The sequence below is a fragment of the Phodopus roborovskii genome, unplaced genomic scaffold (assembly GCF_943737965.1).
Source record: "Phodopus roborovskii unplaced genomic scaffold, PHOROB, whole genome shotgun sequence".
Lineage (NCBI taxonomy): Eukaryota > Metazoa > Chordata > Mammalia > Rodentia > Cricetidae > Phodopus > Phodopus roborovskii.
Window position 1 is genome coordinate 23881 of NW_026127064.1, and position 72089 is coordinate 95969.

Sequence of the window (72089 nt, forward strand, 5' to 3'; positions counted from 1 at the left end):
TGTCTGTTGCCATGCACAAAAAACAAACCCAAATGGGTCATAGACCTCAACATCAATCCAGCCACATTGAACCTCTTAGAAGAGAAAGTAGGAGGAACCCTTGAACAAATTGGTATAGGAAACTGCTTCCTAAACATAAGTCCAGGGGCACAGGCACTGTTTCTTCTATTCTTGCACCATTATTCAAGGGACACTGAACACCTGCTTTGTGCTTCATATTAATGGCTTTCCTCCAACCTCAAAAAATTCATCATCTAGTGACTATAATACATCATATCTTATATTTCCCAAAGAATTCTCAGCTGTGTGACATTTTCAGGAATGTCTTCACAGAGAAGGGAAAATCAATGGACAGATGTGGGCCTCAGGCCTTCCAGATAAACAACACGTTTTATAACTAAGCTTGTCACATAAGGGAAAAAAATCAGATGATGTAGTACATGAGAAAGGACTGTTCTGGTTGATTTTAAATGTCAAATTGATATAAGTGAGGGTTGCCCGGGACAAACCTTTCACTGAAGGAATGTCAACATTTGGTTGGCCAGTGGGCATGACTATTGGGAATTCTTAATTAACCCAGGGCAGTCCCTGGTCATGGGGACCAGTACTGTATAGATTGGGGAGATCAAATTGAGATAGCCAACAAACAAGGATTTGTTAATTCTTTCTTTGCCTTTAACTATGAATGAGTTTTTGTCTTGATTTCCACAAAATGATGGACTCTAACAAGGTATCATAAATCCAATAAGCCCTTTCTTCTCCTGTGTTGCTTTTTGTCACAACAACAAATGAGAAATTGGGACATGGATTATGGGAAGGGAATCAAGAACAGGAGGTATAGAGAAGTCATCTCCATAAGGGTATTAGGTAAAAACATGACACAAGCTAAAGTCATCTGAGAGGTGGGAGCCTCCATTAAGAAAATGCCTCCATAAGACCAGGCTATAGGCAGGCTTGAGGGATATTTTCTGAATTAGTGACTGATGTGAGAGTACCCAGCCCTGGGCTGGTGGTTCTGGGTTCTATAAGAAAGAAGGATGAGCAAATCATGAGGAACAAGTCAGTAAGTGTCACCTCCCATGGCTTCTGCATCAGCTCCTGCACCCATGTTCCTGACCTGTTTGAATTCCTATCCTGGCCTCCTTCTTCAATGAACAGCAATGATGAAGTACAAGCCAAATAAACCTTTTCCTCTCTAACTTGCTTTTTTTGTCATAGTGTTTCATAGCAGCAATACAAGCCTTAACTAAGACACTGTAAAAATGAAAAGTGTGTCCTAGAGGCAGTGGGGGAACATGGGCACTATTCTGATTAACCTGTAGAATGGTAAGACCATATATTCATTTTTGAGTGCACATGCTCATGCTGTGTTTGGGAGATGGTCGTAGAAGTAGTGTTTCGGGGCTGGATGCAGACATGCAGCACACAATTTGCTGAAGGGGACACCCAATCCTTGATTACTACCCTCAGCTAGGAGGCTCAAAGGTAGGTGCTTGTGTATAGGAGATTTCACCATTGTATTCTTTTTAGTATCATGCCCTGCTCATCACTGCTATTTGAGAAAAGAATTGGCTCCTTTACTCTTAGAAGACAGAGAGTATATTCAGAGCCATGCAATACAGTGGAGCTGGCTGAAACAAGCCATTATCAAATTTACTTTCTCCATCACCTCAGAAGGCCATTTGCACTGGTCTGCTCCCTTCTCACTACTCTGTCTCCCAGTATGCTAAAATCCTGGGCCTGTGACTCCTAAACCTTCCCATCTCCCTTTTCTCTTCATCATATCTCTGCCACAGCTTTGCCATTCCATTTTTGCTTGGCCACTCCATATTTCTGCCAGGCCTCCTGTTGACTGTGCCACTTAGGCTCCAATGAGAACAGACTTCTCTGTCCCTGCCAGAGGCCCCAGTCAAGTGTGCTTACACACTGGATTTGAACCTTTGTACTCTAATAGGAACCCCACGGGTTATTAATTAAACCAGGGTGGAACCCATCATGGAACTCAGTTGGTAAAATATATGCTGGGAAAACAGGAGGACCAGAGTTTTATCTCCAGTGCCTACACATAAAGACCGGCATTAATGTGGTATATGCTTGTTATCTCTGAGCTCGGGAGGCAGAGACAAGAGGATCCTGGAGCTAACTAGCCAGGCAGCCTAGAATAATATGCATTGTCCAGATCACTGAGAGACCACATCTCACAAGAGAAGATGAATGGGTCCTGAGGAAGTCACCTAAAGTTGATCTTTGACCTCTAAACACATTGTCCAACTATCCACATGCAGCACTAACACTTACACACACACACACACACACACACACACACTCACACACACACACACACACACTCACTGTTTAAGCTATGAAGGTAAGGTGCCTGTAGTGATGGCAATTTACAATGGGGTTCCTGGAAGTGAGCATTTATGCAGTTAATATCAGGTATACAGTCTGTGTTCAGAAACCTCATGTAGAGTAAAAGAAAAATAAAAGAAGCTACAGAGTTCAGACCAAAACTGAGAGGCCCCAAATCACCTTTTGCCTGGTAATGAATGCATATAAAACACTCAATAAGAGTGACACAGAAAAAGCTGTAATATCTTGATGGAGAATGTTTGACAGGCCACCATCCAAGCAAGTGATCTGCACAAAATTAATTGTATTCACCCCAGTCCCCAAACTTAGAATGGAGAGAACTTAGAATAACTGAGAGTAATAGAGCTTCCCAAGGTCACACAGCCTGTGGAAGGCTGACCTGAAATGTGGCGACCACTGAATCTTTGGAACTGGGTCTCCTTGAGGGGCAGCCCCTTACCCAAGTCATGCCATTGGATAGAGCCATCTAACTTTCCTCTCCTGCCAAGTCTGGCTTTGGGAGCTCTAAAAGGAAAGAACTTAGCACTGATACAAAGCAGCAGCACAAACAGAGCAGCAGCCCAGCATGGGGCACCCAGGAATGAATTTGGGGGAATTCTAAGTGTACCCTGAGGGCAAGAAAGACAATCAGCCACAGCAGGGCATTCCTGTGCTCTTCAAAGTGCTTGCTTGTCCCAGCCTTTCATCTGTCAGCAGCTCCCAACACTCTTTTGTTCTCAGATACACAACTGAGGCTCCCAGAGTGGAACAAGTCAGGTCCTAGTTGCTGAGTGAAACAAGTCAAGTCCTAGTTGCTGAACTGTGATGTTTTCTTAGCTTTTAGCCTGTCCACTTAAGTCACCTGTTGTCTCATCTTTCCAGAGAAATGGACTTTTCAGTGCAGTTTTCTCAGGGCCACAGACTATTTCTGGTTTTATATCCTATGCCCACATTAATACAATCTCTCTTTCCTCCCTGAGCTATACTCTGATTCCTCTCATGAGCTTATGAGTGGGTTGTCAGTATGTTTGGGATGGAACTGGACCAATGGACAGCATCTCCCCACAAAATCCAGACAAGAAGGAAACAGTGGCCTAACCCCAATGTGGCTGGCAGGAAAAAATAGTATTTCAGGATTTACACCTCCTCATTGTGGGTCAGCTAATTGCCAGGAGTCCAAGAGTTGGTTTTTGTCTTTCCACAAGATACATATAACCTTGTTTGGGTAACTGAGCATCTTATTCACCATATGAGGAGGAACCATTATTGCAGCAGCCAACAAGATTTTCCAATGGGCATTCATCAAGAATTTATCAATTATGTGCCTGCGTGTTGGGAGCCAGCCTTGAATAACATCCTATTGCAGAATTACTTATACTTTAAAACTCTAATTGAGCCTTATCTTGGTAAAATGGAAAACTGCTAAAAAAAAAAAGCAGTCTGTTCCATTCAAGCCAGGAACTGAGATGAACCAAGCACCAGAAACTGAGATAAGCAGACATTTATGGCCTGGGACAATACCAGAGCCCCAGAGTCAGCACAGCTACCCCTCCCCATTTCCTCCCAGCTTTGCTTTAAAAACCCCTCTTTGTGCCTAATAAACGGAGACCTTGACTAAGATTACTTGGTCTCATTCCTTCTTTCTCTCCCATTATTTTCAGGTTCTAGCCCAACTGGACCCACGAATAACTAGGCCCCACTGGTTGGGCAGGTGGCGCCCAACGTGGGGCTTGAGGGAGGGTTTTTACTGAAAGGAGTCCCCTTACCCTGAAGAAAGTCGGTAGCATGCACAGAGAAGAGTGCTGGACCTGCAGACCTGAGAGCTGCATCAAGGCCAAGAGGAGAAATTGGAATCAGTCCTCACTGCTAATGATTATGCCGAATTCCTTGTGAGTCCGCCCACCCCCCGCATTCCATTCCATAATAATGGGTTAATCCTTGTCCAAGGAAGTTAAGTTCATTAGTATCTTCAAGTCTCCTTTCCAGAAAGAAGGAATTAGAGCTTCATATAAAGACTTATACTTTTCTTTTCTCTCCTTTCTAAAAATTGTCCTACAGTTATTCAACCCTGACATGGGAAAAGGTGGCTGATGATCTTAATAGACCACATAAAGAACAGGACCTAGAGGTCCTAAGCCTTAGGAACTCCTGCTGTGGCTAACTCCCAGCCAAGTGTACAGAAAAATTAATGCAGCCTGTCAGAAACAGGTGAATTTTTTGAAAATTTTTCAGATTTTGGATGCTCATAATTTAAGGGTTGTGTATAACAGCTCCATTACAAGAAATTTCAATTAAGGATGTTTTATTTCAACATACTAATCTTGGTCTAAAGAAAAAGAGATCTAAAATATGTATGTAGGCTCTGTATGTATGGTGTGGCCACACATGTGAGTGTCTGAGTGTCCAAGGTGTGATTGTGAATGTGTACATGTGTGAATCCCAACAATAGGGACTACTTAAATTGTTTGGGATATAAAAAAAATCAAAACAAGACATAATACAGAGAGAGAGACATCACGTCATGTCTTAAGTGAAAGGATTGGAGATCTGCATCTCCCATTATTGTCTTGCAGAGTGAAACAATAGGAAATGGTCAGAGCCAGAGAAATCTGTATGGATGTCTCAAAAGAGTTTAGCAGAGGAGAGAATACAAAAATCTTCCTAAATTTTGATGGTTAAAGAAGAAATTGAAAGAATGGAGATTAATGTAAGATTTGAGAAAAGCTATTGAAAGGAGGTCTGGGGAAACTGAATTGCCTGTTAGCTACACCTAAAGAGGTGTCAGTGAAAATGCATATGAGACCAGGTCAGGTAATGAAAGCTTTACAGGTCAAAGTAGAAAGTTTAAAAGTATTTGGGATTTATGTTACATCCTAAAGAAATTAGGCCTCAAAGATTAAAAATTAGAAAAGAAAGCTTATGATCATTGAATGATTTTCAGAAGTTATTATGAAATATTCCAATGGTTATATCCTTTTTTAAAAGTCACCTACTGGTGATTTAAAACCTTTAAGTATTCTGAAAGGAGACAGTAATCCCAATTCACCTAGACAGCTCACTGAAGAGAATAGACAAGTTCTCTTCACAATCGGAGACTACAATACAGCATGCGCAGATATGCTATATTGAGTATACAAAACCATGCAAGGCTTATGAACTTCCAACACAGCATAGTCCAAATTATTTCTGTTTTATAGCAAAGGGGACCATTATAATGGTTGCATTTACCTGTTTCCCCAGCTTAAGTGTTAAATCCTTATTTTAAAGCAGTAGCTTGTATGTTACAACATACTGTCCAAGAGATATTTTGCCAGTGAACCAAGCATAATACATGTTCCCTATACCAAATAGTACGTTAATGGTTATTTCTAAATCTTTACTACCAGCAATTAACAGGCAAAGGAATGTTTACTTAAATGGTAAGAGGTTACCTCCCCTTTTCTGAGAGTGAGTTCAGGCACCAGCCCTGGCATTCCTGATTTAAGGAGTTAATTTTCTTTTATTATTATAAGTTTCCTTCCTCTGTATAGATTTAAGGCCTAAGTTTTCAAGCTTTAATTAATTATAATTTTTGGCCCATCAACTTTTGCTCAGTTTTTGGGAAAAATTGATAATCAGTTTATAGACATTATAATTTGTACTAATACATCCTTTTGTATTCACTAAAATTGTAAAGAGTAATCCTGTTAAAAAATGCTATGTTAGTTTATACTGATTGTTCTTATGATGGAAAACAAGTTTATGTTATTGATGGAAAAGTATATGTAGTACAGACAGATCCAGCTTCAGCTCAGATAGTTGAGTTACAAGCTGGTGCAATAATTTTTCAGCATCTAATGAATGATTCAATTAACTCATATACTGATATTCATTATGTTTTCAGAGCTCTTCAAGTTTTAGTGGTAGTTCCATACATTGAAACTAGTAATGATCAGGTTAAATTACTGTTTGAGCAAATTCAAAATGCCATTCATCAAGGAAAGGCACCTTGCCTTGTGGGTCATATAAGAGATCATTCAAACTTCCCGATCCACTAGCTAAAGGTGTTGGGTCAGCTGATAGTCACTATCTCAGGTAGAATTAGCTCAGCAGTCACACAGCTTTCATCATGGAAATAGTAGTAGTTTATGAAAATAGTTTGGTTTAATTAGAGAGATGCAGAATGACATTCAGGTTACTTCTAGTCTTATATCCTGGCTAGCCTATCCACTAATTTGTGGGGAAGAGATCTCTTAGAAGAGATGGGAGTTGTCCTTACTACCCAAACCCTTGCCCAAGGCACTCTGCCAAGAGACAAACTCTCCAGATCATGTGTAAAATGGGCTGGAACAAAAGACAAGGGCTATGTAAGATGGATCAAGGAGTAGTTCACTCTGTGGCCACTCTCCCATTAGACACTTAAGGTGATAGAAAAGAATTTAGCCATTTTTAAAGAGGAATGCTGTTGCACGGCCAGCCCCCATTCCCATTACACAGATGTGTGACATCCAATGTGGATAGAACAATGACTAAATGCAGAAAATCTTCTAGTGACTTCCCAACTAGTTCAAGAACAATTGGAGGCAGGACATGTAATCCCCTCCACCTCTCCCTGAAATTACCCTATATTTGCGATTTAAAAGGCTTCAGGAAAAGGAAGATTGCTCCAGGATTTGAGAGCCATTAATTTAACAATGCAGCCTATGGGAACTCTTTAACCTGGCTTACCCTCACCTATGGTTATTACTAAAGATTGACATCTAATTGTTATTAATTTAAAGGATTGTTTCTTTTCCATTCTGCTGCACTCCCAAGTTAGCCCCAGGTTTGCATTTAGTCTTACTTCAATTAAATTTCTAATCAGGAACATGCCCTTCACTTTCAATGGGTGGTGCTCTCCCAAGGAATGGCTAAAGTCCTACAATATGCCAGGCTTATGTGGCTGTCTGCCTGGATCCTATCAAGTGCAAGTTTTCTGATCTTTACATTATACATTATATGGATGATATTCTGCTGGCAGCACCTGCTGAGGAGAGATGTCTTAAAGTGTTTGCTAAATTACAGGAGCTACTGGAGGCTCGTGGATTTATTTTGGCCACAGAGAATATTCAAAAGAAACCTCCTTACACCTATCTAGGCCATCATATCCAACAGACTGCTCTCCAGCTTCGAAGACTCTAAACTGATTGTCCAAATTTAAAATATCTTCACAACTGGCAAAAGATTTTGGGAGATGTTCAATGGATCCACATCTCTCTACATTAAAACAGGGGAGCGTAGACCAATCAATATATGATATTCTTCCAGGGGATCCAGCTCTGACCTCTCACAGACAAATTACACCAAGGCCGAAGCGGCCATCCAGTTCTATTAAAAATCATAGAAAAAGCCCATCTTTGCCACCTAGATTATGAAGAGCCTATTGTTGTAATTGTACTTTCCTCCAGTTTTTCACCCACCGTTAGTTTTTGGAAAAATGGCCTTATATATTGGATTCATTTGCCAGACTCCCATAAGAAGGAGGCATCATTATCAAAAAAGAAATAGTCTGAAAAAAGATTTTGGTTTAACTACAGAGACTGATGAACAAATTGTCAAGCAATGTGATATGTACACACAATATTTACGAGTAACTGATATAGGAGTAAATCCTCAGGCCTGCTTCCTAATCATTTATGGCCAATGGATGTTACTCACATTACAAAATTTGGCAGATTAAAGTATTCACTTGACAGTCGCTATGTATTCAGGCTTCTTAATGGCCATTACACAAACTGGAGAAGCCACTAAACATGTGATAATTCACTGTTTGAAATATTTTGTTTACATGGGATTTCCAAAAAATTATAAAGACAGACGACAGATCTGGATATACTAGTAAAGCATTTCAATATTTTGGGCCCATTAAAAAAAAATTAAACATTTTACTGGCATTCCTTTTAATCCTCAAGGTCAAGGAGTTGTCGAAAGAGCACACAAGACACTTACAAATATGCTTTATAAACTGTATTCTGGGGGAGAAAAATTGAATCCCGATAAAAATAATCCTAAAAATCTTCTAAACCATGTCTTGTTTGTGCATAATTTCCTTACCTATGGTAAATATGAAGAGTTAGCTGCTGATTGCCTTTGGCATCTGACCACAGCACATGATCATACCCAGGCATTATGGAAAGATCCACTTACCAACCAATGGCATGGACCAGATCCAGTGCTTATTTGGGGAAAAGGAAATATCTGCATATTTGATAATCAGGCCAATAATGCCAGATAGCTGCCTGAGCGCCTGTTAAAATTATATAACAAACCTAGGGGAAACCCTGAGAAAAATTCCAAATGTGTTTAAATTCTAGATACAAGATGCTGTTTCTCTGGACCGCCTGCAGCCTGCTATCTTTGGGAGTTCCTGCCATCTCTAACCAGTATTGAATCTACAATGATAAATGGATCATATTCAATGAAGCAGGAAATGTAGCCAATACCTCCTCACATGTTGGGCCCCAACCCTCTTTTGATTCCTTAGTTGTTGATCTCTGTGCCCTGGCTATGGGGGCTTATGAAACCAGGTAGGGAATGCCTTGCTATTACTTGCCCCTGTCCAGACCTGTCAATACAAATACTAGATCTACTTCCCTACCAGGATGTTTTAATGGGCAGGCCAGGACTTTTCTTACTATGGCACCTGTATATATCTGCCCTGGATCCCATTGAGACCGATCTATAGAGGTCAAATGTGGCTTTGAACAAGATTACTTTTGTGCTGCCTGGGGATGTGAGACCACTGGGGACACTTATTTGAAACCCTCTTCTAGTTGGGAATCTTATAACGGTTAAGCACCAAAATTCCCCTTCTTATGAGTTAAATTCAGGACCTGTTCCCTACAATCGACAATGCTACAATCACTAGTGTAATCATTTGTTGATCTCTTTCACCTGTGGGGGAAATCAATTACAAAATTAGCCAACTTGAGGGGGTTAATGGGGTCTTTGCCTGTACATTTCAGGAGTAATATAGGCCATACCTTTAAAATACAGCCACAAAAATCTCTTCCCTCAAGCCCTAAACAGCTATTGGCCCCAATCCTGAATTACACCAGAAGGGAAATGTCCCTATTAGGCCTCCTGTTAGACCCTCTGCCAAACCTTCCCCTTCCCCTATGAAGGTCACAGGAACTTTTCAACCCACCTTACCTCCTCCTCTGCAGAAATGATTCTTTCATTAGCCAATTCAACTATTCATACCCTCCATCTGACCAATAATACAGATCTACAAGAATGCTGGATTTGCTTTTCTCCAGGTCCCCCTTTTTACGAAGGGATTGCTGTTTTTGATAATGTTATCTTTACTAATGATACTAGCCAGTTAAGATGGAGCCCTACTTCCCCCACAGAACAAGGCCTAACCGTTGGCCAACTCTCAGGACTGGATCTTTGTCTTCTTGTCCCTCACATGATTCCTCCCTCCTCATTAATTCCAATATGTAACCAAACAGTCGTAATTTCCTCACAATACATTTATGTTACAGCACCAGAAGGAACCTATCTTGTCTGCTCATCTGGATTGACTACTTATGTGGTAGTCTCAGTTTTTCTAAAGAAACGAGAATATTGTACCTTGGTCCAGTTGGTACCTCGACTTAATATACATGATCCAGAAACCTTCCTTAACTTCTGGGGTCGAGATACTTTCAGCCATGTAAAAAGAAAACAGGTAACTGCCATTACCTTGGCTGTTATTCTAGATCTAAGAGCTGCTGGGGCAGGGACAGGATAGCCTCTCTGGTATAGACTAACTCCCATTTCAATCCACTCACAGGGGCAGTAGACAAAGATATTACAGAATTACAATACGGACAAAAATCTAAAGGATTCACACACTTCTTTAATAGAAGTTGTGTTACAGAATAGAAGAGGGCTCGATCTATTATTATTGCAACAGGGTGGCCTCTGTACAGCCTTAAAAGAGGAATATTGCGTTTATGCTGATAAGACTGGCTTAGTGGAAGACAGCTTAGATAGAGTACAAAAAATCTCGAGGAACATAAACGATAGCAGGAACAGGCAGAGTCCTGGTATAAAAATTGGTTTTCCAACTCCCCTTGGCTTTCTACCCTGCTTCTTTCTTTCCTGGGACCATTGGTGGGATTACTGGTACTACTGACTTTTGGCCTTGGACATTCCAGAGACTAACTCAATTGATCAAAACTCAAATTGATTCCATACTCAAAAATCCTGTATCTGTATACTACCATCAGCTTTTGGAAAAGGAACAGGACTCCTCTGAGGAACCTGTTGACCTGTTGAGCACAGTGACAATACCAATTCTGATCCTCCTAGACAAGGACTTGATTTCACAGGACTTGAAAAACAGAGGACCTGGTTCTCTCAAATATAGTGATGTCAATGATGGGAATATGGCGGTGCCACAATGCGGATGCAGACCCTCCTCTTTGGCTGTAGGTCCCTCAACGACAGGAGTAGCATAGGGCTGTCTCTCAGGAGCCCACTCATCTTGTATGAGTTTCTTGCCTGATTTGTGACTATGTCCTTGAGTGCTGAGGGCAGATGCACCCAATGTAGCCTAAGACAGTGGTCCTACCCATTTATCACATAGTGACAAGCCCATCCCCGGGGTCCCGATTATGGGAGTCCAATGTGTAGCCTACGACAGACCCTCCATAAAAAACAATAAAATAGGGGGATATGTTGGGAGCCGGCCTTGAGTCACATCCTCTTGCAGAATTACTTATACATTCAAACTCTAATTGAGCCTTATCTTGGTAAAACAGAAAACTGCTAAAAAAAAAAAAAACCAGTCTGTTCCATTCAAGTCAGGAAATGAGATGAACCAAGACACCAGAAACTGAGAGAAGCAGACATTTATGGCCTGGGACAATACCAGAGCCCCAGAGTCAGCACACCTACCCTTCCCAATTTCCTCCCTGCTTTGCTTTAAAAACCCACTCTTTGTGCCTAATAAACGGAGACCTTGACTAAGATTGCTTGGTCTCATTCCTTCTTTCTCTCCCATTATTTTCAGGTTCTGGCACAACTCGACCCAGGAATAACTATGCCCCGCTGGTCGGGGCACCTGTATATTTTAGGTATACATGTTATAAATTTGCACTTTGATCCAAAGAATAAAAATTTCACCCTCATTACAAGCACTTGTGTTCTAGTTCCCTTCTTTTTGTTGTAACAAATGCTACTAATATTGCATGAAGTTTTAATTGTTGCCAGCACGTCTGCTGACTAGTTAGCTGCTAAACATATTTAGTAAGAGCTATAATGGGCCACTTATCCCAGGTAGTACCTATGGAGAAACTTCTACAGATGACCAATTTGTGCAGCAGAGAGAAACGAAGATTTGAGAATAAAGGCTGCCAGTGCCACCTCCACCATTGAAGCAACAGTTTCTAGTACAGCTCACTGAAAGTGAAATACTTATCCTTTGGACCAAAGTGTAAATAAATTTTTAGCTGATGTACCCAAACTATAATTAGTGGTCAGGAAAAAGGACCACACAGGACTAACAAGACCTCTCAATAACTTACAGACTCTTCATCTCCGATTTGAATGCTGCTTCCTCCAGAAAGCCCCTCCCACACCCATGTCTATTGTAGATGCTGCTAGTGTCTTTGCCTCACTGGGCAGGTAAACTATAATTGTATCTTTATAATGAGATTTAAAGGATGAGATTTTTGTATTTCTACCTAATCATTTCATTAGATGATGCAAGGTTTTTCATTCTCTCCATAAAACACTGGGAGGATCCTGGAGAACACTATAGAATAGCAGTTCTCAACATGATTGTCTGGACCCCATGGGGTGGTCATACAACCCTCTCATTGGGGTTGCCTAGGACCATCAGAAACCACAGATATTTGCATAAGGTTCATTACTGGAAAAATTACTGTTGTAAAGTAGCAGGAAATAATGTTATGGTTGGGGGTCATCAGCCAACAAGGAACAGTGTTTAAAAGACTGAAGCATCAGGAGCCTTGAGATTCTCTGCTGTATAATTACCTTGGAAGAGCCTCAAGAAGGGCTTATCTAGATGTACTCTGCCTCTGTAGATAAGAGTTTGCCTGGGTTACTTTAGGTGGGAAGAAGAAACCTCAAGGCATTGGGTGGGAGTTTTGTCCTGGGTTTGAGTGAGCATACAGGCATTTACACTTTCCAATTTTTAAAAACATTATTTGTTTTATTTTATATGCATTGTTGTTTTGCCTGTATGCCTGTGTGAGGGTGTCATATTTTAAGAGTTATTGACATTTCTGAACTGCCATGTGGGTGGTGGGAACTGAACCTTGAACTTCTGGGAGAGCAGGCAGTGCTCTTATCCACTAAGCAATCTCCCAGGCTTTCTGTGCTTTTCTTTTGTTTGATGGTTTGTTTGTTTTCTTTCGTTTTGTTTTTTGTTTTTTGATGTTGTGGTTTGTTTGTTTGTTTGTCTTGTATTTTTCTTTATACTGGATCTCACTGTGGGATCTTAGCTCCCCTGGAACTGGATATAGTCCAGTTTGGCCTCTGCTGGAAATAAAGGTGTGTCACCAAACCTACGCAACCCCATCTTTCTCTGCTTTTCAATGTGGATGCTGTTATCAACTCCCCAGAATGATATGCTATCTTGTTTGAAAGTTGGCCTGTGCCTGTCTAATGCTGTGGCGAAGTAGCACTAAGTGCAAAGTCTATGAATGCCAGTGACAGAATGTTTGCCCATTCTCTAAATAATATGCCCACAAGTTGAAGTCCTTGTAAAAGGTCTTCTGCACTGGCACAACATTAGGATCTGTGTGATGTTTTTGGTTTTCCTTTGTTTGATTGGTGGTAACCCTGGTCTACAGAGCTAGTTTCACAAATGCCAGGATGCACAAATAGACCAAGTCTTGAAGAAAAAACATTAAAGAAGTAATCATAAACACAAATACCATCCATTTCAAAACTTTCAATGGACACCAGTGCTCGGGATCTTGTTTATGAGGGAATGTGTAAGCCCTGGGCTCCAGCAGCTCCATGCCATTCAGGTTTCTTTTATATTTTATTTTATTTTTATTTGAAAATGTGATTTTTGTTGTGTAGAACTTACTGTGTTGAAATTTTATCTGTGTGTCAAACCAAATGTGAACTCAAAAATCCAGCTGCCTGTTTCGCCAGTGCTGGGAGGAAAGTTGTGATGTACTCTACTAGGCTTCCTTTTACTTCTTTAATCCAAGGAATATTTAAAATAAAAATAATTGAGGCACTGGGCAATAAACACACATACACACAGAGAGGGGGCACACTGATAAGAAAGAAGAAAAAGAGAAATTTATGTGATTACAGTTAATTTTGCTTAATTCCAGAGCTATGAAGAGAGAGACCAAGTCTACATTATATGAGAGAAGGAAGTTTCAGGAATTAGTATTTAAGCCTTTTTTGGGGATTCTGATAGGACAGTCCCTCAGTTTCAGCCCTAAGAGCATCTCTTCCTCTCTCTCTCTCTCTCTCTCTCTCTCTCTCTCTCTCTCATTTTTCCAAACAAAATTTCACTGTAACTTTGGAGACTGTCCTGGATCTTGGAATTCACACTTTAGACCCAGTTGAATTCTTAGCCAATGTCTTTCCAATGTCTTTTTTGTACTCTGTACTTACTGGTCCCTAGATGAAAGGGACCCAAACATAGAGTATCCTTTAATTAAAAAGAATACCACAAATACTTGTTTCAGAATGTAACATTTGGAATAATATATATTCAGTGTGTTTTTTTATAGACAGATAAATATGAGAAAATGGAGAACTTGTGGTAGAGCAACTGATACGCATTTTTATTGTTTATGCTTGGGTGGTCCTTCTTACACACCCACCTGTGCTTCAGCTAGAAATTACTTGAACTTATATCTGGAAGCATCCAATTTTTAGATCCATTCAAGAAAAGGAAAGAAGGAGGGTAGGAAAGAAAGGAAGAAGTGGGGAAGATAGATTCTCAGGTATAATATCATTATGCAATTAGAGCTGCTGTATAAATGAGAAGTAAAAGGGTTGAATTTCCCTATTTTTAATTTTTATCTTACCTAAGGAATTACCCAGATCTTGCTAAAAATACAGGACAGGACCAATGTCTAAGGAAAGAAAACTAACAAAGCAAGACAAACAAACCCACAAAAATCATGCAATCTTATTCCTATACATTGTCCCTTCAAGTTTCCTTATTAAGGAAATTTTACACAGTATCATCTTGAAAGAGGAGCAAGTTGCCACTATCTGTGCAGTCAATTTTATGCCTGCTTTTGACAAATAGACAAACAAACAAACAAACAAACAAATAAATAAATAAATAAATAAATATCTAGGCCATGTACAGATTGAGCCAGTTGAAGTCCCTGTGCTGAGAGGGAAACTGCATAGAAGAATCCAGTTTCTAAACCAGAAGTTACTCCAGTAACAGCACTAATCAGACTTAGTGGATCAGAAAGGGGAGGAGAGGTAAGAGGGGAAGTAAATATAATCAAAATGCACTGTTTACATGTATGAAATTCTAAGAAAATAAGTTTTAATAGTAAGTCTTGTTTTTAGTAACTATTTTTGTTCACTTTTTAAATTATTTTTTACATTTCAATCCCAGTTACCCCTCCTTCCTTTCCTTTCAAACCCTCCACTACCCCTTCTTCCCATCTGCTCCATGGAGAGCAGCCTTCCTCTAAGAATTCTACTAAGTCTGTCACATCATCTTGTTGAGGCAGGACCAAGGCACCTCTCCACCCCCACACCCCTGTGTCTAGGCTGGGCATGGTATCTCTCCATATAGAATGGACTCCACTAAGTTATTTTATGCATTAGTTGTTATATCTTGTACCCACTGTCAGTGGCCTGCCTCTATATTTCCCAGTCACACCATTGTCACCTATATTAAGGGAGTCTAGTTTGGTCTTATGCAGGTTCCCCTTTTGATGGGAGATGTAATTCTGTGTATGTTTCTCCTACTGGTTAATAAATAAAGCACGGTTGGCCAACAGGAAAGGAAGATAGGAGAGACTAGGAGACAAGGAGAAAGAGGAAGTAGTAAGAAGGAGTCAGGATGGAGTGCATGGAGAGAACAGAACCGCCATTCCTCCGCTCTAGGTAAGACCACTTGGAAATACATAGAAATGGGTTAATAATTAAGACAGAGCTAGCCTATAAGAAACAAGTAACCAGGCCAACAGAATTATATCTAATACAGAGTCTCAGTGCATTATTTGGGGTTGGCACGGCGGCGGGACAAGACTAGTCAGCGGGCAGAAAAACCAAACTCCTTACACCCTTTTGTCAGACCTGAATCACTCACTAGCTTGGGATAGCTGATTATATGGCTTTCCCCAGCATGGTCTTGACTCCTTTGTTCATATATTTGTTCCATCCCCACTTTGATTGTACTCCAGGAGATTGGCCCATTGTTTAGTTGTTGATTTCTGCATCTGCTTTCATCTGTTTCTGGAGGAGGGTTCAAGCTTCACTGGAGTTATGGATTATAGGCTGTGTATCTTTTGTTTTATGTATGGTATCCACTTATGAGTGAGTACATGCTATATTAATCTTTCTGGTTTTGGGTTATCTCACTAAGCATGGCTTTTTCTAATTCTGTTCATTTGCCTGCAAATGTAAGGATGTCATTATTTCTTACTCCTGAGTTGTACTCCATTATGTAAATATACCCCATTTTCTTTATCCAATTTTCAGGACATGTAGGCTATTTCCAACATCTGGCTATTACAAATAATGTTTCTGTGAACATAGTTGAGAAAATATCTTTGTGGTATGAATGTGCCTCCTTTGGGTATATGTGCGACAGTGGTTTGAACTCCCATCAGCAACAAAGGACTGTTCCCATTTCTCCTAATCCTCTCCAACATAAGCTGTCATTGGTGTTTTTGATTTTAGCCATTCTAATCAGTGTAAGATGGAATCTCAGAGTGGTTTTGATTTACATTTCCTTCTTTTCCTATCTTACCAACTGACATGCACCTCTCCCACCCTCCCCATCCAACCCACACCATTCCACATATAGGGTGATGACATTCAGGAGGGGTCATCTAAATCTGTGAAGAAATTTGAAGTAGGGAATAGGACTTCTTTCCTGTCTCTAGCTTAAGGGAGCATCCCTTCATGGGGGATGTGCCGCAAGGTCCTTTTGTGCACCAGGAATAAATCCTGTTTCCACTGTCTGAGGTCCCTTAGACTGCTTAGTGTAGGGAGCTGTCCCTGCATTCTCCATTACAAGGTGGCACCTGCATCTGGCTGGCGTTGAGAGTAAACAAGCCCTCCCCTGGCCTCTGCCTCTCCAGTGGCATAATATGGGCCGATGGGCTTCAGCCAATCAGGAGGTGACACGTCCGATTTGAAGGTTGTAAACCTATATAAGGGTTGGCTTTTGGATGTTGGGGGTCTCCGCTCTGTAAGCTTATGCTCTCCCTCTCAAGATGCATTAAAGCTTTACTGCAGAAGGATCCTGAGTGTGCTGCGTCGTTCTTGCTGGCAAGACAGTAGCACAGGACAGCTTAGGACTTCCAGCTGAGAACATGTTCAGGGCAGATGAGTCAGTCCCATGCTTGATTCCCAGCTATCAGTCTGGGGTCTCATTAGCTCCTCCTTGTTCAGGTCATCTATCTCTATGTGTTTCTGCATCATGGTCTTGTCCTCCCTCTCTACATCTGGATTCTAGTTTGGCTCAGTGTTTACTTGTGGGTATTTGCCTCTATTTCCAACTGGTACTAGATGACAGACCCATGATGGTGGATAAGGTAGTCATTGATCTCATTATCATGTAATGGTAGCCTTTCTGCTTTTGCTCAAATTGTTAGTTGGAGTCAGTCTTGTAGGTCTCTGGACATTTCTTTATGTTCAGTTTTTCTCTTCAAACGTACAAAGGCTCCCTCTTTATGTTCTCTCTCTATCTCTCTCTGTTTCTCTCTCTCCCCCTGTCTCTCTCTCTTTTCTCTTCTATTCCTCCCCTGACTCAATCTTCCTAGTGACACATGCTTTCATCTCCCATCTCCTAGTTCTCTCTCCACTCACTGCCCCCCCACTCCCCATGTGCTGTGGAGAACTTGTCTCTTCCCCCTTCTGTGAGGGACCATATATGAATCTCTTAGAATTCACCTTGTATCCTACTTCCTCTGGCGGTGTGAATTGTAGGCTGGTGGTCCTTTGCTCTAGGTCTAAAATCCAAATACGAGTGAGTACATAACATGTTTCTCTTTCTGTGACCAGGTTACCTCATTCAAGATGATTTCTTCAAGTTCCATCCAGTTGCCCGTAAAAATAAAGATTCCATTGTTTTTTCTTCCCCACAGAGTATTATTCCATTTTATAGATGTGACACACCATCTTTATCCATTCTTCAGTTGACGGGCATATAAGTTGCTTCCAGGTTCTTGCTATTACAAATAATGCTGTTATGAAATTAGTTGAGCACATGTCCTTGTTGCAAGGCTGTGGATTATTTGGGTATATGCCTAAAAAGGCAGTTGGCCGGGTCCTGTGATAAACTGATTCCCATTTTACTAAGGAACCACCATACCTATCTCCAAAATGGCTGTACAAATTTGTACTCCCACCAGAAGTGGAGGAGTATTGCCCTTTCTCCATATCCTCTCCAGCATAAGTTGTCACTGGTGTTTCTAATTATAGCCATTCTCGCAGGAGTAAAGCGGTATCTCAAAGTTGTTTCATTTTGTATTTCCCTGACAGCTAAGGATGTTGAACACTTTTTTAAGTATCTTTGAGCCTTTTGAATTCTCAATCTCAGTATCTGTTCTCCTGGAGTTATGCTCAGGAAATCAGCCTTCTATACCAGTTTGTTCAAGGGTACCTCCCACTTTCTCTTCTAAGAGGTTCAGTGTGATTGGATTTAGGTGGAGTTCTTTGATCCATTTGGACTTGGGTTTTGTGTGGTGGTAGACATGAGTCTTTCTGCAGTCTTCTACACATCATCATTCAATTGTGCCAGCACCATTTGTTGAACTTGTTTTCCTCCCCCAATTGTATAATTTTATCTTATTGTCAAAAATTACGTGATCGCAGGTGTGTGGGTTAATACCAGGATTTTCAATTTGATTCCATTGGTCTAACTGTCTATTTTTGTGCTAATACCAGGCTGTTTTCTGGACTATGGCTCTGTAGTAGAGCTTAAAGTCAGGGATGGTGATGTCTCCTGAAGTTCTTTCATTGTACTGGTTTGTTTTGGCTGTCCTGGGTCTTTGTTTTTCCATTTAAAGTTGATTATTAACATTTCTAGGTCAGTGAAGAATTATGCTGGGATATTAATGGGAATTGCATTGAATCTGTAGATTGCTTTTGGCAAGATTGCCATTTTTACTAGGTTTATCTTACCTATCCAACAGCATGGGACTTCTTTCCATTTTCTGGTATCTTAATATCTTTCTTTAAAGGCACATATTTCTTATATATAGGTTTTTCATTTGTTTGGTAAGCGTTAATCCAAGATACTTTATGTTGTTTGTGGCTAATGTAAAGTGTGAGGTTTCTCTGATTTCTGTCTGAGTGCCTTCGTCATCTGAATAAAGTAGTGCTAGTGATTTTTTTGAGTTTATAGTGTATCCTGATAGTTTGCTGAAGGTGTTTATCAGCTGTAGGTTTTTCCTGGTTGAGATTTTTTGGTAGCTTATGTGAACTATCATATCATCTGCAAATAGAGAATGTTTGACTTCTTCCTTTCCAATTTGCATCCAATTGATCTCATTTTGTTGTTTTCTTCCTTAAACTAGAACTTCAAGTAAAATATTGAAGAGATGTGAAGAGAGGGGGCAGCCTTGTCTTTTTCTTAGAAGAATCACTTTAACTTCTTTCCATTCAGATTGATGTTGGCTGTTAGTTTAATGTATATTGCTCTTATTATGTGTAGGTATGTTCCTGTTATCCCTGATCTCTCCAAGATCTTTATCATGAAATGGTGATGAATTTTGCTGAAGGCATTTGAATCATCTAGGGAGATGATCATGTGGTTTTTCTTTTTGAGTTTGTTCATATGGTGGATCAGGTACATACTTCCTGCTTCATGGAAGAGTGTGCCAGACAGTCTGCAGGACACAGAGAAAAATGGACAGGTGGACAGTTTAAAGTTTCCTGCTTAGCTGTGCACTCTGCCAGACACACTATGGCCTATGGGCTGAAGATGGAACATTAGAGAACAACTTTGAGTGACTGACCAGTCGAGTTGTCTCTGTCATTTCTTTCTTTCTTTCTTTCCTTCTTTCTTCCTATCTTTCTTTTTAAGCTTTTAAAAGAAGCCTTTATTTATTTTGGAGTATTTCCATTACAGGAAACAAAACACAAGAAACAGTCTCCCAGTCACAAGCAACTCAACTTGATGTGTCCTTTTGTAGCGCCCACGCTACCATCTCTACCACTAGCCGGGCGAAGGCCTAGAGATTGAAATAAAGACAAGACAGCGGGTCATTCGTTCAATGGCAAAGTTGGAACACCAAATGCCGAATGCCGTTTATTGAAAGGGAAGAACGGGCTTAAATACTGACTTATAGCACAGTGGAAAATTACAGGAATTTTTGGCTTAGCTCCTCCCTGTATTGTCACGAGGTATGCTTGTCACAGGGTGTGTCACGAGGTGTGTTGTCACAAGATGTGTTGTCACAAGATGTGGTATCAAAACGGGAAGAGTACCAACAACAGCCTTGGGGCAAGGAGTTCCCGCCAATAGCTTCAGGCTAGCTCAAGGTGCCTTTGGGGTCCATGCAGGGCCCTACAGGTCCCCCTTTCTTTTAATATAAACTAACACCTGTCTTAGGTGACAGAGGACGTCAGCATAATTCCTTACCCGTCATTGGAGAGGTCACCCAGGCCTGTAACCTTCCTGGCTTAGGTTGGATATTTGCCCCCTCTGCCTTACCCGTCACTGGTGAATAGTTTGTCAGCCACACATGGGCAGAGGCATTTTGTCTTGAGCAAAAGACAGTATCTGTCTTGTTAGAAAGTTGGCCTTGGCCTGTTTAATGCTGTGGCAAAGTAGCACCAAGTGCAAGGGCTACAAACCCCAATGTTCTGCCCACAAGTTGAAGTCCTTGTAAAAGGCCTTCTGCATTGGCAAGTGGCACTCAAGTCTCATAGAAGTTAATGATCTACATGGCTAAAGCATGTGTATAACTTAAAAACTGATCACTCCAGGATTTCTGGAGAAAGCATGATGCATTAACACAGATATGCGTAAAATATAGATAACAAGAAGCCATATGAGCTTCTCAAAAAAATTCAAGTGTTCCTATAGGAGGTTAGTTTGTAAATTTAGTTTAAAAATGCCAATTTGTACTATATAATTAAGTGTGCTTTGGGTAGCTAAGGCTGAAGCCAAATCACCTGCTAGTTGATCCACTGTGCTTGCAGTATTTACAGATTGGGAGACGGCTATGGTAGGAACTCTTGCTTCAGTGGCGAAGGCTGCACTGGCAGCGGTGATCCAGGAATCTCCTTTCCTCGCTGCTGCACACCTGGGGTACATGGCCCACGACAGCTGTTACAGTCAGCAGACCTGTTGAGAACAATTGAAACTTTCTCCAAAATTAGTAGTATTGATTACAACAAAAGAATGGAACCAGAATACAGTGCCTAAGATGAAGGTGAAATTCTTGTCCTTTGGATCAGTGTAAATTTATATAGCCGCTTGATCCAAACTAATTAATGATCAGGAAAAAAGGCCACATATGGCTACTCAGATGCACAGGCATCAGGATGGGTAGATTCTGGAATACCCAACGGACCTTCTTTCTGGCTGTTACAATCACCATCCCTCCGCATATGGTGAATCAGCCGCTCAGGCACCCAAACAGGGTTATCTGCTTCTTGTGGAAAGACACAAACTGACCCTCGGGCCCATACTGGAACTGGGTCAGGGCCGCACCATTTTCCAGTAGTGACATTCTTCCACATAACTGAGCCATAGTCAGATGACCGAGTGCGTCAATGCCTGTCGGCCGCAGATCGAGCAGCACCATCAATAGTTAAAAAATTTAAAATGTATAGGACAAGAGAAAGGTGATTATGAGGAGATCCTGTAAACTCCCCCTTTTTTGTTTTATGAAGATAGGCTTTAATTGTGTGATGTGCACGTTCCACCATGGCCTGACCCTGAGGATTATAAGGGATACCCGTCTTATGTGAGATGAAAAAATTTTTGCAAAAAGAATTAAAACCCTGACTAGTATAAGCAGGGCCATTATCAATTTTTAATTGTCTGGGCATTCCCATGTAAGCAAAGGCTTGTAAACAATGGCTCTTAACATCCTTAAGCCTTTCTCCAGTATGAGCAAAGGCAAATATGAGATGAGAATGGGTATCCACAGATACATGAACAAATTGTAGTCGACCAAAGGAAGGCACATGAGTAACATCCATCTGCCAGATATCATTAGGTGTGACACCACGGGGGTTAATTCCAAGGTGTGGAACAGGTAAGAACTCTGCACATAGGGGACAATTCTTAACTATATCAATAGCTTGGTCTCTAGTAATTTTAAAATGGAATTTGAGTGACCCTGCATTAAGATGGAAGGTTGTATGAGCTTTGCAGGCTGCTTCATACCCAGACTCTCTGATCATCATGATGGCACTATCTGTTTTAGTATTAATATCAGCAATGGCATTTCCTTCACTTAAAGGGCCGGGCAAATCAGAATGTACTCGGAGATGTCCTACAAAAATTGGATGAGAGCGCCTCCATAGTAGGCTTTGTATGGCTAGTAAATGTTCTTGTACACGAGACACTGGAGCTATATAAGCAGCAGTTTCTAAGGGAGCCAATATATGATACACATATTTACTATCCATGTATAAGTTAAATGTCTCATCAGAAAAAAATGTTGAAGGGCTAATTGTACTGCAGCTAGTTCTGCAAATTGTGCAGACTTCACTTTAAATATAGAGCGTTTGATAATGGGAAAAGAAACAACTACTGCACAACCATTTGAAGAGCCATCTGTAAATACATTACGGGCCTCCTTCAGAGGATTTTGGGAAATAACCTTGGGGAAACACACAGGGTGATTTTTAAAAAAATGAGCTAACTTACTGGAAGGAAAATGACTATCAACACGGCAGGGTGTGGAACACAAGAAATGTGCCCACTCCTCATCAAACTGTTGAAGCCACTGTATCTGTTGTTGAGTATAGGGGGTAACAATTAAATCCGGCATCTTGCCAAAAACTTGAATACTCATTTTGTATGCCTTTTGAATAATAGAAAGCATTGCCTGAGGATAAGATCTAACTGTCTTTCTTGGGGATGCATGTTCATGCACCCATAATATAGGACCAGTTTGCCAAAATACCGCAGTAGGGAAATACGCTGAGGCAAAGACTAATAACATCAAGTTCTGAGAATAGTCAATATAATTTAAATGTGCAGATTGGAGACATTTTTGCACAAGCTGTATACATTCTCGCGCATCAGGCGTTAAGGTGCACGGAGAAGTGGGATCAGAATCTCCTTGTAAAATATCAAATAATTGTCTAAGCTGCCCAGTAACCAGTTAGGGCCAAACTAGATCGAACCCAATTTATGTCTCCCAATAATTTTTGAAAATCATTAAGGGTGGTCAGATTATCCAGCCTTAAAGTAATCTTTTGAGGACGGATACCAGAAAATAACAATTGATGACCCAGGTAATGATAGGGAAATTCTTGTTGCACCTTTTCTGGGGCTAATCTTAATCCAGCTAGTTGAAGATTATGTTGCAATTCCCAAAAAGCCTCATTCACTTCCTTAGAATCTGGGCCGGCTAAAAGGATATCATCCATATAATTTATAATATATAGGGATTGAAATTTCTCTCTAACGGGAGCAATGGCCAATGATACATAAATTTGAAAAATAGTGGGACTATGGGCCATTCCTTGAGGCAACACCATCCATTGATATCTCTTATAGGGCTCTTTAAAGTTAACAGAAGGAATGCTAAATGCAAATCGCTCACTATCCTGAGGATGCAAAGGAATGCTAAAAAAGCAATCTTTTAGGTCTATAACTAATAAATGATAGCCTTGAGGAATACCCACAGGGGAAGGCAAGCCAGGTTGTGTTGCTCCCATAATTTGCATAAATCATTAACAGCTCGGAGATCTTGTAGGAGTCTCCATTTTCCAGATTTTTTCTTTATAACAAAGATTGGAGTATTCCATGGGGAAGTGGAAGGAACAATATGTCCTGCCTCTAATTGTTCCTTTACAAGTTGATGTGCAGCCTGTAACTTCTCAATAGATAAGGGCCATTGCTCCACCCATACTGGGTTATCAGTTTTCCAGATAATAGGAATGGGAACAGGCTGCATAGCAATAGCCCCTAGGGAAAATTTCCCAGCCCAGAGCGATCTCCGGCTCTTTTGATAATTAAATTTTTGGATGCAACAGACTGAGGGTCACCTTGTAGGAATTTACCCAGTCCTTTTCCTTGTACATAACCTTGGTCAGCCAGCATATTTTTAACAGGCTCAGTAGTAAGGACTGCTCCCATGGCCTGAAGCACATCTCTCCCCCAAAGATTAACAGGTATATGACTTAACACAAAAGGCTGAAAAATTCCTGTATGTCCTTCATCATCTGACCATTTAAGAAACTGAGTACTAACTACATTCTGGAGCCACAGCAGTTCCTTTTGAAATGTCCTGGCTGTCCGCACCAAAAGCAAGTCTTTGGCCTGGCTCCTCCATTTTTCTCCCCTCTTTTCACAACTGAAGCTATAACCTGGCCCATAAATGTGATGACCATCTATGTCCCGACATATGCGTATATAATCATTAAGACTTTTGGACTTATGGGGATATAAAGCCTCTTTACAATACTTATTTGCATTTTTGAATGCCAATTGTTTAACTTTGGGCATGGCATTTTCAACATCACCAAAAATGTGGCTTGCCAGCTGTAGGAGGCAGTCTGCAAATTCTGAGTAGGGCTCAGACAGTCCCTGCAACACCTTAGATAGTTGATCTCCTGCAGCCTTATTAGGCAAGGCTTCCCAAGCTCTAGTAGCAGCAGCAGTAATTTGTGCATAGATCTCTAGGTAAAAAAGAATTTGAGCTGCAATGGTAGTATATTGACCTCCAATTGTTGCACTCATGAACATATCTAAATTCCTAGCAGGAAATCCGGAAACAGCATTACTTTGCACATTTCCTTGCAAAATTCTTGAAATTCGCCTCTCCAGAGCAAATAGTCACCCCCACTCAGCCCGGCTCTACAGAGCTGCATACAATCACTAGGGGTGCAATTTAACGCTGTGAAAGACTCAAAAATTGAGGAAAAGGAGCATGGGCCCATAAGCAGTGACAGCCTCTTTAAGCTGTTTTATATTCTTAGAATTTAATGGGCTGTGCTCCCTAACCCTGTTATCTGAGGATCCACTGTCTCTATCACTGGAAACACCTGTCTTTCCTTTTCTAAGGCTTCTACCTTGTTCTAAATCTTTTACTTCCTTAAAAGTCCTATTCATCTATGCCATTTCTTTTACTTTATTGCAGTTAATTCTTTAGCTGTCTTGTTTTAATCCTGGTGCCCTGCCTTTTCAATAGGGCCACTAATTGCCCACTGAGCTTTTCCTTACAGTTACTGGCACCCATCCTTCAATACACCCTCATTCACTTACTTTTGCGGGCCGGCCTTCGAGGGCGATCTCTAAGGTGATCCTTTCTTTCCCGATCTCGGCGGGACCTCCACTTGTAGCACCCGTGCTACCATCTCTACCAGGAGTCGGACGAAGGCCTAGAGATTGAGATAAAGACAAGACAGCGGGTCATTCGTTCAATGGCAAAGTTGGAACACCAAATGCCGAATGCTGTTTATTGAAAGGGAAGAATGGGCTTAAATACTGACTTATAGCACAGTGGAAAATTACAGGAATTTTTGGCTTAGCTCCTCCCTGTATTGTCACGAGGTATGCTTGTCACAGGGTGTGTCACGAGGTGTGTTGTCACAAGATGTGTTGTCACAAGCTGTGTTGTCCCAAGATGGGGTATCAAAATGGGAAGAGTACCAACAACAGCCTTGGGGCAAGGAGTTCCCACCAACAGCTTCAGGCTAGCTCAAGGTGCCTTGGGGTTCCATGCAGGGCCCTACATCCTTTTAGATGCTGCACATGTACATACATTCAGCTAATTGAGATTATACAGTATGTACCATGCTTTCCCCCATGTTGTGAATATTCACCAACTAAAAACCCCATGCTACAAGAGTATTTTGATAACCAAGAATGCAACATGCCATCTCAGTCTTTCAGGCAAAACTGTAATCCTGTCTTCCTTGGCAACAAAAATTTCATAGAAGACAAAAATGACAGCAGGCTTCTAGATAGAAGTACTGTCAAAGGTACAATTAAAATACTGCATTCCCTCAATGCTCAGCTTACCAGAAAACACAAAGCAACAGACCAACTAAGTACAGCATTCTTAAGTTTATCATCAGATCTACATATTGAAATACCAAGGTGTTTTCCTGCTCAATTAATGTATTCCTGTGGAGTACTGAATATGCACTTACAGTAGGGATCCTCAGGATGTCAATCTCACAGGGCTGCAGATCTTGCCCTGTGAACCTCTCTGCCCCTCCAGTCAGCCTAGCAACAAGAATTAACTCACTGTCCAGACATGGCTTAACAATTCAATGTTCAAGAGGCACCTATGTCTCTCTCAACCTATGAAGCTATACTTTTAACCATATGTTCTCCTTTAGGACATTCCTGCAGTTCAGATGTTGTGGGATGAATTTTGTGTACAATAAACACAAGTATTTTCCCAATGCACACATGGATCCCTGCATATAGCTCTGTCTTCTGGATGCGGTGGTCATAGCAAAAAGCCCCTCCTTCATCCACCTTCTCTGTACAGGATCATTGTCCTGACAATATTAGAAAAGTCAACCACAGAAGACAGCTCTTCCTTTGGGCACTGGGAGTAACCCTCTAATTGGTAACATTCATCATTAACTGCAATGCACACTGAACAATGACAGACAGTGGAACCAATCCATAGGCACAGTGCCTTGCTCTGCACTATTCTTTCCCCTATCCACCACCTGGTAACAGTATCTGCTCAAAAACAAAGTTTAACAATTCCACCCCCCAACCATTCCTATGAAATAATCCTTAAAAGGTGTTAACCTTCTATTTTTTACCATGTGCATTTTTTACAATAATTGATTAGTACATGTGGGCACATGCATGGCACTGCACCTGTATGAAGGCCATCAGACAATTTGTGAATCAGTTTTCTCCTTTTATGATGTAGACCCTGGAGATAGATTACTCAGGCTACCAGCTGGGTGGCAAGCACCTTTACCTGCTGATCCCTCATCAGTCCATTCTGCATATTTTCTGACTGTTTTGAGACAAAGTATATGTAGTCCTGGCTAGCCTGCAGTATCTCACAAGATCCACCTGCCTCAACCTGGGATTAAAGGTGTGCATTACCACACAAAGTGTATTTTCACTAAAAGTCTAAAGACTAGATGCTTCCAATAACACTTCAGTTTCACCAGGATAAGTACAGCACAGTAGAGTAAATAAACTGCATCTATAAATAGCAATGTTCTGGTCTAGAACCTCTCCCGTCTCTCAACTCAGGGGTCAGCTTTATGTAACTTTTTGTGGGATTATTAATAATTTCACTTCCTAAGTGGTTTTAAGAGTTTTTTCTATGATTTTTAACACAACTTTAAAACATGTCTTTTCACTAATTCTACTTTGTCATACACTGGCAGCCTCTTCAACACCTAGGAAGACTAAGACTTGCCTGACTTCTGCATATACCATACATTGCACAAATAAGATGCACAGATAAATGGGATAATGGCTAATCTTGCATTACCAAAACTGACATTAGTATTAGGCATTCAAATGCTTTCTTTCTTTCTCCCTCCCAAACCAGCACAAGTCTATACTGCTCAGAAGTAGTTTTTAGCATTCCCTTTCCAAAAGAGAACAATTCATCACAAGTTTAAACAGGATAATCTACAACATGTATTATTTACTACATCTACCTTTAACATACTTTGTGTACTTCTAAACACCTAGAAGGGCTAGGTGTTTCAGATGAGGACATAAATGTGCCCCCTATATACAGAATTGTGTTGAAACCACACACACGTAACTATGGTTAGAACTCAAAGTGTCTTCTGCTGAGAGCATTTTGGTCTCCTGCCTCCTTTTGCACCAGCCCTTCTCCTGTGTCACGCTGACACAGGCACCTGCCACTGGGATGATACACATCTCCTTTCAGAGGACAGCCTTGCTATGACTTTTAACAGAGTATACACAATGTTCTAGCTTACTAACTCTTCTTTTGTTATACATCAGCAACCTCTTTAGTGCCTAAAACTAGATATCATAAAATCAGGCCCACTTTGTCCATTATGTACAATATACACAATATAGCAAAGTTAAATGAAATGTATACAACATACAGGGTGATGGGTAAGCTAAAAGGATCTATCTAGCACACAAAGGGAATCATTTTGCACTTTCTTCCTCCCCACCTCCTCAATCCACTGAAAAAGTAAAGCAGGTACTGTTCTCAGAGGTGGGTTAGCAATTCTATTGCTAAACATCATATCTCCATTTTTTTTCAAAACCATTTACACAAAGTTTTTTTTCTACTACTTCTACTTTTAAATGTACCAAACACTTTAAAAATATCTATAAATACTAGGTAATTCATGTAAGAACTTATCTGCTATTCACACTGCACTAGTGAATAAAACTATGTAAAGCAATGGTTATGATCTGAGGCATCTTCTAAATATAACCATCTGGGTTTTTGACCTACTTTCTTTTCTCCCTTCTCTCTGCCCTCAAACCAGTAGACAAATATCGACATGTGTAACGCTTAGAAATTGCTGAACAAATTCATATCCCACAAGTTATTTACAGAGCAATCTTTTAACAGTGTACACAATGTGCTAATTTTACTGTTTTGTCATATGATGGCAACCTCTTTAACATTTAGAGACTAGAAGCTGAAAATTTTAGAAATATTTGTCCACTGTGTGCACTATACACACAGCAAAACAAAATGCAAATATACAGAAAGGGCATCTGAAAAGGTCCCATATAAATACACTAGCACATGACCTCCCTGCCTCCCAGCCCTTCCTCTCTAGAGCACTAAGCAAGTACAGACAGCACTACTCACATAATTCTAGCAGAAAGATATTTACAAAGTGATATTTTACTACGTCTACATTTAACATATGTTGGGAACTTCTAAACATCTAGATAGACCAGATGTTTCAAGTAAGGACTGTTGTCCACTATGTAAACAGCAATCCAGTAAACAGTACACATGTAACAGTAATAATTAAAAGTTCTTAATGCAGAAAGAACAATTTTAACACAAAAGTACAAAATATGTTCTACTACTTCTACTTTGTCATACACTGGCAACCATTTTATCATCTAGAGTGACTAGGTGTTGTGAATAGGACTCCTTTGTCCTTTATATATACTATGTACACAGGAAAGCCAAACTGGATGGGACAGTGGTTTCTTGCCCACACTTGGAGTAGTGACTTAGAGCTCTATGTTTCTATGAGAAGGAAACTTTGGCATAAACACAATTTGGTCAACTCTGGAGGGCTTAACCTATTTCATCCCAAACATTATTTCAAATGAATCTTAACAAAAATGTATTTACATAATGTATTGTCTTACTACTACTACTACTTATAAAATATTTCAGGCACTTTAGAGGATCTAGAAAGATATCACCCCCCCAAAAAAAACTTGGCATTGTCCAAACACACACAGACACACACACACACACACACACACACACAGAGGAAGACACACGGAGGAGGGGGGATTGACATGAATAAAATACACCCATAATACAATAGTTAGAACACACACAAAAAAAAAAGACGTCTTCAATGACCAATCTGGCTCTGGAACTCTTCTTTCTCCTGCTGGGTCCTCTAACATATTGAACAAACAAGGAGTTAAGAGCATTAATGTTGAGGGTGAGTAAAAACCATTGATTGTTAATGCTTGTTTGTTTTAGATTTGTTGTTGGCAGAGATATTGTGAATATATTTGTCCTGCTTTACACTTGGGCTCTGGTGAAGAGGGATTACCTGTTGCCTATGTCTTTGCAAGCATAGTTAACTTCCTTGGGTTGGAGTTTTCCTTCCAGAAATTTCTGTAGGATTGGATTTGTGGATACATACTTTGAAAATCTGGGTTTGTCATTGAATATGTTGTTTTCTATGTCTATAGTGATTGAGAGTTTTGCCTGGTATACTAGCCTAGGCTGGCGTCAGTGGCCTTCCTATTCATGTGGTCTTTGTGTTTTCTACCATGGTGTTCCTCATCAGGGCTGGCAGGTGTAGCCCATCACTGTCATTTTCACACACTTGAAAAAATAGGTCTTGGTTTTGGGTGTGACTGTGTAAGCAGATGAATACTCAAGAGAGGGTTGTACTGTGGGTTTTGGCGAGTACATGCACCTTGTATTAGGTGATGCAAGAGAAATTCATTCTTAAAAAAACGTCAAGAAAATGTCTTAGGAGAATCATGCTAAAAGAAGATAATATTATCTGGTCCAGATCATTTCCAACTATAAATCGTCACAATGAGAGAAGTTGGGGAGTGTAATATTTTTAAACGTGTCTTCTGTTGGGAACGCAGTCTGAAACTTTTATTCCTATTGTTTTGATAGGTGATAGTGAATGCTGTGAGAAATTTTTTGTTTGGAAAAAAGAAAAACTGAAAGGGTACAAATTGGAATCTGAGGAAAAGTCTTCATCAGATTTTGTCCCTAATGATCTTCTTTTCTTCCATGGAATAATCATTATCACTTGGGATTATCTAGAAAGGTTTTAAATGTGTAAAGGTATTTCAGGATATGAAGCTACAATGTGTGTTCATAAATAGTTGTTGTTGATGTCTATTTAGCTTTAAGTGTCAAACTGACATGCCCTAGAATTATCTGTGAAGAGGATCTCAATTGATGCATTGCCTAGATCAGATTGACCCGTAAACATGTCCATGAGGGTTTGTCTTCACTGAAAACAGATGTATGGAAAGCCCAGCCTACTATGGGCAATACCATCCTGTAGGCAGATAGTCCTAAATTCTTTAGAACAGAAAGCTAAACATGAGCCTGGAAGCAGTATCTTCCATGGTTTTTATTTAATTTCTCTAACTACCCATCAGTTCTTTCATCACAAGTAATTCTGTGCAGACTATCAAGAAGGCCTTCCTTTGGGTTCCTGCCTTGATTTCCCTCAGTGATGAGTGTGACCTGGAAATATAAGCTAAATAAAGCCTTTCTTCCCCTAGTTAATTTTTATCAGAATATCTTTTCACAGTGACAAAAATGAGACTAGAATAGTTAAAGGCATAGAAGTGATTCTAGATATTTTGGGGGAGGGAGTGAATAAGGTCATCATAAAACTGAATCAAAAGGGAAGTCCCTTTTCCCAGATCCTCAATAATTTTTCTTCATGGCTATCACTGCTGTAACTGTCCAGGGAGCCCACGAAGCCATATCCCCACTAGTCTTTTGGCACCCACTAGAGTCTAACTATTGTTGCTGGCAGTGAAGCCCATGTAAATGACCCTGGAATTAAATAGGTTGATGCCTCATTCCCACTTTACTTCCTGCTTAAATGACATCCACCAGTAGAAACAAAGATGGGCACTTGAGACAAAAGAATATGGTACATAAAGACTCTGGATTTTGAACTCTTATATCATAAGAAAATATCTGAAGGGATGAATGTAGAGCTAAATACTAACAGTCTGACTACAATCTACTCCTTTTGGTGCACAAAATACATATTCTCTTACTTATCTACATTCAGCACTGATGATTTTTCAATGTGTTTTTTTTTGGGGGGGGTATTGTTGCTTGTTTTATGTTGTTTTGTTTTGTATTTTTGGGACAGGATTTTCTCTATGTAGCCCTGGCTATTCTGGTACCATGTGGACCAGGCTAACCTTAAACTCCAACATTTGCCTGCCTCTGCCATTAGAGTTCTGGGATTAAAAGTGTATGTCACTTCAATCCCTGTCATTTACTATCACATTTCTGTTAACAATTGCCTAGAGTTCTGTCATAGGGACATCCCAGAATTTCTTTTCCATAAATTTTCTCTCACAGATGTTGCTACACCCATGTCACTTCAAACTTTGGCTTAGTGTGACAATAGAATTCATTCATCACAGTAGAATGACTCCATCCAAAATTGCTGTAGTATAAGTTGAAGAATGAGGGACTTGGGGCTAGCAGATGGCTCTGCAGTTTAGAGCATATACTGCCCCTAAAGAATACCGGACTTCATACTGGCTTATATGAGAAACGTTGCCCCAAGGCTCGGGTATGTGAATACTTAAATCTCAGTTGGTGGCATTGTTTGGAAGAGGTTTAGGTAGTGCAGACTTGATGGAGGAAGTATAACACTGAGAACAGGCTCTGAGAGTAAAAGCTTCACATCATTTCCTTGCTTTCTGTTTTGAGCTTATGTTTGAAGATGTGAAGACTCAGTTTCCTTTCTCTACCCCTAGGCCTACTGCAGTGTCTCCATGCCATGCTATGATGGACTTTTACCCCTCTGGATTCATAAATTCAAATAAACCTCCAAAAGTTGCCCTGGATCCTGGATATATTATGTTATCACAGCAACATAAAGTGACTCATATCAAAAAAAAAAAGTGACTCATTTGAAGTTCAGAGACTCACAACTGGCTAAAACTCCTCTTTTGAATTCCACAGGCACCTGTGCTTACATATACACATTATATACACATACATACATACACATACACACACACACACACACACACACACACACACACACACACACACATACACAAACGAAAAAGAGATGAAATTTAAAACAGAAAATACAGTAAAAAGGAAAAACAGAGTGACAGACTTTTCACTTCTTTGAACAGCCCTCAATCATCAATCCTCTGTTACACATGCCTTCTGTTAGGAGAGCTGCCTGAACTAGGTCACACCACTTTCCTGGTTATATAGGAACTAAGACCTTGGCTAAGAATTCACTTCCCCCTGCTGCCTTCTGGGCAGGCAGCTGTAAGCCTAGCAAAAGAAAAACAGGCTTATTGAGTCAAGGTATAACTTTTTTCTCAGCAACCTTGAGTCAGGCACCCTGCAAGTGCCCTAACAGGTCCTTGGAACCTGATATGACTAACTGCCCCCCTCTGCTTCCCCCTCCTCCACCTGTTCCCGGGGTATATGTGCCAGCCCCCAGCGTAAAATAATAAATAAGAGTTTCTTAATATCAAACAAGAGTCCTGTGTTATCAATCTTGACACACTCTTCAGTATCTTCAATAGCTTGCCCTCTCCCCTCCACACACACACTGTGAAGGCACAGCAATTGAAGGTCCCCACAAATATTCTGAAAGTGATGTCAATAGATGGGGTGATCCCTTGTGCTGGCTGGGACATATTGGGGTAAATAAGTAAATAAATAAATAAATAGGAAAATGAGAGATGGGGAATACACCCAGAAAGTTTGAATTAGAATTTCAATTAAAGGAACTTCTAGAGGAACAGGAAACTGCAGTAAAACAGAAACTCTTGAAGGCTTTTTAAATTCCATTCAACAGGCTAGTAAAGATATTTTAAAAGAGATGCAGAAGACAGAGATTCGACAGTTATTTTGTTCTGAGTAAGAAAGTGAGGAAGACACTGGTTGCCCTTGTAGATCAGAGAAAGATTGTATGTTCAAGGAAAGACAGGGCATTTCCAAGGAGAGGCACCAACCTGAAAGCCACCACCATAGCTGTCTCAGAGCTTCACTAGGGCTTGTTGAATGAAAAGTATGGCTGGGCTTATGCACTAGGTCAGAGGGAGCTCAGAGTTGCTACAATGGTGATTGCTTGCTTTTCAAGCAGCTGCAGTCATAGATGAGCTGCAGTGGGCCAAACCAGGCTGCGAGATCAATGCAGGATGATACCTAGATGCCTCCTGCTTTAGAGGATACTACTGTGGCTACTCCCCAGCCAAAAGTATGGAAACATTAATGCAGCCTGTCAGAAAGTTTTTTTTTTAATTTTATTTTATATAACAAAGTCCAATTAAATGAAAACAAACATTTATATACAGCATTTGGGAATTTGGGCATCATTCTTTCCAAACTATTTCCTGCTGGTAAAGGGTGCTGCCATGGGGGATTCAATGAAGATTCAGAAATCCTGGCTGTAGTCTGTAGTGCTGCTTTGTCCAGCTGTTTTGAATGTAGGATCACTTTGTACTCTGTTTCAGGCGGTCTGGCATGATCAAACCACATTAGTCTGGAAGGAATCCACATCTTTCATTTTCTGTGGAAACAAAAATAGAAATCCTTTTCCCCAGTAACTTGTCCTTCAACTTAAATTTTAGAGTCAAAGCATTTTTTTTAATTTAATTTATTATTTTACATGTCAATCCCAGTTCCCTCTCCTTCCCTCCCTCCGTCCCTTCATCCCTCCCTCCCTCCTTCCCTCCCTTTTACCCTCTCTGCCCTCTCACATGCACTCTAAGTGTTTTAAGGCCTTATAAAAAAAGAAAAAAAAAAGAAGAGAAAAAAAGTGACATATGTTGTGATTGGTTCATATGTTGGATGTTCATAATTCAAGGTTTAGCTGCAACAACTGCATTACAAGAGATTTCAATCAGAGATGTTCTATTTCAACAAGCTAATCTTGGTATAAAGAAAAGCAGAGCTGAAAGATGTATGTATGTTCTGTATGTATGGTGTTGCCAGGCATGAATGTCTGATGTGTGATTGTGAATGTGTGAATTCTAACAGTAAGTAGTACTTGAATTGCTTGGGATATAGTAGAAAAAAAGAAAGAGAGACTTCTTTTCACTGTCTTAATTGAAAAGGTTGGAGATGTGCATTTCCCATGGCTGTCTTGCAGAGTGAAAAAGCAGGAAATGGTCAAAGCCAAAATGGCCTGAGAGCCAGAGAATGTTGTATGGATGGTTCAAAAGAATTTAGCAGAGGAGATAATACAGAAATCTTCCTAAATTTTGGTGGGTGAAACAGAAATTAAAAGAACGCAGGTTAATATAAGATTTGAGAAAAGCTATTGAAAAAAGCCTCAGGAAACTGCAGCCCTGTTAGGCTTCACCTACAATGCGACCATGTCTGCTAATGAAAGCTTTAAAGACAGAATCGAAAAGTTTTCAAAAGTATTTCGGACTTATTTTTCCTCCTAAAGAAATTAGGCCTCACAAATTAGAAACTAGAAAAGATAGCTTATGATCATTGAATGATTTTCAAAATTTATTAGGAAATATTCCATTGGTTATGTCCTTTTTTTTTAAAAGCACCTACTGGTGATTTGAACCCTTTCAGAAATATCCTAAAAGGTGATTGTGATCCAAACTCACCTAGACAGCTAATTGAAGAGAGTAGACAAGTTCTCTTACAATTGGAGAATGCAATCCAACATCAGCAGATATGCTATATTGACTATGCGAAACCATGAGAGGCTTATGTTCTTCCCACACAGCATAGTCTGACTTCTGACTTATAGCAAGGGGGACCATTTTTAAGGTTGCATTCATATGTTTCCTCAGCCAAAGTGTTAAATCCTTATGTTAAAGCTTTAGCTTATATAGTACAAAAATGCCATATGGAGTCTAGGAGATATTTTGGCAGGAAACCAAATGTAATTCATGTTCTCTATAACAAACAGCAAGTTGATTGGTTATTTCAAAACAGTGATTCATGGACAATTGCTTTTACTCATTTTTTTGGGAAAAATTGATAATCAATTTCCAGCTCATAGACTGTTGCAACTTGTGTTAATGCATCCTTTTATATTACCTAAAATTTTAAGGAGTAATCCTGTTAAAAATTCTATGTTAGTTTTTACTGATGGTTCTTCTAATGGAAAAGCAGCCTATGTAATTGATAGAAAGGAATATGTAGTACAGACAGATCCAGGTTCTGCTCAGGTAGTTGAATTAGGAACTGTTGCAATAGTTTTTCAGCTTCTAATGAATGCTTCATTTAACTCATATGCTGATAGTCATTTTGTTTTCAGAGATCCTCAAGTTATTCAGATGGTTCCGTACATTGGAACTAGTAATAATCAGGTTAAATGACTGTTTGAGCAAATTCAAAATGCATTCATCAAAGAAAGGCACCATGCTTTGTGGGACATTTAAGAGCTCATTCAAACTTTCCTGGCACACTGGCAGAAGGTAATGAGTCAGCTGATAGACTGACAAAAACGGACGGCCATTCAGGTTACTTCCAGTCCTATATCCTGGTTGGTGTCTCTACTAATTTGTGATGATGAGATCTCTTGCAAGAGATGGGAGTTGTCTGAACTACCAAAACCCTTGCCCAAGGCACAACAACAAGAAACAAAGCTCTCCAGATGATGTGTAAGATTGGCTGGGACAAAGGACTAGGGCTAGATAAATTACAGCAAGGAGAAGTTCACTCTGTGGCCACTCTCCCATTAGACACCCAGACTACAGGTGATAGAAAAGGATTTGGCCATTTTTAATAAGGGTCTCTGTTGAGCTGCCAGTCCTCATACCAATTACATGGACTACTGATATCCAATGTGGATGGAATGGTGGCCCTTAACCACAAAAAAAAAAAAAATCTTCTGATGGCTTCCCAGCTAGTTCAAAAACAATTGGACGCAGGACATGTGGACCCTCTACCTCTCCCTGGAATTCCCCTATATTTGTGATTAAAATGGCTTCAGGAAAATGGAGATTGCTTCAGGATCTGAGGTGCATTAAGGCAACAATGCAGTCTATGGGATCCCTTCATCCCTGCTTGCCCTCACCCATGGCTATTCCTAAAGACAAATGCAAGTTTTCTGATCTTTACATTATCCATTATATGGATGATATTCTGCTGGCAGTGCCTGCTCGGAGATGTCTTGAAGCATTTGCTTAATTGCAGGAGATCCTGGAGGCTCATGGATTTATTTTGGCCTCTGAGAAGTTTCAAAAAAAAAAAAAAAAAAAAAAAACCTCCTTACACCTATCTAGGCCATCAAATCCAATAGACCGTCCTCTGGCCTCAAAGGCTCCAAATTGATTGTTCAAATTTAGAAAACTCTTCATGATTGGCCAAAGATTTTGGGAGATGTTCAATGATCTGCCCCTCTCTTTCTATTAAAACAAGGGAGCTTAGACCACTTCATGGTATTCTTCCAGGGGATCCAGCCCCAATCTCTTCCAGACAAATTAACACAGGAGGCAAAGGACACCATCCAATCATTATTAAAAAGCATTGAAAAAGCCCTTCTTTGCTGCCTAGATTATGAACATCCTGTTGGGGGTGTACTTTCTTCCAGTTTTTCACCCAATGATGTTTTATGGCAAAATGATCCTATATATTTGATTCATTTGTCAACCTCCCCTATGAAGGTAGTGTCCCCCTATTATGATTTCATATTGCAATTATTATGGAAAGTGCATAAATTTAGCATCTAAACCTTTGGAAATCCCCCTGAAAAGATTATTCTCCCCTGTGATAAGGAAGAGTTTGAGCATTTACAGGCTTCTCATGATGGATGGATGGTCTTTATCACATCTACAGGAGCTAAATTTGATAACCCCCTACTCAAATAGCACCTTGCTGTCTTATTTAGGCAGCAACCTGTAATTTTTTCTAAATTTCTAAAGGAGGCCCCCTTTCAGGGAACTCACTCAGTGTTTACAGATGGCTCCTCTAAGTGTTTTGCTATAGTAGTTTCTAGTCAAATGCAAAAGAAGACACCTACAGGGCAAATGTCTGCCCAGGCTGCTGAATTGGTCCTTACCTAATGGCCTTTCAGTTGTTTGAAAAAGAACCTTTTAGTCTATATACTGATAGCATTTATGTTGCTAACATTGTAAAGCCATTAGGGACTTCTCCATATGTCCTTCCCACCTCCCAAGTTCATTCTCTTCTAGTTAATCTTCAACATCTTATCTGGCAGGAGATACACCCAGCATTTGTGGGGTACATATGTGCCCATACAGGCCTCCCATGACCCCTTGAGAGGGCAATTCACTTCCTCATTCTTTAACTTGGCCAGCAATAGTCATGTTCACAGAGGAGCAACACCCTCGACAGCTTCATGAGCTAAATGTACACTCTCTTAAGTTTCATACTAACTGCTCCTTGTCTGTTGCCACTCAGATTACTTCTTGATGCCCTAATTGTGCTCTTTATCATAATTCCCCCAATGAGGGGATCAATCCCCAGGGACTAAGGGCTAACAATCTTTGACAAATGGATATCACCCATCTGCCTCAAGCAAAAAAATTAAAATATATGAATGTTTCTCTGGATACAAATTCTAAGGTGGTTTATGTGTCTCTACACTCTGGAGAAAAGATTAAAGATGTCATCTCTCATTGTTTATAGGACTTTGCCTATATGTGTATTCCCTATATCATGAAAACAGACAATGGCCCTGCATATGCTAGTCATTGCTTCACTGCCTTCTGCAAGGAACATTATATTAATCACTTATTTGGCATCCCACACAACTCTACAGGACAAGCCATCATGGAATGCACTCATGAAGGGGGAATATAGGACCTCCCCCAATTCTCAATTATCTACCATACTTTATATTTTAAATTTCTTAACTGTAGATAAAAATAACTGGTCTGCCATGAAGATACATTGGAACAAAACCTCTCAAATGTTGGGATGGGTTAGGTGGAAAGACATAATTACAGGAAAATGACAACCGCCCACACCCCTATTAGCTAGGGTCCTAGGGGCTGTTTGTGTTTTTCCCCCAGGAACTCAGAAGCCTATTTGGATACCAGAATGACATGTTTGCCCTGTGGATATTGATCAGGAATCTACTTCTGCTTTACTGGAATCACTGGCCCATGGAGGGACAGATGGTTTGGACGTTGATGAGGAACCCCACATCCTGATGCTAGTTAGTCAGGAGAGAACATTCCCTGGGACTACTGGCTGCCAATGGGCAGCTGGAAACTTCATTACTGAGTAATTTGACCTTCCTGACACAGGGGAGACTTTGCTTCCAGAAAATGATTAATGTTTCTCAATTGCCTAATGGGTCATTCTCAGTGTCATGCATAACTTTGAGTAATGCTTCCATTGCTGATTTTTACTCCAATGCCAGTATGAGCATTGGACTTAGAGAGGTCCTATATCATAAACTTCCAGGGGGAACAGGAAAATGGTAATACATGGCCCCTTATGCTGGAAGCTCCCCAAAAAATTATGACTTGCCTAGGAATTTTTCTTGGGGACTCTGTGCTCCACTTTAATGGGTCCTTGTGGGAGGGAGAATCTCTCAAATGTTCTTCCAGAATCTGCTTTCTGAGCAACTGCTGGCCCAGACAAAAGCCGGTGCCCTGGTAATTCAATTTCCTGCCCTCCCCCCATGGTGATGGACATGTGACATGGGAGACAAGAAATTATCCTCTACCACCAAGAAGGGACTTTGGTATTAATGCTGCGATAATTTTATGCCATTGTTGTGCAGGCGCCTGCTGCCTCTTTTGCAGGGATTGCTATTGCTCAGTCTGCTGCCAACAGAGAGACTGTTAACCAGCTGGTGGGCAGGATCTATGCTGAATGCCCTGCCTATATGCTAATATTCAGTTTGGACTTCTTAACTTAAATCAGCAAACTGCCTTACTTCAGAAACAAGTTGGGGTTTTGTGGTTGGTGTAGCAGGCCTCCTGCTCATATTTGTCATTCCTCTTGTATCATTCCTCCTGCAAATGTCTCTGTAGGTGTCAATTGCATCAATGTTGGCAGGGCCTTGTCTTTTGTAACCTTTCCCAATGTTTTGCCTTACCAGATAGTAGAGGTCAATAAGACTTCGTGAGATGTTACAAAGGAGGACTAACGCCATCACTCCTGGAGAGGTGTAGACTGAAGCACAGAATATGCAGTCTCTCATCTCCCATATGGCATTGCTTTTTCTACATCATTCCCTCACCTGTCAATGGGGTTGTTTCATTTTTCTCTTATAGTTTTAAGAAGCCCTTAGTTCATTCTTAATGGTTTTAATAACAAAGAGATTAATCTAACCTCATGAGATTCATATTTTCCACACTGACCTATAAAAGGCCTTCTTCGGATGGATCTAGACTGCAGTGCTTAGCCTTAGTTGATGACCAAAGTACAGCACCATTAAGTGGGCAGGCCTTAGGGGATTATGTCCCCTGTGCTTGGCAGCTTCCCTGATTCTAAACACAGCAGGATCCATTTTGCCACTTGGATATTCCTTCTGGCCTGCCTCATTTTCTCTGTTAGAAGAGATTTTTATCACCCCAGTATGATTGAGGACATGAGCTAAATCTTGAAGAATTTATGGCAAATTGTGGAAAAGGATACAAGAGAGAGGTTATCCCTGCCTCAGGCATAATTTCCTAGGCACCAATAACAATGAAAGGGAGGAAATTGAATGCTTTCATCATCTTTCTTTCCTCTTTTTGAGACAGGGTTTCACTATGAATTTCATGCTGCACTTGTACTCATTGTAACTGTAAGCTCAAGGCTGCCCCAGCTTAACATACTGGAATTACACATGTATTACCACACTACCTTGGAGTGTGTTGTCTTACACCAGGATGCCAAACTCATAGGTCTGGCCTCTAGCCACTGTGTTTGGTAATTTAGCTTTCCTTACTGCCATTCCACTTCAACAACACGTGCCATGCCTCCATTATCTCAAGGAGATGCTAGTGGAAATTAGCTTGATATCCAAAAGGAGAATTCAGCAAGCGCTTTGTTTTCTTGAAGGGTACATATCAATTAAACACACACACACACACACACACACACACACACACACACAAAAACATGCATGCATGCACGCATGCACACACAATGTTTCTTTTATTTGCATGCACGCACACACAATGTTTCTTTTATTATTATTATTATTTTATTTATCTCCACCTCTCCAGGAGTGATGGCGCTAGGCCTCCTTTGTAATTTCTCACGAGGTCTTATTGACCTCTACTATTTGTGAGGCAAAACATTGGGAAAGGTTACAAAAGACAAGGCCCTGCCAGCATTGATGCAGTTGACCCCTACAGAGAAATTTGCAGGAGGAATGATACAAGAGGAATGACAAAGTATGAGCAGGAGGCCTGCTACACCAACCACAAAACCCCAACTTGTTTCTGAAGTAAGGCAGACTAGTATTCCATTGAGTAGATGTGCCACATCTTCATTAACCATTTTTCAATTGAGGGACATCTAGGTTGCTTCCCGGTTCTTGCTATTAGAAATGTGCTGCTATGAACAATTGGATGAGGGTGTGTAGAAGACTGTAGATAGACCCATGTCTGTTAATTTTAAATGTCAAATTGATATAACTGAGGGTTGCCCGGGACAAACGTTTCACTGAAGGAATATCAACATTTGGTTGGCCAGTGGGCATGTCTATTGGGAACTCTTAATTAACCCAGGGCAGTCCCTAGTCATGGGGACCAGTAGTGTATAGAGTGGGGAGATCAAATTGAGCTAGCCAACAAACAAGGATTTGTTAATTCTCTCTTTGCCTTTAACTATGGACGAGATGAGACTGGCTGCTGGAATTTTTGTCTTGATTTCCACAAAATGATGGACTCTAACAAGGTATCATAAATCCAATAAGCACTTTCTTCTCCTGAGTTGCTTTTTGTCACAACATCAAATGTGAAACTGGGACATGGATTATGGGAAGGGAATCAAGAACAGGAGGTATAGAGAAGTCATCTCCACAAGGGTATTAGGTACAAACTTGACACAAGCTAAAGTCATCTGAGAGGAGGGAGCCTTGGTTAAGAAAATACCTCCATAAGACCAGGCTGTAGGCAGGCTTGTGTGATATTTTCTGAATTAGTGACTGATGTGAGACTACCCAGCCCTGGGCTGTTGGTTCTGAATTGTATAAGAAAGAAGGATGAGCAAACCATGAGGAACAAGTCAGTAAGTGTCACCTCCCATGGCTTCTGCATCAGCTCCTGCACCCATGTTCCTGACCTGTTTGAATTCCTATCCTGGCCTCCTTCTTCAATGAACAACAATGATGAAGTATAAGCCAAATAAACCATTTCCTCTGTAACTTGCTTTTTTTTGTCATAGTGTTTCATTGCAGCAATACAAGCCCTAAATAAGACACTGTACAATTGAAAAGTGTGTCCTAGAGGCAGTGGGGGCACATGGGCACTAGTCTGATTAACCTGTAGAATGGTAAGACCATATCATATAATCATGTTTGAGTGCACATGCCCATGCTGTGTTTGGGAGATGGTCGTAGAAGTAGTGGTTCGGGGCTGGATGCAGACGCTCAGCACACCATTTGCTGAAGGGGACACCCAATCCTTGATTACTACCCTCAGCTAGGAGGCTCAAAGGTAGATACTTGTGGATAGGAGATTTCACCATTGTATTCTTTTTAGTATCATGCCCTGCTCATCACTGCTATTTGAGAAAAGAATTGGCTCCATTAATGTTAGAAGACAGAGAGTATATTCAGAGCCATGCAATAGAGTGGAGCTGTCTGAAACAAGCCATTATCAAATTCACTTTCTCCATCACCTCAGCAGGCCATTTGCCCTGGTCTGCTCCCTTCTAACTACTCTGTCTCCCAGTATGCTAAAAATCCTGGGCCTGTGACTCCTGCACCTTCCCATCTCCCATTTCTGTTCATCATATCTCTTCCCTAGCTTTGCCATTCCATTTTTTCTTGGCCACTCCATATTTCTGCCAGGCCTCCTGTTGACTCCAGCACTTAGGCTCCAATGAGACCAGACTTCCCTGGCCCTGCCAGAGGTCCCAGCTAAAGTGTGCTTACACACTGTATTTGAGCCTTTGCACTCTAATAGGAACCCAAGGCTTATTAATTAATCCAGGGTGGAAACCATCATGGAACTCAGTTGGTAAAATATTTGCTGGGCAAACAGGAGGACCAGAGTTTGATCTCCAGTGCCTACATATAAAGACAGGCATAAATGTGGTATAAGCTTGTCGTCTCTGAGCTCGGGAGGCATCGACAAGAGGATCCTGGAGCTAACTAGCCAGGCAGCCTAGAATAATATGCATTGTCCAGATCACTGAGAGACTCCATCTCACAAGAGAAGATGAATGGCTCCTGAGGGAGTCACCTAAGTTGACCTCTGACCTCTAAACACATTGTCCACATATCCACATGCAACACTACCCCTTATACACACACCCCACACATACAAATACACACACACACACACGCACACACACACAAACACACACTCTCTCTCTCTCTCTCTCTCTCTCTTTAAGCTATGATGGTAAGGTGCCTGTGGTGATGGCAATTTACAATGGGGTTCCTGGAAGTGAGCACTTATGCAGTTAATATCAGGTATACAGTCTCTGTTAAGAAACCTCATGTAGAGTAAAAGAAAAATAAAAAAAGCTACAGAGTTCAGACCAAAACTGAGAGGCCCCAAATCTCCTTTTGCCTGGTAATGAATGCATATAAAACACTCAATAAGAGTGATACTGAAAAAGCTGTAACTTCTTGATGGAGAATGTTTGACAGGCCACCATCCAAGCAAGTGTTCTGCACAAAATTATTTTGTATTCACCCCAGTCCCCAAATTTAGAATGGATAGAACTCAAAGTAACTGAGGGTAATAGAACTTCCCAAGGTCACACAGCCTGTGGAAGGCTGACCTGAAATGTGGCGACCACTGAATCTTTGGAACTGGGTCTCCTTGAGGGGCAGCCCCTTACCCAAGTCATGCCATTGGATAGAGCCATCTAACTTTACTCTCCTGCTAAGTCTGGCTTTGAGAGCTCTAAAGGGAAAGAACTTGGCACTGATACAAAGCAGCAGCTAAAACAGAGCAGCAGCCCAGCATGGGGCACCCAGGAGTGCATTTATGGGGATTCTAAGTGTACCCTGAGGGCAAGAAAGACAATCAGCCACAGCAGGGCATTCCTGTGCTTTTCAAAGTGCTTGTTTGTCCCAGCCTTTCATCTGTCAGCAGCTCCCCACACTCTTTTGTTCTCAGATACACAACTGAGGCTCCCAGAGTGGAACAAGTCAAGTCCTAGTTGCTGAATTGTGATGTTTTCTTAGCTTGTAGCCTGTCCACTTGAGTCAACTGTTATCTCATCTTTCCAGAGAAATGGACTTTTCAGGGCAGTTTTCTCAGGGCCACAGACTATTTCTGGTTTTATATCCTATGCCCACATTACTACAGGATCACTTTCCTCCCTTAGCTATACTCTGATTCCTCTCATGAGCTTATGAGTGGGTTGTCAGTCTGTTTGGGATGGAACTGGACCAATGGACAGCGTCTCCCCACCTAAGAAACGCACAAATCCAGACAAGAAGGAGACAGTGGCCTAACCCCAATGTGGCTGGCAGGAAAAAATTGTAATTCAGGATTTACACCTCCCCTTTGTGGGTCAGCCAATTGCCAGGATCCCCAAATCCTTCACTCATTGGACTGAATGGGGTTTTTGATGACTCCTCTCAATTTTCTTGTTCTTGTACAATTGCTTTCATCTCCTTCTGGATCCTTCTGGACGTCATGGCCCAGGCTCCTCAATGTCTATGGGCTAATGTCCAAAGTCTTTAGGCACCACCAAGGCACTTCCTACACTGGTAAGCCTGACTTCCATTTGCTCTTTTCCTTTCTTTGCTTAGTGGTTCCTGAAAGACCCTCAGAACAGTGACCTTCATGCTCCCACTCAGGAAAGGTGCCACCCCACCAAATCACTCACGAGAAGTGGTCTTGATGTAAAAGCATGAGGTCTTTTATATTCCAAGTGCACTGTGGTCCACAGTCATGTACCATGCAGGGCCAGAAGATTAAGTACCACCAGGGGGGAAGTAAGATAGCTTTTATAGGATTACAACTAAGCCTCCACATTTTAAACCAATCATCTCATAGCATCCAGAGCGAGTGCTGTGAGGACCAATCAGTTTAAACCATCCAAAGCCTTGCTTTATAGAACAATCAGTTTCCTATAGCCCCAGAGGTTTGCATTCCTGCAGGTTCCTGGGTGGGGCAACAAAGCTCAAGTACTCACAGATCACAGATCCTTTGAGTACTGCAAAAAATGTGATCTTTCACCTATTTGCAGCCAGGGGACCGTGTTTGGAATTTAAGGTGTTTGGGCTTTTTTTAACTTCTAGTTTTTTTTTTGTGGTCATAGGAGAGCTAGACTGTATTTCTTCATCATTTAATTCCCATGGGCAATTTTGGAAAAACCAGATACTTAGTTTACATTGTTTCTTATTTCTTGAAGCTTTCACACATTTTATGTGTCTTCGTGTCAAAAAATGTTATTTCTGTACAATGGCTATCAATACTGGCAACCATTCATTTATTTATTCATCCCCCTATCTAGCCAGCCCTGTGCTTATATTAGATTTTTGTCCATCTCTCTATTAACTAACTCTCCCTTCTTTACTTGTGGATTATCCCATCCAAGTACTAGTCAGGCTTAACCCTGATAGATTAGGAGATCAGGCACACTCTGCACAGTGTGGCCAGAAACTCTTTTATGGTATCTGATCAGATCAGATCAGAATAGATTATCTGTCCCCTATAGGCCTGATGAATTGTAGTATATTTCACAATACAAAGACAAAGACAATTAACCCCATATATTAAAAGTGTTTATATTGACGTGTGTTTGTGTGTGCGTGTATGTGTGTGTGTGAGTGTGTGTGTGTGTGTGTGAGTGTGTGTGTGTGTGTGTGTGTGTGTGTGTGTGTGTGTGTGTTGTGGCTGAGTATGCAGTTCAGGTAGTAGAATGCTTGCCTGGTTTCCATCTTCAGCACCACATAAACTGAATATACGGATGTAGGCCTGCATTCCCAGCACTTGGAAAGTAGAGGCAGGAGTTCAATGACATTCTTGGATACTTAGTCAGAGACTGTCACAAGATAGGCTGAGAGGAAAGAAGGAAGGAAAGAAGGAAGAAAGAAAGAAAGGAAATAAGCGAGGGAAGAGGGAAAGAAACAAATGTACATACATGGGTAAGATTTTACTGTCTATAACCCAGTTTCCCTCCCGTGGCCTTGTGAACTGTCACTGCTGTAGGTGGTAAAACCAAATCCACAGAATCTCAGCAATGTAGACTTGTGCATCTGAAGTAGGACTTAAACGCTTGGCTGGCACTCCCTTCTCCTAGCTCCCAATGTAACTCATCCCTTGTCTCTGGCATACTTGTCTGCTGTCCTTACCAGGTTTCTCTGTACTTCCGGTTTCCCATCATCCTTCCCTGGACTACCCACTTTACATTGTTTGGGGAAAGAGGGGATAGTAAGATTCTGGAAGTAAAAGACTCATTTGAAGTGACTGTTGTTACTATCACATATTATTTTGTTTATTCAAAGGAAATGTTGGTGGCCTCAGCAGAGTGGAGGTGTATTCAGGTGCTCAGGGCTGTGTCTAGGCTGAGATGGATAAGGAGATGGATTCTGCACATTTGCACCTTTGGGACTTGTAATAATGGGATCAACTTTGTATGTTCCCATTTCTTTATTTACAAATGCAAATAGGAGGGTAGCTGTGTTTGGTAGTCAGTACTGGATTTGCTTTAGTGGAAATGGAAGGCAGTCTGAGTTAGGCTGACTTACTCATGAATGGAACAACTAGTAAATTCAGAAAGCATTGCAACCCTGCATCTTCCCTGTTCCTACCCCACACCAAAAGATGCTCCACAAAGGGTCAGTCACATTCTTGCTAAGCTGAGGCCGGTGGCATACCTGTCCACACAGCAGTGGATGGTGGCAACAAGGTGGACCCATAGTCTTGCCTTGAAGGAGCATGCCAGCCTGGCATGTTGTGATCCACACATGATTGCTGTTGAAGGATGACAGATTGTGGGTAAAGTGATTGTGTCTTGGACAGATGAGCTCAGTTTATGATTATATGATGGGAATGAAACCAAATCCACTCACAACAAACTTGAACTCTATTGAGTTTTTCTCACCTAGCACTTCCTGCTTCTCACAGTTCTAGAGTCTTACACAGTGTTGAGCATCTTTGATTGAAGAGGAAATAAGGAGAGGATAGAAAAGAGACAGATGGGAAGATAAAGGAAGGAAATGGGGGACAATGTTCTGCAGTATCTAGAGCTGTCTTGGTAATAACAGCCATGAGAATAAGGACATGGATGCTGCTAACCTCCCATGATTCACAGTGCAGCCTCCACTATCCATCTTAAAATTTCAGGGGTGTATCAGTATCCCAGAGCTAAGAACTGACATTCTATTCCTAAGCCAGAATCCCTGTCCTACCCAAAGAACAGAAGATATGAGTTCAGCTTATGACAGTCTTGCTTCACTCTGAAGAAAGTATACCTTTCTTCACTCCTGAAAACCCCACATGCAGCCTAATGACAGAGATAGGGCAGGGATCTTCTACAAGATTTTTACAGGGAGAGCCACTAAGTTGGAAGTTTCTGTTAGTTTCCTTCCAAGGTCCCATAGCTAGGAAGTTTCTGAGGTGGGATTGAAAGCCAGGTACATATGCCCACATTTGTCATTTTTGTGGTAGAACCACTTGTTTTCCACTCTGCACCCAGGAAATGAACCCAGCAGAAATCTGAGGGTCTGAGAAATCCCTGCAGACCATAGAGGGAGGAAACATCCTGCTGTGGTACCCAATCTCCAAAAGCAAACTACAAATAAAACAGTGGGAGTGATGGAGCCATCCCATCAGGTGACTGTCAAGACTGAGTTTACAACAGTTCCCAGTAAGTATTTAAAATCATTACAAAGTTTAATCCTGCCAAGCATGATGCTGCACATCCTTAATCCCAAATTCTCGGGAAGCTGAGACAGGATGATGGAGAGTTATTTAGAGACCAGCCTAATTAACTTAGCAAGAACTGTCTCAAAGAAAATTTAAAGGAGTAAAGTACTTGCATAGCAAAATAACAATAATAACAACAATGACAACATTAATAATGTTTAATGCAAAAAGGATTCACATTAGACTATTGAGAGAACATTTTATAATCCCTTTAGAGTCACCAGAATTGGTAAGGACATTTTTTTCAGCAGCCCTTTGTAGTGCTGTTCTACATTTAGTGTCTTGAGGTGTCATTATTTTTTTTTCAACTTCATAAAACACAATGCCTTCTATTCATTTTGTCACTATTTCTACTGTCGTTTTTAATGGACGTGCCCACCACTGGTATTTTTACCAAGTACAGTAGGGCCTTCTGGGTCCTTAGGATCTACGAAGGAAGGAAGTACAGAAAGTGACTTGATCCATCACTGTTGCCCTTGTGCCCTCGTTTTTGTTGTTGTTATTTTGGGATTTTTTTTGTTGTTGTTTTGGGTTTCTTTCTTTCTCTCTCTTTCTTATCCTGTTTGTACTTCACTCCCTCAGGGTTGGAAGACATAGGGGATGGGAGCTGATGAGGCTATGAAGAGATTCTTCAAAGTCAAAGAGTTCTGGTGTAGCTCTCTGTGGATTGCACTCACAGACCGACTGCTGGGTGCAACCCCAGAATCAAAACCCAGGAGTGGGCTGGGCATTTGTACATGCCACCAGTCATAACCCTGTTCACAGCAGCCACTGAGACTTCTGGTGTGAAATATAGCTGTTGTGTGACAAAACTTTTCCAGGGAAGATGTAACACACACATCTCATCCTAAATAGAGAACCTATGACATATCAAATATGGAAACTACGACCAACTTGGTGAACCATGAGTTTTATTGTGGTTACTTAGAAAAGTATGGGTGAAGGGTAACTTGCATTAATGACACAAAGACCACCCCACCATGGGTGACAGCTCAGAAGAGCTTGGACCCTGTTCCACACTGCACAGCTTGCAGGCAGCTTAACAAGCAGGTGAGTATCCTTTCTGGTGCCTCAGTTACCTAAACCTCTTCCAGTTAGCTTGGATGTTTTCTGCTTCTACCAGGCAGCTGGGCTGGACTCAGTGTCCTCAGAGGTACACTCAGCCGTTAATGCTTACTTTTGTAAGGCAGGCACTAGTGAAGGTAGTCAGTTTCAGGGACTTCCTGAAGCTATTTTGAGTTGCTTACCTTCCTGTTTAACGTGTGTTCCTACAGGATTGTATCTCTGAGGAAACTGTTTCATAACAACATTATACCCTGACATTCTGTGGCTCAGATCTCTCCAAAAGCTGTCATTCTTATTCCAAATTGGTAGATCCCTTCCAGTGTCCTAAGGCATTTCCCAAATAGAACTTTCTGGATCATGTACTGTGAAATGTGGTGCTGTGTGCTGGCTCCATGTTCCTTTCTTACTCTGAGTAATCACACTAGCCTCAACATCAGAAACTGAAATAACAAGAGCTACTTGGGAGAAGTCAGAGACACTGGAACTCTTAGGCAATGCTGAGGGGAATGAAGAACAACGCAGGAAAACATAGTAGCTGCCTCTCGCTGGTAAGACCACGTGGAAATACATAGAAATGGGTTAATAAGTAAGACACAGCTAGCCGATAAGAAACTAGTGACTGGCCAACAGCATAATGTCAAATACAGAGTCTAGGTGTGTTAATTGGGGCTGGAGCAGTGGCGGGACAAGACTGGCGCATACTCCTTACAGCCCTCTAATTGTGCAAATTAGATGCAGTGGGTGCTTGTTGAGGCACAGAGTGACAGTGGTTCCAGAAAAACACAGTGTCCGCCCTGCAGCTAGCAAAAGTAAGTGATGAAATGAAGCCTAATTTCTTTTTTTCCTTTTTACAACATTGACAGTGGTATTGGGCCTTGAAAATGAAAAACACTGTGTTTTGGCCTCAAATCCCTATGGATGAGATAACCCCTGCCATTACCATATAACTCTCCCTTTATACATACATCTCTTTCCACTTCCCCAAACTCCTCACACAATGCCCTTACCCTAATCCTGACCCAAGGAGGCATTGTGGCTACAGCTCTCACTTTTCCTCACCCTAGCAGCTCCACCTGTCTGGTTTCCAGCCTACAGGTTTCTCATTCACCTGTGAGGTTCTGAATGTTAAATTCCTATCCCAGGATGTCCCTCAAGAGGGGTGCACCAGGGAGACAAGTGGAGCCCTGCTTGGCACTGAGAGATGAAGGTCAAAGAGGCATTAAGTAACATTCATACCTCAATCTAAGATGTGGTCTTAAAATAGCTAAAAGGTGCATTATCTCTTGCAGGTAACAAAGGGTAGTTGCAGGTGGCAAGATTTATTCTGGGTCTCTCAACACTATAAAAGCACCAGAGATGGGAAAAGATATGGCCTTGGCTTTGTTCATCTTGCAGGTATATCCAGCCTACAGCCCATGGATTGCTCTGAACACAGCCCAATATATTTGTAGATGACAACATCAAGTCACAATGTTAGAAGGTTAGACACTCATGTCCCCTCCTCTTTTTTGTTTTCTCCTTTACTTCTTTTACTCTTGCCCTGGTACTCCCGCTGTCCCACCTCTTCTCCTGATTTCTTCTTCTTCCCCTGTCTCCTCTGCTAAACACCCTTCTTGCTCTAAGCACATTGTCAAAAGTCCCCCTCTCTTGTACTTTCCACCTGACACAGAGAGAGGACACTAGATATTTCACTTTGAGTCTCAGGGTTTGTTTCTTATGAATACAGCTAGATTGGGAACCCTGAACAGGCAGTGTGACTATCAGGACAAGGTTATGTCATTCATAGATTTAGTGGTTCTCAGCTATCAGACTCTACCTGGTCCACTAAAAAATGTGCATCTAAATTTATCATTGTGAAATTCCTTTAAAAAAAATAGGGATTCTGCACTCTCAAACTTGGCATTTTACATTGCCAAGAGAAGTAGTGTTGTGGCGAAATGGAGGGAAAGTAGGAAGAGTTTCCATCTTCACTGGTAAAGATGCTGGTGTGGGGGTGGCAAGTCTCATGTCATTGCACCATCTCCTGCAGAATAAAATTCCGTATTTTTACTGAGTTCTGCAATCTCTGACCACAAATCGTCTGTGATTCTTCACTGGCCCAATTCTGACACTTGCAGCTTCCGTGCTGGTTTCCACATATACTCTAGCCCCAGAGCCTATGTGAGAAGCCATATCCCACCCATGTGGTTTGTTCTTCCCCTTGCTCTTCTCATTGGACCAATGCCATTGATGCCTCCACTTTGACATGACACTTACTGTTCCCACACCTAGCCCTGTCTTCCTGTCACAGTTTAATTTTCCTATCCATCCATTTTATGGTCTCTTTCTCTCTCTACAGTATAAGACCCACTAGGAAAAGAGTTATGAACTGTCACCAGTTTCTGTCCTTGGCAGATGTCTTAGTCACTGATCTTTTGCTGTGAAGAGATACCATGACCAAATTAACTTTTGTAAGATAAAGCATTCATTGGTGTTGGGAGCCGGCCTTGAGTCACATTCTCTTGCAGAATTACTTATACCTTAAAACTCTAATTGAGCCTTATCTTGGTAAAACAGAAAACTGCTGAAAAAGCAGTCTGTTCCATTCAACACAGGAACTGAGATGTGAAGAGATACCATGACCGAAGTAACTTTTATAAGATAAAGCATTCATTGGAGGGTGGCTTGTAGATTTAGAAGTTTAGTCTACTATCATTGTAGTGGAGAGCATGTTAACTAGCATACATGATGTTGAACAATGGCTGTGAGCTACAGTTTGATCTGCATGCTGAGATAGCTACTTCTGAAAGCTCTAGGCCAGTGATAAACTCCATCCAACAAGTCCACACTTCCTAATCCCTCTAATCTTCACCAAAGGGTCCCATTCGCTGATGACTATTCATTCATATATATGGACCTATGGGGGCCATTCTTATTTAAACCAGCACATTCCACTCCCTGGACCCTATAAGATTATAGCCATACAACAATGCAGAATATATTTAATTCAACTTCAAAAATCGACATAGTCTTACAGTTTCATATTGTTTGCAAGTTCAAAGCCTCTTCTGAGACTCAAAGCACCCTCTTAATTGTAAGCCCATGTAAAAGCAAAAGCAAAAAAGCAATCACATACCTCCAACATACTGGGGTACACATTAGCATTTCCAAAGAGAGGAAAAGGGATATAGTGTTTCCTCACAAGAAGCAAGACCTAAAACCAGCAGGGCAAACTCCAAGCATCACAATGTGGGATGTTAAAGTGCTCTCAGCTCTCCAACACTTTTGGTCTTCGTTGACTATAACATTATAGTAGCCGTCCATTGAGAATTAGTTAAATTGCATGCATTATTAATAACTATGCAGTCAGAGGGCCCTGACCCCAACTTCTCACAGTTCTGCCAGTAGATTTGTGACCTTAGCCAAGTCATGTGTCCTCTATGCCCCTCAGCCTTCTTACCAACCTAACAAATGCCTATTCTTAGATCATTAAGTTGTTGTGCTAAGCAAGTTAGGTTACAGCTGTGACCACTAATATTTATTACATCATGTTTTACTGTGACATACATTGTCTGTTATTTCACCTGGGCAAACATCATGTACCTTTTTCTGGGGAACACAAATGCATCTGACCACTCCAGAAAACATCTAGATACAGATTGACTCAAGCCCTTCTCAGTGAATCAGCAAGTTTATTAGGGTTACTTCTGGGGACCATGACTAAAAGCCTAACTGAGCACAGGCAACAAATGGCTCACCAGACCTGCATCTTCAGCTCTCCCTACTCAGCTGATAGGCTGAAGAATCTCCTCTCCACAGTTATTCATAACCCTGGGGAAGCACCTTGTAGATCCCAGGTTCTAAGCCCTCTGAGTCTCCTAAGTTGCTTTTACTTTCTAAGGCAAGGAGGAAAATTATGATTCTGAGGCAATAGCTACATAACAGCACTGGCCTTTTAGCTTTATACACTAACACCTCAGTGATGCACATAAACAATGCCACTGCCTTCCTTTGCAGGTAAGAGGTGGCCACTTTCAAAAAACAGTATGAATAGAAAATGAATAATGTGGCAGTGGCATGGCATCTGGCTTGAAATAAACATGGGAGTGTATCATGTTGAAACATCAAATAATTGTTATTTTGGTTTGAATATTCTATTGATTAAACATTTAAGAATGTGAGTATTATCATTATTTTTCAGTTTTTTTTAAATATTTACATTGACAGGTTTTTATAAATTCATCTTTCTCCACCTTGCTGGTCATGTGCACTTGTGAATACACACATTCATTCTCTCTCTGTCTCTCTCTGTCTCTTTCTCTCCTGCCCCCATACCCTGTTCTTCTTGCTCACCATTTTCAAACACAGAGACACTCTGATTTTCTAGTAGACTGAAAACACTTTTGATCACACATAGAAACTGGTCCTGTGCACTACAGGGAGGTCACTGGGCTCTATGCTTCTTCTGACCCAGTGACCTGGAGCTTTCCGGAGATGCCCAACTTTGTTCCCAAGTAGAACCTCCTCATCAGGAGAGGCAGCTGAGCCAGGGCAAAAATTTTCAAAGCCTCCCCAGTCTGTAACATGGACCTGAGCTAAGAAAAATGCTAAGCCTTAGATGTTAGTTGCAGCAGTCATTGAGCAGTGAGCAGTGAGCCCTGAGCCAATAGCCTATGGGAACTAAACTACAGCCTGAAATGGGAAATGAAAAGAAGACAGGACATAGCTGAAGAGCCTTGGAACCCTGTCAAATACTTGTCAGCATGAGGGCAGGTGGAACAAGCAGAATGGAAAGGCCAGGCCTTTGCTAGATGCTACAGGTCGATGTGTAGATTATAGATGTGTAAAGGCAGAAAGCAGAAACAGCAACAGGGGCAACACTTGAGGCCATGGACTAACTCTGTAGGTGGCCCTGCAGAAATCACATCACATATCAGCAACCTCTTGGCATAATTGGAAGCAGCAGTGGAGTTTGTGTTCCATTTGATAGAAGTGGAGGAAAAGTTCTCAACTTCCAGAGTGCCCTCTCTGATATCAGACTATTTGACTTCTAGGTAACCTATGTTAGTGAACGAACTATTGCTGCCCTATAACAGGCAGTCTCGGGTCACAGAAAAGGACAGTGGAGCAAAGGGACTCAGTGTCTGCACTGTAGACTTTCACGTAGAGTTTCTGCTTTGGTCAGAAAATGATTAAGTATTTCATAGAGATGAACTTCAATTTTGAAATCTGGTATGAATTGTTTTACAGTTCTGTGTTTCTGTCACACAAGAAAACTAGCTGTGGAGTACAATAGGGTTATGTGGTGTTTTGTTGACTAGTTTCTTGAGTTCTTTGTATATTTTTGTATATTTTGAACATCAGCCCTCTCTCAGATGTAGAATTGGTAAAAATATTTTCTCAGTCTGCCAGCTGCTATTTGGTCTTGTCACATGAGTCCTTTGTCTTCTAGAAACTTCTATGTTTGAGGAGGACCACTGTATTAATTGTTGATCTCAGTGTGTATGCTACTGGAGTTATGTTCAGGAAGTGGTCTCCCATATCAGTTTGATCAAGGATACTTTCTCTTCTAAGCTGTTCAGTGTGGCTGGATTTCCATTGAGGTCTTTGATCCATTTGTACTTGATTTCTGTGCATGGTGACAGACATGGGTCTATCTACAGTCTTCTACACACCATCATCCAGTTGTGGCAGCACCATTTGTTGAAGATGCTTTCCTAGTCCCATTTTATACTTTTAGTGGTTTTGTCAAAAATCAGGAGTTTGTAAGTATATGTTAATATCAGGATTTTGGATTAGATTCCATTGGACTACTTGACCATTTTTGTGCCAATACCAGGATGTTTTCAGAATTATATATAGCTCTGTACTAGAGCTTAAAGTCAGGGATAGTGACGCCTCCTGAGATATTTTTTTATTGTACAGGGTCATTTTGGCTATGCTGAGTTTTTTGTTTTCCATATAAAGTTGATTATTATCCTTTCAAGGTCAGTGAAGACTTGAGCTGGGATTTTAATGGGGATTGCATTGAATCTATAGATTGCTTTTGGCAAGATTGCCACTATATTTATGTTACCTATCCAAGAGCATGGGGTATCTTTCCATTTTCTGGTATCTGCTTTAATTTCTTTAAAGACACAAAGTTCTTATTATATAGGTGTTTCACTTTTTTGGTAAGCATTACCTGTTACTTTATGTTCTTTGTGGCTAATATGAAGTATGATATTTTTCTGATGTCTTTCTCAGCCCATTTGTCATCTGAAAAAAGTAGGGCTATTGATTTTTTTTTTGAGATTATTTTGTATCCTGCTAGTATGCTGAAGGTGTTTATCAGCTGTAGGTGTTACCTGGTAGAGGTTTTTGGGTCGGTTATGTAAACTATCATATCATTTGCAAACAGAGAAAGTGTGAGTACTTCCTTTCCAATTTGCACTGCCTTGGTCTCCTTTTGTTATCTTATAGCATTAGGTAGAACTTCAAGTACAATATTGAAGAGATATGGAGAGAGTGTGCATTCTTGTCTTGTTCCTCATTTTAGTGGAATCGCCTTAAGTTTCTCTCTGTTCACTTTGATGTTGGCAGTTGGTTTGCTGCTTATTGCTCTTATCATGTTTAGGTATGTTCCTGTTATCCCTAATCTCTCCAAGACTTTTATCATGAAAGGGTGTTGAAATTTGTCAAAGGCTTTTTCAGCATCTAGGGATATGACCATGTGGTTTTTCTTTTTCAGTTTTGTTATATGGTAAATCACATTGATAGTTTTTCATATGAAAAACCATCCCTGCAACCCAGTCGTAGTGGATGATTTCTCTGATGTATTCTAGGATTCAGTTAGCCAGTATTTTATTGGGTATTTTTCATCGATGTTCATCAAAGATATTGGTCTGTGGTTTTCTCTCCTAGTTTTGTCTTAGTGAGGTTTGGGTATCAAGGTGATTGTGGCCTCATAAAAAGAGTTTGGTATTGAACCTTCACTTTCTTTCATTTGCAACAATTTGAGTAGTATTGGTGTTAGCTCTGCCTTGAATTTCTAGTTGTATTCAGCACAGAAGCCAACTGGCCCTGACCTTTGTTTGGTTGGAAGGCTTTAGAAGACTGCTTCTATTTCATTAGAGGTTATAGATCTATTTAAGTTGTTTGTCTGTTTTTGATTTAATTTTGGTAAGTAACAGATATCCTGAAAATTTTCCATTTCCTTTGAATTCAAATTTTGTGGAGTACAGGTTTTCAAAGTATGACCTGAAAATTGTCAGGATTTGCTCTGTGTCCTTTGTTATGTGTCCATTTTTTTGTTTCTGATTTTGTTAATTTGCATGTTATCTCTCTGCTTTTTCAATAGTTTGAATATAGTTTTGTCTATCTTGTTGATTTCCTAGAAAAACCTACTCTTTGTTGCATTGATTTGTTTGTATTGTTTCCCTGCTTTCTACTTTATTGATTTCAGCCCTCAAATTGATTATTTCCTGGCTTCTACTCCTTCAGGGTGAATTTGCATCTTTTTGTTTTAAGGCTTTTATTTGTGCTGTTAATTCTCTAATGTGATTTTCCTCCATTTTCTTCATAGGGGCACTTAGTGCAATAAAATCCCCTAAGTACTAGTATGTTGTGTCATCATTCTATGTGAATTTCAGGTATGGTGCAATTGCACATTGTTCAGTTTCAATGAGTTTGTCAGGTTTCTGAGATTTGTGTTGTTGTTGAATTCCAATTTTAAAGCATGGTGGTCTGATAAAATATAGGAAACGATTCCCATTTTTTTTAACCTGTTGAAATTTGTTATGTCACCTAGTATGTGTTTGATTTTAGAGAAGTTTACATGTGGAGCAGAGAAATCAGAGAAGAGGGTAAATTCTTTTGTGTTTGGATGGAATGTTCTATAGATGTCTGTTAATCCCAATTGAGACATACTTCTATTAGATTTTTTGTTTCTTTGTTCAGTTTCTGACTGGTGTTGCTGTCTAGCAGTGAGAGTAGTATATCGATGTCTCCCACTATAAGTGCTTCATGTTTTATATGAGTTTTGAGTTATAATAGCATTTCTTTTACAAAATTGGGTGCCTTTGTATTTGGGGCATAGATGTTCAGAATGGACACATTTTGCTACTGGATTTCTCCTATGATGAATATGAAATGACCGTCTTATTCTCTTTTGATTAATTATTGTTTGAACTCTAACTTGTTAGATATTAGGACAGCTACATGCTTCTTGGGTCCATTTGATTGGAACATCTTTTCCCAGCCCTTTACTCTATGGTAATGTCTATCTTTGAAACTTAGTTGTTTTTATTGTATGTGTGTGTGTTGTATGTGTATTTGTATTGTGTGTGTTAGCCTGTGTGTTTTCATTGGCAAGGTAAAACCATTAATGTTTTGGGAAAGTAAGGACCATTGATTGTTAATGCTTGTTCGTTTTAGATTTGTTATTGGCGGTGGTATTGTTAATATATTTACACTTGGGTTCTGGTATAGTGAGATTATCTATTGCCTATGTCTTAGTAAGTGTAGTTAACTTCCTTGGGTTCAAGTTTTCTCTCCAGAACTTTCTGTAATGCTATATGTGTAGATACATATTTTCAAAATCTGGCTATGTCATTAAATATCTTGTTTTCTCTGTCAATATAGATTGAGAGTTTTGCTGGGTATAGCAGTCTGACAGGGTATCCATGGACTCTTAGTACTTGTAGAACATCTATCCATGACCTTCTGGCCTTGAGTGTTTACATGGTGAAGTAAGTTGTAATTTTGAAAGGTCTACCTTTAAATGTTACCTGTCTTTTTCCTTCCCTGTTCTTAATTTTCTTTCGTTATCTGTATGTTTGGTGTTGTGATTTTTATGTGTCAATGTGTTTGTTTTCTTTGGTCCTGTCTATTTGGTGTTCAGTATGCTTCTTGTACTCTCATGGGCCCAATCTTCCTCAGATTGGGCAAGATTTTCCTCAGTGATTTTGTGAATATGATTTCTGCAAATTTGAGCTCAGCTGCTTCATCGTCCTCTATGCCTATTATTGTTAGGTTTGTCATTTACATGGTGTCCCAATTTTTCTGTATGTTTTGTGTTAAGTATTTATTGGATTTATGATTTTCTTTTGTTGATGAATGTATTTCCTCTAGTTTATTTTCAGTGCTTGAGATTCTTTCTTCCATCTCTTTTATTCTATTGTTTATGTTTGTGTCTGTAGTTCCATAATGTTTGCCCAGTTTTTCTATTTCCAACATTCCTTCAGTTTGTGTTTTCTTTATTTTCTCTATTTCAGTTTTCATGTCTTGAGCAGTTTCCTTTACCTGTTCAATTGTTTTTTCTTGGCTTTATGTACTTTCTTTAAGGCATTTGTTCATTTCTTCCAGTTTTTTTTTTTTTTTTTTTTTGTTTTTTTATTCCATTTTTTAGGGGATTTTCTCACTTAGTCTTTGAGGGCCTCTATCATTTGTATGACGATATTTTTTATGCCGTTCTCTTCTGCTTGATCTGTTTTGGGGTGTTCAGGTCTAGTTGGTGTAGAGTCACTAGATTCTGTGTATTATGATTGTATTTCTATTGTTAGATGTTTTCTTGTATTGCTATCTTCCCCTTGTTTGTTCCAGTAGGTGCAGGTGAGGCCTGTCTCTCTTTATGTTACTCCCTGGGTGGGCTTTTTGCGAAAGAACTTTTATGTCTGTAGATCTGGGTCCTCCAAGATCTCTAGGAGGTTTCCCTCAGGCAGTCTAGCCTAAACTCCTCATAGACATATGTCTGCACACATATGCCTGAGGAAAAGCTGGCATGAGTGAAAGCACATATTTTCTTCTCATCTAAACAGAGAAGCAAACAGGCAATGGCTTTAAGGCAGCCCTGGAAAAATGCCATCTTCACAGAATATTTCTTCTGCTATATTATCATTATACAGCCTGTGGCAAGCTTAGACACCCTATAGCCTTACTCCAAGAGTACTAATAATACATATGTCCAAGATAGCTATGAGGATAAGAGCTGCAAAATAAATAACTTTCATGTCACTGAGCCTGGCAAGGAATGGTTATTTTACACATTATTTTCTACTTTTCTTGCATCTAAATTGTCAATGCCTTGATATCTCTGACTAGCAGTCATGGTGCTAGAGAGATGGATGAGTGGTTAAGAGTGCTTTCTCCTTTTTCAGAGGACCTGGGTTTGTTTCCTAGCACCCATGTCTGGTGGTTCACAACTGCCTGTACTTTCAACTCCTGGAAATCCAATGCCCTATTCTGACCTCTATAGACAATTGCAGGCCCATGAGCAAATGCACAGACACACACACACACACACACACACACACACACACACACACACAATAATAATGATAATAACAATAATAGTGGTAGAAAACAACATTAGTAACATATACCTCATCATTTAAAGCTCAGAAAATGAATAGATTTCCCGATTTGGACAATGAGGTTGAATGGCTCAAGGTATGGCACTCATCATAACATTGTCATCATTGTTATCTTATTTATCCTAATCCTCAGCCATCATATTATAGTTAGGGGCATTGCCTATTTCATGGTGTTTTTTCTGCCAAGCTCTACATATTCCTCCAGAAACAAGCTCTGTGTCAGTTTTTTTTTTATTCTGTTTAAAACATCATGACCAAAACCAACTTTATAGGGGAGCATTATTTTGGCTTATACTTCCCATTGCAGTCCATCACTGATGGACTCAGGGCAGGAACTGAAGCAGAATCCATAGAGGATGGCTGCTTACTGGATTTTGCTCATGGATTGCTCACCTTGTTTTCTTATGTAATCCAAAACCACTCCAGGAATTACAATGCCAACAATGGGCTGAGATGTCCCAGAGCAATCATCAGTCAACAAAAGTCCCCCACAGGCTTGCCTACAGTCCAGTCTAATGGAGGAATTTTCTCAATTCAGGCTTTCCAGGAATTTTTCCTTCCCAGTTTTGACTACTATATCAATAGGACATATCTAATTCACAAGAAATTTTCTGATTACTAATGTTTCTTATTTATTTTATTAATCAAAGGGAGATTACTACTCTCAAGGGATTTCACAGATTCTTTTGGAGGATTGCAGAGCTTGTGTTTTGGATTAGGACTATGGTCACCATTCAACTTTTATCTTTTTCACACAAACTTATTTATGTCCCTTCTGACATGATTTTCAGTATGTATCTGTTCCTGCGCATGTGGCATTATTTAACTAAGAAAATATTTTCTCTCATTTCCTCTTTGGAATGTTAGGACACAATTGTTAGGAGAAAACCCCATGAAAATAGCACATATAAAGATCTATTTGAGCTCATGTCAGCTAGGGAAATACTTGCATCACATGATCTTTCTATTTTATCCTTAGGAACCTATTTATGTGGCAGGGCCTGTGATGTGCTGAAATATGCAGACACAGGCTACACACTTTCCTTACAGTATTATTTTAAACCATGTCTTTACTCATGGTCTGGGGTGTGTATGAGTAAACAATAGCTGTCCATGCATGTGGGAACTATAAAGCACTGAACATTATGCAGTTGATTCATATGTACCACTAAGAATTAGATCATTTTCCAGTATATGATGTAAATTGAAATAAATATATTTCAAAAAATGCTACTAATGATTATTTTCAAGGGCAGCAAGGAGGGAACTTACTGTGTATTTTTGTAAGTGGTTTTCAAGAAGATTTTATCTTAATCCATTTAACATAATTTGTTATGAGGTTATGTCAGTGACAGTGATATAATTAAAGTATAATTCATATAATCTAAGTTTCAAAATCTTCCATTTCTCTTATTTGCATATGACTATGAAGTAACTTTAAATGGGAACCTGAAAATGTTCAAACTATGATACAATGCAGAAGAAACACTAGGTTTATTGGCCTCTGATATACAGGTACTGGCTTGTTCCATGCTTGCTCTATGAAAGGAGGGTTTCCTGACCAAGTATACAATTCCTTAAAGACTTCCCTGGGGTGTATCAAAGGCCACTGCAGTGTGTGTGTGTGTGTGTGTGTGTGTGTGTGTGTGTGTGTGTTGTTGGGGAGATGCACTCGGGCTGGATATCTCTAACTTGTAATATATCACTGGTCACCAGCACTAACAGATTGTTCCTGATACCCTGTCATTTGAGACACACTGGGACCTCCATGTAGGACTCAGGAGAAGTGAGAAATGAATGTTTCGAGGCCTATGTGTTGTGCAGAGCAAATGTGAGAGAGTGGACAGTCCACTGGTCCTTTTGAACATTTCAAGAGGCTTAAGTCCAGCATATGTCACAATCACCTTTCCCTTCAGTTCAATTTCTCCATAGGTGGACTTTTCTTTTCTAAATCTCAAATCAGTGAGAGAACACAGCCAAGTTAATAAGTTCCAGAGACAAACAATTTCTTCCTCTATTAACTGTTTCTATCTGGATATTAGAGCCTGGAACATCCCAAGGATGCCTGGCAAGGTGCTGCTTGGCTGTAAAATATGATCTAAAATTTAGGTGTGAGTCCCAACATTCTCACTTAGTGGTTCATAAATGCTCATGGAAAAAGAAATGTTCTTATGTTTTTTCCATTCAAATGAGAATCATATCCACGGCAAAACATTGCATTAGTGTGATCAGGGACCTAGAATGAATCCCAGCCTTTTCCACCTTTATGGTGTTTGTTACTACAAAAACAGTAACAATAACCACGCCAGTCATGAGACTTTAGGAACCAGTTCTTGTCTTTAGTGTCTAGGGTCTTTTCAGTTCCTCTGTGGCAGGTTGAGATGAAGAAACTGAGACACAGAAATCATTCACACTCTGTATGTTACACAGCCAAAATCAAAGCATGTTGTGGAATATTACTTATACTATGTAAAGACATGTTACATTTTTATGTTGTAGAATATTACTTTAATTATGTTAATGAGCATTATATTTGTTTATGTGGCAGAACATTACTTCCACTATGTAAAGATGTGTTACATTTGTTTATGTTGTAGAATATTAATTTTTTTGTTTTATTTTTTATTTTTTTTCTTATTTTACATAATTATCCCAGTTCCCCCCTCTCTCCCTTTGTCCCTCCCTCCCTCCCATACACCCAGACCCCCCTCTCATCCCATCTCCCACCTGCAGTGATAAGAAAATGGGGACATGACTAGGCTACAAAAACCCACAGAGACAGCTGTCCTAAAGAAGGGGAAGTAAATGAACGCATTTGCACCAGTATTGGACTGACTCTGAAGACCCCCACAACATGGGTCTCAGTTAGAAGGGATCCCTGATATTGGAAGCAGAATATTACTTATCTTTGTGAATGTGTCTTGCATTTTTGTGCAACATTTAAGTATGGAAAGATTTGTTGATTCTGTTCATGATGCATTTGTTTATTTATATAAAGATATGTTGCTGTTTCACTTTGCCTGACTAAGGCATCTGCAGGTCCAAAAGAAAGTCTGCTATATTTGGTGTTCAAACCTGGGGCCCAAAATTCCACATAAGGCCAGACATAGCCAAGAATCCACCAAAAAATCAAGCAAAACAAAACAAAGCAGGTGTGGATCACTTAATAACCTCTGTGGTATAGGGAGCACTTGAGTTGACACAGTAAGTAGAAACAGCAAACTAAGTAGAATTGCCTGCAACAGCCTGAACACCATCTTCTCAGAGCTGGGACAGTTGGTGAAGCTCCCAGTTAAATGCTTAAAAGCATTAAGGTACAGCTGTCACAGAGCTGAGAATAACTTAGGTACATTACTTCAGAAGGGTCAAGATATAATACATAATGGTGTATTAGCTCTGAACTTGCCAAATACAAATGACATGGATATTTTAGATAGAATTCTTACTAGATAATTTTGTTTATTGTATATAGTCTTACTATGTTAGAGTTACAACCTTTCTTTTCTTTAGAGGAAAAAGGAAATGTTGGGAAATATCACTTTAACTATGTAAAGATGTGTTGCTTTTGTTTGTGCTGAATTTTTTTTAATTTTGCAAATATGTGTTGCTGTTTCCCCTTGCCTGCCTAAGGCATCAGATTGGTTTAATAAAAAGCTTAAAGGCCAATATCTTGGCTGTAGAGGAATAGGTGGGAATGGTGGGTTGAGAGAATAAATAAGAGGAGGAATATAGGCTTGGGAGAGAACAAGGGAGAAAGAGCAGGAGATGCCTGGGTTCAGCTCATTCAACCAGGTAGCCACCAGCTAGCCAGACATAGAGAATGCAGTGAAAGTAGAACATACAGGATGAAAGAAAAGTAAAAAACCCTTTGGCAAAGTGTAGATGAAGAGAAACATGTTAAATGAAGTTCTAAGAGCTAGCAAGAAAGGAGCCTAAGCTAATGCCAAGCATTCATAAGTAATAAGTCTCCCTATCTTTATTTGGGAGCTGGTTGGCAGCCTAAGAAAACCTCCCACATAAACCAACTCACATTATTTCAAAACCACTGCTCTTGGAGGTTGACTTAATTTATTCAACTTTAGGTCTGCACGTTTTATGGAGGGGGCAATGAAGATCTATAATGTCAAATATGTGGCCTCTCATATAATACAGAAGTTGTGCTATACATTGAATGGCAGGTGGAACACAGGGAATGGCAATTTCAAGGCTATCTCCTGATTGTTAATATGAAAACATACCTCTGTTTGTGAGTGTCATGATAGAATTGCTTGCTGGTGGGCAGGCAGGATTGGGCATATTATTATCACATTGTACAGAAGTTTTTATATCTTTGAAGATGGAAGCCCTTTTCCTTCCCTTCACATGTTGGGCTCCTTTGATAGCAGTGTGGTAAAAGCATGTTCATGATAGGCATAGTTATTAATTTTCTACTTCAGTTTCTGGCTGTGGCTACTCAACCATGACTAGAGAGAATATCACAATTCATTCATTCATTGCTCCTCTGGGCATTAGCACTCTCCATCACTGGGTTGCCAGGCAACTAAACAACACTTGTATCTGGAGGTAAGTGACAGAATCAAGACAGGCAGAGGAAAAGCTTTAGTTAGCTCTTCCAAGGTACAAAGAGAGCTCAAGTGGGTCGAGGCATACCAAACTTTAGAAGATTACTGAGATGTAGAAAATTCTTGTTTTGAGTGGTGAAGTGAGGTTGTGCAGAGTGTATGTGAAATCTTTAAGGAAAATTGGGTTAAATTTTAATCTAGTGTCCCATACGTTGTACCTCACATCCCCTATTTCAGGCCTTATTGACATTCTCCCTGTATCAGGATCTCTGCTGAGTAGTATAGAGATACATAAAGCATATAAATACTAGGCCAAAAACAGTGTTAACACTATTCCTTCAGGATTCCCAGTCTCGAGAAGTTCAAAATCAAATAAGAAAGAGAAAATTCTGAATGCTTCTCCTTTTCTTCCCCTTCGGGACACTTGAAGGTATATTAGCAGTACACACTTGCTGACAACTCCTACACTAAAGGCACTGAATTCATTTCATTTAATTACTTCAGTCTTAAAATGATGTTTGACCACAAACATCTTTCCTGAACATCTATTGTATTTTCTGCTTCTCTTGTTGTTATAACACAGTACATGATACAAACATCCAAAGGATTTATTTTGGTCCAATCTCTGTTTGGAAACATCTCTACATAACAGAGATTGAGAGAACGGGATGCTCGGTCTGCCTCACTCATTTCCTTTCGTCACTCATTACACCTACAGGTCTTCAAAAGCATCTGTCAAGGTCTTCTAGAAACCACCTGTGAAGAAAAACACATGCCTGTTTTGAAGATGGCAATGTACACAGCAAGAATCAATTGGGTTTTGATGCAACCAAAAAATATTTAAAAGGAGGTTAGGAGACTTTTTCCATTCTGCACTGGGTAGAATTTTCTGTAGAGATGAGAGTGAGACAGAGACAGAGACACTCACATACGGGGAATGAACAGCTGAACAGTTGTAATGGGGTTACGTGTTGGGTCTTAGAATCTGACTAGTATGCAAAGTTTATAAGAATCATGGGAATCAAATGAAAATCTCATGCTCAGGCCTTACTGGAAGTTGATGGATTAGAGGGTTATATTTTAATGTGGAATTCCTCCATGGGCTCATGTATCACACAAATAACCCTGGAGAGTGGTCGTGGACCCTATCCATGCACTCGGAGTTATATTTTAAAGTTAATTGAACTAATTAAAAGATATTTAGTAGAGTTGTAAATGGTGTTTTGCTACCTTGAAGAGCCATGAAAGAGATTCATTTTACAGCCTAGAACCACTTTGTAAAATCCCCTTTAAACTTTTCCTTCATTCTCTTTCTATTCATGGGTGGTCTGGAAGCCAACTGACCTTAAATTCCAACACTCATATTAGCTACAAACGGCTGCACTGTTTGTGAGTATTTTATTTTGCTTTTCTTTTTGGATCTCTTGTCTTGTTTCACCATTTCATTCTTCAACATTTAAAAATTTTCTTTAGTGTGTGGTTTGGGTGTACCTGCCGACCAACAAGCAGTTGTGGAGGTTATTGACTCATTGGTAGTCACTCTCTCATGTGATTTTTGGGACATAAAGTCAGGTCTTCAAGCTTAGTGCCTTTAGCATCCCATTTACCCAAGAATTTAGAGTTTTGGTGTTGTTGTTTTATGGTACTGGAAACTGAACTTAAAGCCTCATACACACTAAGCAAGCACTCTGAACTATATTCCCAGCTCCACATTCTATATATTCCTTTAAGTAAACATCACAATACCACAAGAACTGCAATAACAAGCCAAATTCCACTAATGCCTGAACAAGTTAAGAAAAAGAAGAAGAAAAAGAAGAAGAAAAATAAAAGAAGAAGAAGAAATGCCTTTAAGTGGGTAAGGTAAACAATTTAGCGAATGAAACCATAATCTTGTTAACAAGTACCATTTATATGTGTGTCTGGAGGTTACTGTCTGTATCACAGATCATAACCCTGCAGGGACCCAGGTCAATAGTGTTCCCACAGCCCTGGTGGGGCAGCACTGATAGTATCTGGACCTTCTTTTCCTATTAGGAGCTTATTTCTGGTGTCTCCCCATCCTCATTTTGAAGGCTCTTAAGAAAGCCACTATGTACCCATCCCGGTGACTCATATTGTATGTCTATGCACTGGGCTGATATCACCAGGGACTCAATGTGTCTGGCTTTATCATCTGAGGTTGTGTATAGCATATGCAAATGCTGGAAGAGAATACATGGCTTTGCTTCATGCTGTTATACTCACATCCTCTTTCTTGGTCCTTATAGCCAGAAAATCCTGCTTCCCTAAGACCCTTGTCTACCCTTTTCTTCTCCAAGAAAATACATTCCTTCATACATCATTATGATGTAGGGTAAAATGTTTTGATGTGAATTTTCTTGAACTCTTATGGTCATAATATATATGAACCATCATGTGAGAAATGAATAGCCTCATAAAATAAAAATATCATCCCATGACAAGCAGATATACAGAGGAGTAATAATTTAGTCTCCTAGTGAAACAAAATGCATACTTACTCCAAGTGTCTGTTTTTCATCTAGCTGTTATTGTTTACCAAATACCATTGTAAGTGCTTTCTCTCCACTGATAATTTTAATAACAATAATATACTTTTAAAATTGCTATTTTCCCTTTTGCTGATGTGAAATTCTAGGCTCAGGGATCTTAAGTAAATAATTAAATTTTTTAATTATTCTAATAAAATACCTAGAAAAAGAAAATTAAGTTATGGTTTGTTTCAGTACATATTACTTTACAGTTCATGATGGGAGGAAGGATGTGATAGTCAGACTATGTTAGCTCATATTGTGTCTATAGTCAGGAATCAGAGAGAAGTGTGATTCTTGGAATTTACTTACTTTATTTACCCTTTCTGCAGTCTTGACATAGACAAAGGAATGGTGCCTTTTGCATTCTAGATATACCTTCCTATTTCAGTTAAACACCTTTAGAAACAGCCTCACAGTTTTGTCTAGAAGTAGTTTCCTGTCTTGTTTGCTGTTCTTTGACCGTAATGATACACCATGACCAAGCAACTTACAGAATAAAGAGTTTATTTGGGGCTTACTATTTTAGATGGTGAGTCCATGACCCTCACAACATGCAGTACAGCAGCAGGCAGGCAGTTTTGACAGTGGAGTAATACCTTAGCACTTCTATCTTGATCTACAAGCTAATGCAATTGTGCGGGCTTTTAAAACTTTCAATCCTGCCCTCAGTGATGCAGCTCATCCTACAAGGCCACACTTCCTGCAACAAGGTCAGACCTCCTATTTCTCCCAAAACAGTTCCACTAATTTTACACAAAGTATTAAAACATATGAGCCTATGGTGGGCATTCTCATTCAAACTACCACATCTCCTATGTGATCTGAAACTCCATCAAACTTAACCACCTCAAGTTAACTTTGTATCAAACACTCAGCTGAGTGATGGAACCACAATATAAATCAGACTGTGGATGAGCATATACTCTACTATTAAGAGCTGTACAATACCTTCTCTTCAAGTACAAGTAGCATAATAGATTGTTCCAAAATAGTGATGTTCATAATCCTATCACTAAAATATTTCTGTAGTATCAAAAGTGAAGCACAAGGAAGGAGATGGATGTGGTAGCTCTGATGGGGATGGGATTGAGTGCAGATCTTCTCACTCCAAATACTGTAGCCTTTTAGCACCTGGATAATAGGAAACTATAAATAATAATATAGGGAAGAACATATATCTCAGAGTAGAACCTAAATGATTGCCTCATTTCTTCCTTTACTCTGTCTTAAGAATTGCATGGAATTGCCACTGTATACCAGGTACAAATCACTGGGGGGAAACACCACACTCCTGCATGGTACCAATCATGAACTCTTGTCTTCAGAAACATCAATTCTCGAAACTTGATTTGTGGCTTCAATGGTTGCCCCATCGTTGCCATGCTCCCTCACAAAAGCTAGAATTTCTGTAGGTAAGCTGTTTCCTTTTTGTCTGTGTTTATTTTGTTCATAAGACTACAGAGCATTTGCAGTTATTGGGTCCATGGTTTGGTTTGGTTTGGTTTCTCATTCCCCTCTAGCATCTGCATTCTACTGTTCAGCAATTGGAATATATCTCTCTTTCTTTTAAGAATTATTTTATTTTCTCTTTATTTTTACCTCATATATTATATCCTGACTGCAGTTTCACCTCCCTCTTCTCCTTCTAGTCCCTCTTTACCACTCATCATCTTTTCCCTTCAGGAAAGGACAGTTTCCCATGGATATTCAAAAAACATGGCATGTTAAGTTTCAACACGTCTAGATATAAGACCATCACATTAAGGAACAACCTAATAGGAGGAAACAATTCCAAAAAGCAGGCAAAAGAGTCATAGACAATCCTTGTTTCACTGTTAGTAATCCTCCAACACCAAGATGTATAACCATAACATATATGAAGAGGATCTAAGTCAGCCCTTAGAGCCTCCCTGATTGATAATTCTGTCTCTGTGAAACTCTATGAGCCCTAGTTATTTGTGTCTATGGGTTATTTCCTTTTCCTCCTCATGTGTAAGATTCCTGAGCTCCACCAAATGTTTTGCTCTTGGTCTTTCCATCAGCTCCCATTAGTTACTTGGTGAAACCTCTCTGATGATAATTATGATAGGCTCCTAGGCTAAATCTACTGGAATACCAAAGTACCATTAGTACTAATTTCATTGATTCCATCTCTCTGTATGTGTCTCTCTTTTCTCTGTGTATTTCTCTCTCTTGGTCCTGTTTTGATCTATCATACTCTGATTCCATACTCTGATTCCTGGCTATCCAAGTATATCAGGCATGGGATCCCTCTCATGGCATGGTCTCAACTTGGACCATTCATTGACTGGCCACTCCGACAAGTTCTGTGACTCTTGTACCATAGCACATCTTGCAGGCATGATAACTTTTGAGTCAAAGGTTTTGTGTCTGCCTCAGTGTCCTAATACAGCCACAGGACTCTTTGCCTGGTTACAGAAGATATCCAGTTCAGGCTCTGCATCCACCATTGGTAGCAGTCACTGGGAAGGTCACCTGCATCCATTCTGGGGTGTTTCCATTACACTAGGTTTCTACCACTCCCCTAAATGTGCCTCAATTCCAGTCATCTTTCAGTATTCTCTCTCCCACCACCACACATGCTTTCTCCTGTTGCAATCTCCAAAAGTTCTATTCTATTTCCTCCTCCCAGGAAGATTCCTGGGTTCCCCATTGAGTCCTCCTTGTTACTTAGCCTCTTTGGGTCTGTGAGTTGTAGCATGATTGTCCTTTACAGGTAATGTTCACTTGTAAGTGAGTACATACAATGTTTGTCTTTCTGGGTCTAGGTTAACCTCACTCAGGATTATTTTTTTTTCACTAGTTCCTTCCATTTTCCTTCAAATTTTATGATTTTTAAAAAGCCACTGTGTAAATGTACCACGTTTTCTTTATCCATTCTTTGGTTGAGTGGCATCTAGGTTGGTTCCAGTTTCTGGATATTACAAAAAATGCTGTGAACAAAGTTGAGTACGTATCCTTGTGGTTGGATGGAATGTCCTTTGCGTTTATCTCAGGAGTGATATATCTGGGTCTTAAGGGAGATTGATTTGCAATTTTCTGAGAAATTTCCATACTGATTATCATATTTGCCATGCAAGTTTGCACTCTCATCAGCAATGCATGAGTGATCCCCTTGCTCCAGATCCTTGCCAACATGAATTGTCACTTGTGATTTTGATCTGAGCCATTCTAAAAGGTGTAATAGGCAATCTCACAGTCATTTTGTTTTGTAAGGATGTTGTATATTTCCACTAAGTGATTCTGAACAACTTAAAATTCTTCTGTTGAGAATTCTCTGTTCGGATCTGTTCCCAGTTTTTAATTGGATTGTTTTTAATGTCTAGTTTATTGATTTCTTCATATATTTTGGATATTAGCCCAATGTCAGAGATGCAGTTCATAAAACTCTTTCTACATTCTTTAGGCTGCTATTTTATACTATGACTGTGTCATTTACTGAACTGAAGCTTTTCAGTTTAACTAGAGTCTCCCTCATGATACTGCTACAAAAATACTGGAAATACTGGAAGACTGTATCCAATAATACAGCAAAAAGATCATTCTCCATGATCACATAGGATTCATCCCTTAGATGCAGGGATGTCACAGTACCTGAAATTATCTCAGTGAAATCCACCATAGAGACACACTGAAAGAAAATGCACAGTTATCTCATTAGATGCTGAAAAAGCCATTGACAAATTGTAATACCCTTTATTATAAAAAGTCGTAGAGAGATCAGGGATACAAGGTACATACTTGAACATAATAAAGGCAAATTAGAGCAAGCTTATAGCCAACATAAAATTAAGTGTAGAGAAATTAAAAGCAATCCACTAAGATCAGGAACAAGTCAAGCCTTCCACTCTATATCTACACGTACAGTTCTTTATGTTGTAGCTAGAGCAGTATGGGAGCTAAAGGAAATCAAGGTTTTACAAATTGGAAAGGAAGCAGTCAAAGAATCACTACTTTTAGATTGTGTGTGTGTGTGTGTGTATGTGTGTGTGTGTGTGTGTGTGTTACTCCAAAATTTCTATCAGGAAGCTCCTGGAGTTGATAACACCTTCAGTGAAATGGCTGGATACAAGACGAGCTAATGGACAAACCAAAACAAACCCGGCAACCCTTTTATATACAAAGGACGACAAGGGTGCTGATAAAGAAATAAGAGAAACATCACCCTTTACAAGAGCCAACAACAACATAAAATATATTTGGAAAATCATAAGCAAACAATTGAAAGATCTATATAATAAGAACGGTGAGTCATTAAGGACAGAAATAAAAGATAATGGGAAATGGAACGATCTCCCATGCTCTTGACTAGGTAGGAACAACATAGTAAAAATGGCAACCTTGACAAAAGTATTCTGCAGATTCAATGTAATCTCTACCAAGCTCCCAGCACAAATCTTCACTGACCTTGAAAGGACAATACTCAATTTTACAGAGAAAAACAAAAGACCCAGGATAGCAAAAACAACCCTGTATAATAATGATATTCAGGAGGCATCACGGTCCCTGAGTTCAATCTCTATTTTAGAGCTATAGTCCTGAATACAGTTTGGTATTGGCACAAAAATACACAGGTAGACCAATGGAATTGAATTGAAAATCCTGATATTATCCCACACAACTAGAAAAACCTGGCTTTGATGAAACAGCTAAAGTATACAAAAGAAGGAGGAAAGCATCTTCAACAAATGGTGCTGGAATAACTGGATGAAGGTTTGTAGAAGACTGCAAATAGACCCATGTCTATTGTTATGTGCAGAAGTTAAGTCCAAATGGATCAAAGAATTCAACATAACTCTGAACCTCTTAGAACCTCTTAGAAAAGAATATCAGAGGTACCCTTGAACAAATTGGTGCAAGAGGCCACTTCCTGAACATAATACCAGAAGCACAGACACTGATATGGACAACTAATAAATGGGACCTCCTGAAACTGAGAACCTTGCTTAAGGAAAAGGACACAGTTGACAACACCAAATGACATCCCACAGACTGGGAAAACAAATTCACAAATCCTACGTCTGACAAATGGCTGATCTCCAAAATATAAAAAGAAAACAAGACACTAGTCACCAAAGCACCAAATAACACTATTAAAAAGTGGAATACAGTAATGAATAGAGAATTCTCAAAAAAGGAATCCAAAATTGCAGAAAGACACTTAAGAAACTGTTCAACATCCACACCATCAGGTAAATGGAAACAACTCTGAGATACCATCTTACTCGTGCCAGAATGGCTAAATTTAGAAATGTCAATTACAGCTTATCCTGGAGAGGAAGTAGAGAAAGGGGAACACCCGTCCACTGCTGGTGGGAGTGCAAACTTGTGCAGCCATTTTGGAGATCAGGATGGCTGGTCCTCAGAAAAATGGGAATCAGTCTACCTCAAGACCTGGCAATTCCACTCTTAGGCATATACCCAAAAGATCCACATCCATGCAACAAAGACATATGTTCAACTATGTTCATCGCAGCATTGTTTGTAATAACAAGAACCTGGAAGCAACTAAGATTCCTCTCAACTGAAGAATGGATAAAGAAGATTGGGTACATTTACATAATGGAATACTACTCAGTATACAAACACAATGGAATTTTGAAATAATGAGGCAAAGGAATAGAACTTTCAGAAACCATCTTGAGTGAGATAATCCTGTCACAAAAAAGAGTAACATGGTATGTATTCACTCATACATGGATTTTAAACATAGAGCAAAGGATCAACAGCCTATAATTCACACCGCCAGAGAAATAAGGATACAAGGAGGGTTCTAAGTATTTCATACAAGTGCCTCACAGAAGGGTAAAGCGACCTCTGAAAGTTAAACCTGGATGAATCTCTGGTGTACAAAAGGACTTTCGGAATACATTCTGCATGGAGGAATACTTCCTTAGCTTAAAGGCCAGAGGGAGGGCATAGAATCTACTCCACATGACTTAGAGATTTTGATGATCCCTCCTGGAATGCATCACACTCCCTGTGGAGTGGAAGGGGAATGGGACAGGAGCAGTCATCGGGGGACATGGGAAGGTAGAGTGAACTAGGATTGATATGTAAAATAAGAATATATATATATATATATATATATATATATATATATAGTAGGGTATAGATAGTCACCTATGATAATAAAAACTTATAATAACCTGGACATGCAAAACCAACATGAAATTGGCTACTGAATTTGGCAAAACGAAATGGGACAGTCCTTCAGGATTCTTCATGTAAGAGTCTGCTAGATATTCTGCAGAACTCAAGTAAAGTGATTGACAAACTGTCAATACAGGTGGACAGTTTAAAAATTCCTGCTTCACTGAGAAGTGTGCCAACACACAATGGCCTGTGGGCTGAACATAGATGCCCCAACATTATAAAAGAACTTTGGTGACTGTCCAGGCATCTAGATGTCTCAGTCATTTATGGACATTATATGTTAATCTTTGAGGTCTTTGATTCATTTGAAGGCAGA